Consider the following 67644-nt stretch of genomic DNA (forward strand, 5'->3'; position numbering starts at 1 on the left):
TTGATCTACCCCGAAATTGGTATTGCGCGTCATGACTGTGTGACGAACATAAAAACACGAGTTAACATGAATATCATGACACGCATGTCATGTACAGCATTACTTACGTGCCACGCTCATGGGGCGCTGGTGGTCGTTTCGCTAGCTTGATCTACCCCGAAATTGGTATTGCGCGACGTGACTGTGTGACGAACATAAATAACACGAGTTAACACGAAAATCATGACACGCATGTCATGTACAGCATGACTTACGTGCCACGCTCATGGGGCGCTGGCGCCCGTTTCGCTAGCTTGATATACACCAAAATTGGTATCTTGCGACATGACTGTGTGACGAACATAAATAACACGAGTTAACACGAAAGTCATGACACACATGTCATGTACAGCATGACTTACGTGCCAGGCTCATGGTGCGCTAGCGGCTGTTTCGCTAGCTTGATCTACCCCGAAGTTGGTATTGTGTGACGTTACTGTGTGACGAACATAAATAATAGGAGTTAACATGAAAACCATGACACGCATTTTGCTAAACGACATACAAGACGATGTATGCAGCTCTTTGCTGGCTGCTTCGCATTACATCGATTCCCACAATGCGTGGGATCTGCCGGCTTTTTTGTTCTAATGGCCCACCGATGGGTGTAAAAGGGGAGTCAACGCGTAAAGATGTCATTTTAAATTGATATATGTGGCTGTACGTCGTGCAAGAACCACGTTATGATTATGAGACACACCATAGTCTGTGGGAGGGGGGGGGGAGGCGGCTCCGGAAATTAAGAACATTTGGTGTTCCTCAACGGGCTCACACATCGCACAGGCCACGGGCCTTCAGCGTTTCGCCACCAGAGAAATGAGACCCGGATCAAACCCGTGACCTTCGGGTCAGCAGCCTAGAGGAATTCTCAAGGCCTGCCAAATGTGATATTTGTGAGAAGAAAATAAGCCCTTTGTGAACCATAGATCTATTATTACACGTGGTTCAATCCGGCAGCGAGTACTTAATGATGCGAGCCTTAATATAACATCAGACGCCTAAAAGTTTCCTGCCTTCACTCCTTTGCAGAGTGCGCTTGGAAAATGACGTTTCTGTCGCATTCTCGACCCTCGAGATTAATAATGGGCCCAGCCTCCCCATAATGCATTGGGCGGGGTGCCATTAACCACAGGCCGCAAGCGTTGTACATTTACGTCCGTCCCCTTCGATTAAGACATCCCAGTTTTAATTAGTGTCGTCGTGTCAACCGCGATAAAATACAGCCGGGGTGGTCATTCGAGGACTTAATTACTCTCTGCAAGCCCAGAGGACGTGTGATCTTTGAGCTCGGCAGGCGCCAGAGTGTTATTACGGTGTGTCGTCCGGCGACGCCACAAGCAGGGTTGCAATATGTAGCGACAACTTTGCTTCACATAGGGGTGGGAGGTAAAATGGTGAAAACACTAATTTTAGTCCCGGTGGTGGTCTACAGCTTGTCCAAGGTTCCCCCGATCACCACATTCCGTGCCGCAGAAGCTTATGTCCCTGTCTTAAGTTCCCCTGGTCATTAATTAAAAGGAGACTCTCAATTAGAGGTTTCGCATAGACCACGCCCATTGACGCCCCCCTTCCAATAAAATATGGGAGATTTTCTCAAGGTCGTGAGGAAGGGATATCGGCAGATTTTTAAGAGCCTTTGGATGCAACTTCTGACCGTCATACTCGGTCCATTGTCAGATGCTCGAATTCTCTAAGTTGTTCGGTACTCAAGGCGTAGATTATGCCTACCTCTAATATGATAATATATTCTCAAATGCTGCTCACAGGTTATGTTTTGTAGACTGCGTATGCGGGTTAGGGAATGGATTAATCTAAACGTAAGCGTTGCCACGCAGTTCCTTGCGAAACGCAACACGCTAAGAAGGAAAACGACATTGTTTACATGGGCACCGCGGCATAGGTGTAGACATAGATGAATGACTGCAGCCAGTTAGACGTCAATCAATCAATCAATCAATCAATCAATCAATCAATCAATCAATCAATCAATCAATCAATCAATCAATCAATCAATCAATCATGGAACAGTGGAAGTGCTACCAACTATACAGATACAATTGATGTTTATTGAAAAAACCCATATACCCCGCAACACAATAATATATTGATCCTATTGGTTCATTTTACAACACGCAGGTTTTCAAGTATAGGATCTATATAGCAACGATATGAAACTACATGAATACGGGAGATACGAGAAACATGGGATTTATAAATAGCAATAGGATAGTCTAAATCTAAGGCTCTGCGAAGGGTCCCTCGGAGCACCGGAAACTCATCTAGACGGTAAAGGTTTTGGTGGATGTATGCGCCGTAAGAAATTGAAAATTCAGAACCACGTCACGGACGTCATTTTTTTAAATCAAAACCTACAGAAAGAACAAAAAAAGAACTCCTAACAGCGCAGCGGATGTGCGACACTTAACTGGAGAGAAGAAGCAAAAGAAGCAATGATAAGAAAATTCAGAGCTGAAACCTCATCTCACATTTAACAAGATGGAAATAGATAGGCGCAACAGTACTGATAAAACTTCAGCTAGGATTTGTCTATGTTAAACTGCTGCATAGTCTCATTAACTCGGGGATATGGCGTAGCTGTTTGCAAAAATGCCGATTACTTCCCTGGAGCCTTATACAAATAATGATCTTCGGTGCTGTTCTTGCAATTAAAGCGTCGTGATTTGGTCCTGGATAAGAAAAAGTGAATGTAAATGAGACCCACGAAACGGATGCGATGTTGTCAAAATGTGCGTGTAACTCACATCATGGCGCGTCCGTTTATTTATTTTTTTTTTTCAGCCGCACTGCTTATTTACGGTAATCTTCAGCCTCAGGGCAGAAGCAGTGCAAGGACCGGTGTTCCTGTACAACACGAAAACATGCTCTGCTCAGCTGTACCACGCAGACTGCTGTGGTTGGGGCTACAGAGGCGGAAGACGCTTATAGGATACTGCAACATTTCACTCTGACTTGTAGCAATACACTAAAGCAACAAAACTACAAAGCGCTTACAAAATTTCAAACGTCAGCTGCGAATATAAAGCGAAAAGCATCGCACAAGTCTTACTGAGCTCGGTGCAGAAGACGCAATTAGCGCGAACACTCCGTAGCGGTGTAATCACTGGCACCGTGCGATAGTGCAAGCGCCCAAGGTGCTTGCGCTGAGTTCCCCGTGCGTCGGCAAACCGGGCCTTTAATGGATGCTTTGATTTCCTGAGGCGTGTGCTTAATTTACAACGCTGTATTACAGTGCGCACGCACACACATGCGCGCACGCTCAGACATATAATGGATATAAAGTGCCCCTCAGAATTTCAGGACGCGAAATGTTTTCCTGGGTTGGGATATTGCCTTTCGAAGTTGATATGCTGTTATGAATGCTACACGATTGAGGATCACTTGAAGAAGCCGGACTAATAAAAAAAGATAGCAAGGCTGATTGCTTTTCAACGCACTCAGCGCTTGTTCACATTCTTTTGTGTTGCTTTATAGATTTCCCGCTGGTGAAGCACAGTTCAACACTGTTGCGCACTTGACCAACCAGCCTCGTTTCCATGTTTACCTGAGAGCATAAGCCTTCCTATAAAGCCTACACGGTATAGGTTTATTAGGCAGAGGTACATGAGTCGAGCTTGAATAGTGAGAAGGAGTCGTAAAACATTATCGCAGTTTACATGAACACATCCTATCACGAAAAAAAAAGAAACGATGGAAAATGCGTAGGAAAGTCTTATCCCAAAGGCTCCGCGAGCTTCGTACACGTTACGCTGCTTGGGGGCGTGGCTTACGCTTACCGCGCACTCGCAGCTTTCACCTGTTTCCGGTCGCACGCCTTAGAGTAATTCGTCCAGCCAAGCGCAATTCTACGGGAGAAGCAAAATTAACGAACGCGGGCCTGGCTATATATACTCTCATCACGTATGTATACTCCGTACGCCGTGTAGCACAACGAAGGACATTCGCTGGATATTTGATGAAGGCAGGTGTTAGCCCGAGCTCGAAGAGCAGCGAAATGGCTCCCGATAGCCCTCAGACCGCGATCTCGACCTCAGAGGCAGCCCTCCACTAAAGCCAAAGGCAATATTGAATATTGAACGACCGCCAAACCTGGCTTGTAATCAGCCGGTAAGGCAACCCCCGGTGTAGCTTATCTTTATTATTCTCGTTATCACTGTCCTATCGCTACAGTTTGTAGCTATTCTAATATTCCACCACTACTGCTGCAAGCTTTGGGCCGCTATGAAAATTGTGTGGCCCAAAGCCGCTCACACCAGTGTATGCAAGGCATATTAGACCTCTTCTATGAGCCAATTCGATCGTTGAATTCGGAGTCAATATTCTGACTGTATATATAAAGTTATTCGCATTTTTATTGATTTGGCGCGCTCTCTCGGCATGAAAGAGGCCGTATTTAGTTTGTCGGCATCTATCTATCTATCTATCTATCTATCTATCTATCTATCTATCTATCTATCTATCTATCTATCTATCTATCTATCTATCTATCTATCTATCTATCTATCTATCTATCTATCTATCTGTCTGTCTGTCTGTCTAGTCTGTCTCTATCTATCTATCTGTCTATCTATCTATCTATCTATCTATCTATCTATCTATCTATCTATCTATCTATCTATCTATCTATCTATCTATCTATCTATCTATCTATCTATCTATCTATCTATCTATCTATCTATCTATCTATCTATCTATCTATCTATCTATCTATCTGTCTGTCTGTCTGTCTGTCTGTCTGTCTGTCTGTCTGTCTGTCTGTCTGGCTGGCTGGCTGGCTGGCTGGCTGGCTGGCTGTCTCACTTCGTTTCTCAACTGGCATCATGACAATCTTATTCGTATCCCATTCACTGCCATCACTTGTCCCATCCCATGGTTCGATTTTTTCAAGAGTCACCCTCCTGTAACGCAACTAAATTGGAAAGTCGCGGGATCGGATCCCGGCCGTGGCGGCTGCATTTTCGATGGCGGCGGAAATGTTTGAGGCCCGTGTACTTAGATTTAGGTGCACGTTAAAGAACCCCAGGTGATCGAAATTTCCGGAGTCCTTCACTACGGCGTCTCTCATAACCATAGCGTGGTTTGGGGACGTTAAACCCCAGATATTGTTATTATTATTACAACTAAATTGGAGCACCGCACGGTTGGCCACAGACAGCCAGAAAGACGGGAAAGAACAGAGCCGATCCAACATCAAGCCAGCTAAATGTACGCGTGCCTGTCGAGAAAGGAGTCAAGTGCACCTGTACGCGACAATACGTTCCAGTGACTGACTTTCGCATGTTGACCTTTAAACCGCGGCAGCCGCTAAGTGAGGCCCGCTTCCTGTAGCTGCTACTTCCTGAGGGTGCACGCACCAGTGACGTTGGCTGGGTCACACCTTCTCGCAGACTCGGTTGGTTGGTTGCTAACGCGTGCTGCACGTAACATTTGTTTTTCCCTTTGCTGCTTTTGTTATTAAAGTACATAATTTCATTTCCTTTCTCTATCGTAGTTGCGAGCAGTAGTGGCTTCCACGACACACGTCGACATGAATGAGTTGGCGTGGAAGCGACGAAGCCCACACTTGGGGCGTGATTACTGCCCACGTAAGCGCACCGAACCGTGACGTCAGGCGCCGTAGTTGAGTGTATGAATGGACGCAGGTGGGCGTGCGGAGGCTGCTATCACCGTAATCGGAGTTGGGATTAGAATGTGATTTAAGTGGACTTGCTCACGAATGCGTTTAGTCAAGCAGCAGCCTCACTTTCAAAGTTGTTATATTCTTGTCACTGCACAATTTTTAAAGATGATCCGGATGCGGGTTGATAGCGGAACGTCTGAAGTACCGAAGCATGGAGGCGAAAGGCTTAGATTCCTCATCAAACGCAAAAATTGACCGTCGGCCTCCCGCGTAGGCGGCGTCAACACGAGTGATGGAAAAAAAAAAACATCATCGCGTGACGATTGCACCATATGACGTCATCATTACGTCACAGATAGACAAAATTCATGACGGTACGTGGTGACGTCAATACAGGCCACCGTCGCTTGGTCAAAGGTGGGCCGATCACGGATGCAGTGGAAAACTAGGTGAGCTGCAGAAAGCTTGTAATGCCTCCGATCCTGGAGGCAGTGCAAACACCACGTTAAGTGCAGAAAGCTTCCGGAGGGTGGCGGGGGAGGATCCGTATATACATCGACTGAGAAGCCAAGTTCGAAGTTCAGAGCGAAATACGAAGAGGAGATTCACTTTGCGGTGCGTGTGGAGAGGAGGACGAAACGGCTGAACACCTGATACTTCTCCGTAATGGGCTTCACCCTACATCCAAGGAAATAGGGCTGAATTTTTCAGAGCATTGTGGTTTAAGGTCTGTGAAATTTAGTCTTCCAATACATAGAGTTGAAAAAATCCGTAAACAGGCGTTGCGTGCTCGAGCCGACGTTTCGACCCAAGTGGACTTGTTTTCTTCAAGGCTGAAACTGATTTCGTTATGGCTCGTGTGTATATGCTTCGTGCCCTCTCCTCCACAAGGAAGAAGGGGAGGGCAACTGCGAAAGTGGGGGAGGGGGGGAGAGGCCATAGTGACTAAGTGGGTGAATCGGAAGGAAAGGAAAGAAACTTTACTAAAACGGCTGCTTGGGCGAGTTGGTTCATCATTAAGATGGATTTACCAGTTACGTCTATTTTTGCGCTGGTAAATCTATCTTAAAGGAAAGAAAACAAGAAAAAAAAACGGGGGTGGGGGGTATACGTTTATCTGAGTAATGATTCTCAGAGGAAGCACAGGCCACTTAACAATGGTAAGTTAGAAATTCCTAGAAGGGCTTAACTCTCATTGGTTTTCGTTGTGTATGTACCATCCAGCCCCAACCATCCTTCTTTATAACTTGCGTTAGTATAACATATGTTTAGAAAAATGTATTATATCACAGGCATCATGTTATGTGTGTGAATTATATTAAGAAATATACATCAACATAACATTTCTTCACAAGCGTGCGTTTAGGAGAATGGCAAGACAAACATACTGAACAGCAGGCTATTTGGTAGATCGTCCACAGGGTTTACCAAGTCTAACGACAAATATACTTAAGTGGCAACCTGTTACCTTATCCGCTTTCTTGGTCTGATGTACAGGGCTTTGTGTTCATGCCGAAGGCTTGTGTTCCGCGATGAATTTGTGACATGCTGTGTGGCACATTTCGCAACAAAGTTTTTATTACTCAAGCGAAGAAAACGAGCGCGCAAAAGTATATAGCTATAAATTTGTTAGTGAAATTTAACAACCGGCACAATTAAGGGTGTTAACATCTCCTAGACGTCATTTGTTAAAGAACTGGTGAAGAGAAAACCCGCTTCTACTGGGAGCGATGTTTCATTCTATTTTACATATTTGATACCCGGAAATCAGGTCTACACCTCGTGAACTAAGCAGAGTCACCATTTATTTCAACGTGACTATCGGTCACTTGTTATAATTTCCAGCACATTCCAGAGCGTCAAAACACTTCTACCAGGCTTGCCTGAGAAATCATGCGACTCGCACATTATTCAGATACACATCTACATTCACCTGCCTCGGCAGCCATGCCGCCGACTGCACGTGGCTGCCACCTACCTCCACATCAGCACGAGCTACCCCAACTAGCAGCATTCCACTTATATAAACGAAACAAGAGACGACCATTAAAGAGGCACGTAATATCGACTCATAAATATACTTCGACCGGCTTACGACGACAAACCGTCGGCTGTGCAGGAGCTGGGGACGAATTATACAGTCTAACTAGGTGCCCGTCTTAGTGATAACATCGGCGTAAGATAACAAGCTGGGTGCAGTAGCGGCCCCTTTGCGACCTCCATCTAATCGATGGGGTTCGTCTCCTGGTCAGAAGAGATGCTCTCGCGTAACCCGAATGCCCACGCAGTCCGCCGGCTGGCGATGGCGAGAGGTATGCAATGCAGCATATTATGCATGCCGACCATAGTTCCATGTACCCTGAAGACTATGTTCCTCAACATTGTTTTTTTTTTCTTTGCTTCCTCGATGTAATATTTTACGCCTACGGAGGCGTCTGAAGAGGCGCGTGTTCATCTTGTAACGTCGGGGACACGTCTGGTCACCGCTGCACACAGGTCTCTAACCATACGACTGGACGGGGTATTTACACAATTAGGAGACGGGTGCGATTAAGCAGGCACGCTTGCCGAGGGCTGACCCTGAAAGCAGTTCGTCTCTGCAGATGCGCTAGTGGTTTGTTCCGGGAACAAGTGAACCGGAATCCTGGCGTTGTAGGCGCCGAGCTGTGTTGGCCTTCGACTATTTTACACGTAACAGCGTCTTGCTGTTGTTTCTAACTGGAATACGTTAGTGCAAACTACTAAACGGGCAGAGATACGAAGCAGACAAGGGTAATTGATCGTCCTTGTCCGTCTTGCACATTTTCCTATTACACCATTTCTGCTCACATAATGTATAGTAAAATAGAAGATGCGTTGATACAACAGTAAGCCCTGTTGTATCAAGCTACCGCTTCACTGCATCGAGAAGCAGTAGCAGGTTATTCGGAGAGGACGCATTTACACACTTGTATGTCGAACTGGAACGGCGACAAGGACAAGCTCTCTGCGGCTCATTTCTTGCGTCTGAAATGTCATTCAAATTCCAATATTATTCAAATGTCAGTCCTGAAGAAACTGTGTCGAGAGTAACGTTGCTGATAAAGTATATGAGCTTCTGTTGGTGGCATTTTTATGAGCCGGAGATGAATGTCCGGTGTACCATAACAGTCTCGGGTATTACTGAGTTCATATTCTAAAAAAGAAAGATCGAAGCATCTCTAATGCAGATGTTAGAACCTGCGTGAATCAAAGCTTTCGTAAAGTGGTGACATATAGGAAATAAAACTATACCTATTGCGTTCAACTGCCTTTATTGTCATCTTTCGAAGGCATAATCACTTTCAATGTTTGTGTTTACGGACTGCACCGGTCACAATTTTAATATAATGTAGTGATGCGTGCCATCACTCGCAATGCAAATGCAAGAGCACTTGACGCGAACGCAGATAGTGCGATGTCGACGCAGTGATATCAGGACGAAGGATATTTTCTTTAATGCGAAGCATTTATTTGCGAACCAAAGAAAATGTGAGCCTACATATCTATTCAGGCGCCCACGTGTGGGTGCTATCGCGGTCTTTCCTTAATTAACTTGGCTTACTGTACCAATACCGGTAAAGGAGGGCATGGTTGTATGAGCACGAACATGAATGACAGGCCATAACTGACAGATCCCACTGCATTCTGGGATTCCGATTTTATAAGAAGCATTACTCAAGTAGCTGTCCGCCCCCCCCCCCCCCCTTCTTGATATAAATGGTGGCCCTGATATCTGTGCTAGATTAAACTTTGTGTAATGCAAATCTAAATTAATTTTTGTCCGCGAGAAAATGTGCGTATGGTTAGCTGTAACAAACAATAAAAATAGCTTAATCAAATATGTGCACTTAATTGGAGCATCGCATGCGCCATCCTATATGAGACTGGCTCCCAGACTCGCGTTAGCTGTGTCGATCCTATACCCACTGGCTCCGATGGTGCTCCCCGCCTATCCGATAATGGAATTCAGGTAATACAAGATTAGTACTTCCAACGCTAATGGGAAAACCTAGTCGCAGACGAGGATGACAATTTCTCGAGCAAGTTCTTCGACTCGGCTGCTCAATCAGCTGTCAAGAGTTCTCGACAGATTACGGGCTGAACTGCCACAAAAAAAGGACCAAGTCGCGTCGACATCTGTACAGCGGGTGTTATCAGTTTTCCTGCAGCCCTTGGAAGTGTGAGAAGTTTTATCGAGTACCTTCAATGCCTACATGAAGGAAGCATGTACGGCCCTAAATGCAATTGCTGTTCACGTTCATCGTGTACACGTCGTTATCTGTGGCAGCCGCCATATGTTCATGCACTAAAGAAACACAGGAGGACCACGGCGCATGTTACGTTTCTTCCAACCTCTGGTCGTTGTAGCATATCTGGCGTAAACAGGAAAATGTTTTGGCAAGAAGTGCTCGTGTGACGCTTGCAGCGAAGTTGGAAGAAGTTCACGCACAACGGCGTGAAATGGCAACTGTCGAGAATTAGTAGGAAGCGTTCGCGAGGCGGCTGCCAAAGCCGTGGTCGAGCGCACACTCTTAGACAATAAGTTGGTAGACAGTTTGTAAACGCATGTATTTACCAGTTTCAAGCGAGTTTTACTACCTTCGTGGCATCCATTTACTGGCCAGCAGCTAGTAAAGCGTGTAAATCTTGCCGTTACGAAACAGGGAGGCTTTCGGAGTGTGTTTAACTAGGTAGTTACTAGGCCACCAATGTTGCCACATGTTTCGTAGATGCCGCCGTAATCGTGAGAGTGGTATGCAAAATTGAGACAAACTTCAATTTTGTTGATTACGTTGGAATAACAGTTTCGTGCTACGTGATGGCGCACATATACGCAAATAGAAGGGCACAAGATAGTGACTAGAAACCATTATTTAATCTTCTAAATTCTGCCTGCTAACCGCTACACGGTGTGCTATCCCAAAGTAGGAACATAAATAGCACTCAAGCTGCTGTTAGAGTAGATGTCGGGACGTAGAAGACTTGATATTCTGTGTGTGCCTTTGTGTGTGTGTTCTCGTTTGTGTCCGTTCAAGCCTATATATGTTCGTTCGTTGTGATGTGTACTTGCCACGGTAATTACTCAAAGTAATTAGCGGTCATTAATTGGTGCACAAGGACAATGCCGTAAAATTTTTATTTTATTTCATCTTATATATGCTTTTCTAACAGAAGCAACTTGATATGGCAATGCGCTCGCACATATAAACAAAATAGGCATAGCCCTCTAGTTTTGCTAATTGCAGGACGCTAGAATTAGCACGACTACTAAGTTGCTAGTGCGGTTACTAACAATTCAGTAAACGGACTAACCATTCGCGCTAGTACTATTCGCTTACTAACCAAGTAGCGAATTTAACTCACTCGCATTTTACTCGCTCCATTTACTGGGAGGTTAGTGCTTTTTGTGACAAGTAAAACGGTTAGTGTTTAGTTAGTGAATAAGCCTACTTTTTTTTCCTAAGAGTGCACAGTTGACGTCATAGCGCTACCAAGACTGCTGTACAAGAGTTCCACACTCTCCGTCATGGCTACGTGCGGCGCTGACTAACACTCCTACGTTGACATGCACATACATACCCGATAAAATGGACGGGAGGACGTCAGCCGCCTTAGCTCAATTGGCAGAACATCGGACCCGTTATCCGAAGATTGCAGGTTCGGTCCCGGCCTACGGCAAGTTATCTTTTCGTCCACTTTAATTTCTTCGCGTTTATATCGCAATCACCACAAATCACATCCCCTACACTTTCCTACGCTTGAGTGTCTGTTAGTTCTCATAATGTTGTGTCTAACAAAGAAAAAGGAGACCTTGAAATGCCCCTTCCTTCGTTAAAAGCGGGACATGAAACACACGAGCAGTTGCGCTATCAACTGAATTAACAGCTGAACTGAAAAAATTACAGATAATCGACTGAGAAAGAAAGAAAATTGTAGCAAAAGCTCTCTACTGGAGAACTGCACAGCGCACATGCACTATTTGGAATCCCATAATTTAACCAAAGCATAGTGGCAACGCTTGCAAGCACTAGCCATGTCTAGCCGACCTTATCTGATTGTCGCCACTACTTGTTGCAGCAACTGTGCTGGTCCAGTTTGTATATATAATATATCGGATAGGCTGCGGGCGGCTGCATTTCGATGGAGGGGAAAATGTTTGAGGCCCAGTGTACTTAGCTTTAGGTGCCCGTTAAGAACCCCAGGTGGTCGAACTTTCCGGAAACCTCCACTACGCCGTCTCTCATAATCGTATCGTGGTTTTGGGACGTTAACCGCCATATATAGTTGGTATTATTATTATTATTATTATAGACTAGATAGATATAGATAGATAGATAGATAGATAGATAGCTAGATAGATAGATAGAAGATAGATAGATAGATATAGATAGATAGATAGATAGATAGATAGATAGATAGATAGATAGATAGATAGATAGATAGATAGATAGATAGATAGATAGATAGATAGATAGATAGATAGATAGATAGATAGATAGATAGATAGATAGATAGATAGATAGATAGATAGATAGATAGATAGATAGATAGATAGATACTTGCGTACTATCAGCAAACGTCAGCACTCGCTAATGTTCGAATGTTGGATGGCGTACGCCACATGCCTAGTGCAGGTTAATGTTCGCCGAAGATGGCTAAACGGTCGCTGGTGTTGCCTATCGGCTGTTTTAACGCCAACATTTCTTCCTGCAACCTCGAGCCTCCGCGGTGGCCCATGGTTACGGTGCTCGGCCGGCCGCTAGCCCGAAGGTCGCTTGTTCGATCCCGTGCGCGGCAGCCGCATTTCGACGGAGGCCGTGCGATTCGACCGTGCGATTTCAGAGAACATGAAAAAAACACTCCAGGGGGTTGAAATCAGCCGGTGCACTCCACCACGCGCCTCTCATAACCTGTGACGCTTTGGGACGTTAAACCCCGTAAAACCAAACCACAATTCAACCTCAATCTAATGAATGAGTTCTCAGCAATTTTAAATGCGTAAGCATTTCTACGCTGATTTAACGAGAAAACTGCCCGCCCATCACGTAGGGCAAGTCGCTAACAAAAATACATGTATATGTATATAAAAAGAACTTGGAGGATGCTTGAGCTTCATCCTCAAGAGTAGAACGCAATAGCGTTATTGGCCCCATGCGCATCGCCTTCTCAATTCTATAGACCATCTTAGGTTCTAGGTGCATGCCTCAACCGCGCCGCAAACAAAAAAGAAAAGAAAAAGGGAACAAGGGAAAACGTCTGTGCGCGTAACACTGGCCGTTTCAAATTATGCTAGAATGCCTACCTCAAGTGAAGTTGTTAAATGCCCACTACGCTATAATTCTTACTTTTGCGGATCAGCGAAGGAACCACTATGCGTCCGTAAGGCAACACGCGAACCTACGCAGCTACTCACGTTGCAATACAGAAAAAAAAAATTACACAAGCTTCACTAACACAAATATGAAGACTCACAATAAAGACAACAAAAAAATTACAGCATATTCACGGGTGAATGATGAAGAGCTTGTGCGAAGCTCCTGAAGCAATCATGGTTACACCGTGAATTGTTCAGTGGTTTCACCCAGAAGTAATCAAAGCGATACGCCGCTTTGATTATTTTTCCTTTTTTTTCTTCTTTTTCATTATTTTATTATTTTATTTTTTGTCACTTTTACTTATTATTATTTTTTCGTTTTTGTTTTTATTATTTTTATTCTTTATTTTTGTTTTTTATTTTAATTTTTTTATTTCTAATGTTTATTTTCGTTTTTTATTTTTTTATTTTTATTTTTTATTTTTTATTTTCTTTATCTCTATGGGACAGCGCCATCTGTTGAATGATACGGGAGACGCGACGGCGGGGGCACGCCGGATGGAGCGACGACCGACAAGGTGATGCTATAAGGAGCTCCGCTCCTAAAAAGAATGAAACAATCTTTTTTAACAGAACTCAAAGCATAGTATTATTGCAACAATATACAGTTTACGATAACGCACCAATGATGGATCGGCGTTTAAATTTCCGTCATTGTGTTCATCAGTATCGACATGTTTTTCGAAACCTGACGTTATTCGCTTCGCAAATGACCCATATGCGGTATATGGGAAACAGGTTCTTCTAAATGGCAACTTAGGTGACACTTTGCCCAAGCTGATTGCGGGCTATAATGTGGGTGTGTCTGTGTTTTTCGTGATACTAGTGCTACTAGATTCCCTCTATCTTCAGAAGGTAGAGGGGCTTCAAGTGCAACCGCTCCGTAGCGCTCTCCTATTTAGGTATTTATTGGCAGCGACCATTTTCATCAGCTCATTCTGAGGTGTACGTGCATGGATTCTGGATATCTTGGAATAAAACGCGAGATTAAACTTAGATGAGATAATCCTTAAACCTTTGCTTCTAGCTTGACTAAACAAAGCTGATGAGATCTGCAGATGAGACCCTGAGCCTACCCCTGAGCAACAAGGGGGGGTCTGAAGGATAGATTTCGTAAAGCCTGCCTGCTTACACTTGGCGCCATTGGCAATGCGAGAGTGGCGTGGTCGCGAACCAGACTTTCAATAAAGTTTCGTGACTGCTAAATTATACACTCGCATTATTTTCTAGCCTAATGTAATTAGTAGCTCTTCGTTCGGGTAAGCTACAGAGACGGAACTGGGCTCAAACCTTTTTTTTTTCGTGAGGCGCCCCATGCGGTAACTACGAGTTGAAGCATGACCGGGGAACGAAAACTCTGCATATCATAATCCCAGAATCTGCGTCCAGATTACAGTCATTGTGAAAATCAGTATCGATGTGTTTTTCTAAACCTGACGTCAAATCCTCTTCACAAATGATCCATATATGGCATATGGGAAAGGCGTTCTTTCAAATGGCAACGTTAGGCGACATTTCGTTCAAGCCCTTCCCCCCCCCCCCCTCTCCCCGGCTCCCACCATGTTCACAGTCCCGGCCCTTGTGGGACTAAATTTCGCGACTGCGTCCCGTTAGCTAAGGTTAGTTTGAGACTCCTGTATTAGGCCAACACCTCCTCTATAGAGGAGGCGCTGGTTAGGTAATACCCAGCAATCCGGCACCCGTGAAGATACGCATGATCGAGAGGTAACTTTTCTGTTGCTGTGCACCCTTTCAGTTGTTATTCGGCGTTTGTGGTGTCTTGACTTCTCTCTTGTGTCCGTGTTTGCACGCGCAGTCTTTTAACATGTATAGCGGGATCTTCGGTTACTTGTACATCATCGATTGTAGGTAAGACAACAACTGAACGCTATATCATCAGTATAATCCAACGTATTAGGCACATTTTTAGGCATTTCATTTCAGATAAAGTAAACATGAAAGAACACGATGTAATTTTTTTCTATACACAGTTACCAACTTTGCGAAGGAACCACTGCATACAGCTCCCTCGTGTAGTTCAGTAGACAGTACTCATAATCCTTTACATTATTGTTCTCAACAGGCTACACTCAGTTTATCGTAAGGTACAACTTACCGCTTACTTCATGTTATTAAAATTTGCGTGCAAATTTAGGATGAACAAAGGATAAAATTATAGAAATGAACAACCGCACCGTGGGGCACGCTCGTCAGAGCATCGCTTCGACGCAGTCTTGAGGAAACGCGAATGTATAAATACGTCGGCAATAATATGCAAATGTGTAAACATTTGCACATTCTTACCTACGATTTGCAAAACGCGCAATACGGCGACTGCGGACTCCGACAAACTCGCACTAAGAGCGACTGACTGAAAATTAGATGCAACTTCGCGGCTATGTTATATACGCGCCATTGAGCTATTGGAGCCCCGAGCTGCTACAATTTCACAGTGCGTGGCACGAGTCTAAGAGCAACCCACTGACTGCAGACCTCAGTACACCGCCTAATGGCGATAATCGTTTCCGAATGGCAGTGTTTTTTTTTTTCAGTAGTTGCTGGACACGCTCATAGGGCGGGCTCGAAATCGTACCTCCCGGCGACTTCGTGGGGGACCGCGAGCAAATAGTCTCCATGATTTCTCCGTAAGTGTTTACACCTGCCACATTCGAAGCACTGCGAATGGCCCTGCACGCTGAACGAGTAGTCAAGTAGGGAGACTCAATGCGAGCGCTGTTTTATAGGACTCGGACGTAGGCCCTGTGCTGTCGAACGCCTCGGCGCCAGGAACCAGTTGCTTTCTGCCAAAAAAAAAAAACAGAAAGAAAAAACTGCCTTTATGTTGTGCTAACGGATTGAAACGTGACATCAAAACTTTTTGTATATAACGACTGGCATGCGCAATTGCTCGAGATAACCCGCCATGGTGGTCTAGTGGTTAAGGTGCTCGACTGCTGACCCGCAGGTCGCGGGATCGAATCTCGGCCGCGGCGCCGCATTTTCGATGGAGGCTAATATGCTAGAGGCCCGCGTACTTAAATTTACGTGCACGTCAAAGAACCCCAGCTGGTCGAAATGTCTGCAGTCCTCCACTGCGGCGTCTCTCATAATCATATCGTGGAGTTGGGACGTTAAACCCCTACAATTATTATTATAACTGCTAGAAATAACCACGTCACGTTGCTGTGAATCTGGCTGGTAAAAGGTAATGTTAGCTATTATGTAAGTGTTCGAGCCAAAATTAAAGCGATGTCACAATCATCATTATCGACCTGTTTTAGTCCACCGCAGAACAAAGGCATCTCCCAAAGACCTCCAGTTGATCTGCATCGATGTAAGACTAACGGAAGACGGTGAAAACCAAAGCAAGTGTACAACTTAGCCCTGAATTGTCGCATTTCAATCCGCGAGCTAGCACTGCACATTTACCCAATCCTAAGAATAGTGCAGGCGAAAGCGAATTCTGTCACTACACACTGATTAAATTACTTGTAAGTTCTTAGTCCATTGCATTATTTGGCGTCCTTACTCACGTCATAGCACGCGTCATTGGTGACGTCCCTATACGACAGGGGTCTCAAACTCACCTCAGCTAGCGGGCCCCAGTAACGTAATTTAGTTCCCCAAGGGCCACGACATTGAAGGTGGACGTATACAAGGGGGGAGTATAGTTCGAACAAATTAAAATGTCTTCTAACGTCGCCATTTGAAAGAACGCCTTTCCATGTTTCCCATACAGGTCATACAGGTTCACATACAGGTTTGTAGATATGCCCACCCCTCATGTAAAACCCCTTCCTTTAGGGGCCTTTGAGGTATCATAAATAAATAAATAAATAAATTTGTGAAGGAGATTTAACGTCGGGTTTACAAAAACATACCAATACTGACCTCCACAATTGCTGAAATCTGGACACCGATTCTGATATATAGAGTTTTCGTTCCACGGTGATGCATCAACTCACAGTGACCGCGTAGGGTACCTCAAGAAAAAAAAAAAAATCTTGAGACCGCTCCCGTCTCTGTAGCTTATACAAAAAAAGCGTTTAATAGCAATAGGCGAGAAAATAATGCGAGTACCACGCAGCAAGGTCACAAATCTTTATTCCGTGTGAAGCTGCGGGCCACGTGTTTGGGACCACTGCCATACGCAGTCATCACTTGATCACGGGGCTTTTGGTGTCGTTCATGCACAGGACGCCGCCTGGAAGCAGACTTTCCGCACTCATGACTCATGAGACGTATATGTAAGGGTTTCGCCTTGAAAAAAAGAACGCACCTTTCATGACAGAAAAATGAATTTTCAAAAAATGTCATACATATCGTATATGCGGGAGGTTTTAAGTACGACCTTAAAGACTGTCCCTAATGAAGACGCTTTACTCTACAAACTGGTAGATCAATGCTGCTCGGTTCTTATATAGGTGAAGCTTATGTGGACATCTACATGTAGAATGTGCAAAGCACTCTGGAAACAAAGAAAAAAAAAAACATGGACAGTTGGAGAAGGCGACACATCAGTTTATACTCTTTGCTTTCATTTTCTTCAATTTTTTTCCGCTTTACCTGTAGTACATCCGACAAGCAAGGCCAAATATATATCCTTTTATGCAATGCACATGAATTGTCCAGGGTTCATCCCTTTTATATTCTCGAGCTACCTGAAAGCTGAACTATCCATACACAAAGTAGAAGCGTACTAGCATTTGAGCACGAAGGCACTGTCGGAGTGATCAATTAACCACGCAGAAGCAACGCCTCATCGCGATGTTACACGGTGAGCGTATGCGTACTCCTTTAGCGCCACCTATGATAAGTGGCATCTCCTCTAAGAAAGATCGGCCGCGGCGCTACTGAACGGTAAGCGGGGAGGTGTGTAATTTGCGCATAACGGATTACGCGTCCAGAAATGGAGTGACGGGACCAGTAAACGGTGAGTCAAAAAAACCCGGAAAATGGAAATGGTATGCGGCGCTGTGCGGTGGTGGTAGGAGAAAGGGTTGAGTGATATTAGCGCGGGAAGTCAGTTGACCCCTAACACCCACTCTCCGCACTCACCTACCACCCCCCCCCCCCCCGCGCTCCGCCTACTTCCATCTACCATCGTCAGCTGATTGCCCTGCTTGGTTAATTCCTCCCGTAGACGCCTTATTAAAAGAACTTAGGGAGTCGTGATAAGCTGAGTGGTTGGACGATGGAAACAAGCAGTGTGAACAAAAGATGGATAGGCATCGAAGCATGGGAATGGACAAACATCGTGTTCGTTCTCGCGAAGGTGTCACGAAACCGATGTCAGAGTGAGGGCAAGAAGCAGGTGATATTGTCTAGCTGGCAGTGTTGGCAGTAAGGCGTTACAAGTAACGGCGTTACCGGTAACGCGTTACTTTTTTCAGTAACTTAGTAACGTACTCGTCACTATTTCGGAACTGTAACGGGTAACGTACTTTCGTTACAGTTTTTCGGTAACGTGAGATGTCACGTTAATTACTCGTTACTTTTCATTCCACTTAGCCTCGCAGTCTCACACAAAAGTCATTCGTTTTGTGGGAGCACCTTTCTCAGAGCTCGCCCCGACGTTATTTTGTCGTGGCGGCAGACTGCTGTCGGCCCGCCAAGCGTTGACAACGCGACCCCGCAAGGGCTCCTTTCTTGCGCGGGCGAAATTGCAATGGGGAGCAAATTGACGAAATTTTAAATGGATTTGCTACAGTTCCGGCTACCTTGCTATCGGGGTTAAAGTTGCCGTTGATTGTTGATGAATCGAAGTGTAATGCTTTGCTTGTAACCGTCAAGAGCGAGCTGTCGAGATCTGCTCGGGTTGTGGACATCAAGACTCGCTGTGAGCTCCAGCGCAAAGGAGGATGACTTCTTCGGAGATGCCTTTTGAACGTAAGCGCCAAGTGAAGATGAGCGACTGTCTCGGTATCTTTGATGCTGCATGGCATTGCCATGAGTGGGCTCAAGGAAAACTTACCGCGCGTTCACCAGCTCTTCCTTGAAGTGAATACAGGAGCACCATATAGTGCGTCCGTCGAGCTCCTATTTAACGTAGGTGCGGACGTATTCGCAAATAAGCGAGTCAAGCTGTCCGACTAAAGCTTTGAAACGCAGCTGTTGCTTATACGGTTTGTAGTTAGATTAGGAAACTGTTCCTGCACTACTCTAGCACTGCTTATAAACTTCGTATTCAAAATTAGTTTGCTTCTTGCGATTTTAACTGCGCCTAATTTTCTGGTTATTGAATTTCTGAGCAAGCAAGGCTGACCTTGAACACTTTCACGTACGCAGTCACAATATTTGCGACAATTACACAGGTCAAATTGAAAAAAAAAGAACTTGTTTATGTGCGCAAATAATTTTCCCCACACTTTTGCCATTTAAGCATTCCTTTATTGCTACAAAATTTGCCCATTTATTTTGATAGTAGAAGCACGCCGTAATAATTACTGCAAGTTTGTTCAGTAATGTTTTCTTTGCGGAGAGCGTTGATGATGAAATCGATCACTTTGTGTTTAATGACCCATTCCGAAAAATAGCTTCCCCGTGTGCCATAGAGTTAGAAGCCATATCATGTAACTATACAGGCAACTGTAGGCCATTATAGTACTGCGAAGATAAGGCAGAGTTGTGCAAATTGTTCTCGTTTAATCAGTATTTCGGGGAAATTTTTGTTTGGGTGACAACTTTAATATGACCTATAAGGATAATTTTTATAACGTTGCTATTGTAGGTTCTTGAGGCGAGGACGCACTGATAAGATTTCTGACTATGGTGTAACGGCAGAAGTAACGTCCGTTACTTTTTTTTTCTGTAACGGTAACGGTAACGAGTTAAGTTTTTTTATGGGTAATGCAGCGCGGTAACAGCGTTCCTTTTTCTTTAGCGTAACGAGTAACGTATTTAGTTACTTTTTTTCGGTAACGCATACAACACTGGTAGCTGGTATGGTATGATGAACTTTATTCGAGTCCTGAAGATCAACCCTTAGGTTGATGCAGGCGGCTGCCACGTCGGGACAGTAAGGTGTAACCTTACCGCCACATTGTGGGCCTTCTGGACGGCCTGTACTTGATCTGAAATAGCTCCACTGTGAAGGACTCTTTGCCACCAGTCTCTTTCCTTCTCACAGTAGCTGGTGTTTGCAAACTAAATATGATGATCGAAAGGACGAAAAGTCACATGGTTCCTTATAAATTTCCCCAAGTCGACTGTAAGGCAATATCCACGTTGTTCTCAGTCGACTGTATTCATGCATGCAAAGCAGTCGATGCTTAGCGCGAACAGCCAATTGTGCATGCATATTATCTTGGAACTGTGCAGTGTAATTAAAGAAACTTGGTCAACGGTGCGAACAAGACAGGCGATCAGGGGAAGATGGAGGCACGAAGTGGAGAGAGCGTTAAACAGGGAATTTCGCTGGAGCCAATGTTTGCACTAGTGTACTTGTCTTCGTCACGACAGAAGTCAAGGCAGTCGAGGCATTAAAGTCAACAACGTCAAGGCAACTGCTCCATGGACGACGACAAGTGCACTTCTCGAAACGTTAGCTCCAGCGACAATACCGGTTGAAAGATTTCTCACCAGATCGTTAATGGGGGCTATCGTACTCTTTACGACGAGCTAACTACGTGAGTTTGTCTAATTTTGTATTTGCTTCGCAATGTAAACTAATTAAAAAAAATTCTGCGGATGATTAGTACTTTCTAAGAATGAAGGCGAAAGCGTACTTGGACCTTCTGTTGATCTGCTGTTGAACTTTCCGCTGACGTACTGAGCCTTACGATGAACGCTCTGCTGACGTTCTGTCGAACTTTGTGGCGGTATTTCAGTCAGACTTTATATTGAAATTTGGTTAAACTCAGGTCGTAAATTGCGATTTTACTCCCCAATGTCCTTGGCGTCTAACATAATCCACGGTGCCTCATCTGGCTTCATCATTCAGCCGTTCTCTCTCCACTGTGCTCACGTAGCAACGGCGAGCAAAAGAGGACAGGTCGCCATTTCTGTCGTCTGACGGTACACACTCTTCCAGGCTGCATGCACTACCGGGCAATCATCGTTGGCGCTGCTAATGTTCATACCTCCTTGAGTACCCCGCCGGACCCGCTTGTTTCACACGCAAATAACAGGCCACCGGCTTCGTTTATAGAACCGCCCTGGGCACGTGTCCACCCCTTCATACGGCAACTGTGTACATAGGGATTTGATGCATGTGTCGTGTAGCAGTGGACGATGAAGGAGTGGGTCCCTCTCTCTACGCGAGTAGGGGGGTCCCACCACCTTTTTGCGAAGCGTTGCCTGAAGCACTACAGTGTGGGCCCTGGAATTATTCGTGCTTGAGCAGCGGCGTTCCTCACGCGCATGTCTTGAGGCACTGCAGTCTTCTATGAGGGCACGCAACCAGCCGCCTCGTGCGTGTCTAGACAACGCGTGAAGCTCAGGGGGAAATCCCGAGTCATATAAATTAAATACGGACATGGACTCGCTCTGTTATAGTCAGACGCCTACAGTGATTCGTGATCACGACTTTGACTCGTGGAGGTCAGGAAGCCTGGTTTTGTTTTTATGCGCGACATGTACGGAGTAATTGCGCCAGTAAATGAAGAATAGGTGAGCTGAAATTAGGCAGGTGAGATCATGTGATTGCACTAGTTGGGTCCTGTTTGTTAGCTGGTTGCCCCGAACGCGCGTAGGTAGCGTAGCGAACGGGTAAAATGCAGAGCGCAAATTAGGTACGGGGTGCAGAAGAACACGTAGCTCAGGTGAAGAGCGACTGCTGTGCTGCGCGTGTTCCTCTACGTCCCGGGCCTAATTTGCGCTCGGCAGTTCACTATTATGAATCAAATAGCCCAGCAACAAATTCTCCTTAAAAAAAATGAAAACGAACAGGTGTTGCGGTCCTCGGGAACTATCCAACATTCCGGTAAAAAAAAATTACAAGTGAGTGACTTGCATGACAAATGAACAACCAGAATATGAGCCGTGCCGCAGTCAGAAACCTTGCATCGTACTTGATATCTAATTCGCGTGAAACTTCGAACGGGTCTCCAGTTTTTTGTTGCTTTTTTGGTCTCATTAAGTGCAGATGTGAAATAACAGCTGTCAGAATTTTATTACAAGACTCTTGTACCAGCGTCATGCCAACTTTCGTCGAATACTCCACCGGCTTAGCACTCTTTATCTAGGACTAACGGCTTCACCGTTAGGCTTAGATAGATAATGTTAACGAGTATGCGATCTACCACCACTTTATGGCGCTGTAGCCTGCATGGTGTGAGATAGGAAATCTTCGCGCGAGAATTCTCAACTGCCCTATGGCGTTACCCTCGAACGTTGCGAAAACACATTAAAAAGTCTCTGAGGCCATTCACAAGTTCCACTTGAAGATCGCGCTCCGAGATAGCCGACGGCGCAGCGTGGACAGGAAAACATCGGCGTTGCGTAAAAAAAACAAAGATAAAAGAGAACTTCCATCCTGTTTCGACCTCTTAGATGGCCATCAACTCTACGCCTCGGCTTCTAAATCAGACCAGTTTTACGGCCTTCTTTTTTTAATGCTTGTTTTTGCGATTCTAAATCTGGCACTGGAATTCACATCGTAAGTGGTGACTCGAAATCACCACCGAGACACTCACGAACCCACGGAGATGCATTTGTCAGTTCCTGCTGCCGTTTCAGGCTAGCAGCGAAAAACAACAGCGGACGTGTAGATACACTCCGCGTCAATATATCACTGTTTAATTAGATCTAATTCGGCTTTTCACATTCGGCCCATGCCACCGGAGGGAGTGGTTTCGCAGCGCTGTAGAAACCATATAACTTCTTCGCTTGCGTTGCGCGCATTATCGAAGCGCAGAGAATGTATGTGAGACGATACCGTCTCAAGTGCCTCTAGCGTGGAGCTCTCGGTCACGTCCCGAGCGTCACGTAGAGTATATAGCCGCTTGTTGCCAAACTTGTAGATTGATATCCGCTGTCAGCGGGACCAGTTTTATAGTGTCGCGTTGAACGAATGAATGTGCGCTACGCTGCCGTAAGCGCCATTCGTGAAGGCTCTCGCGCGGAAAGGAAGCGGCTACACTTGCCGTACAGGATGAACTCGCCAACAACTTCGTTAATAACCTCACTTAATTCGCTGTGTCGAAGTGTGCAGCCTCTAGCGCAGAGATTCAAAGCAAAAAGAAGTTGACAGACCTACTAGCTAACGCTGAGGATAGCGCAGCTGACTATACACGAAAAGGTTCAATGCCATTTGTACGTAATGGCATTCGGCACGTCAAATAACACTAGGGGCCTGTGCGCCGCGACGCGGCAGGAAAAAAATGTCATGTTCATATGATAGCAATCGCGATGCTAGCGAAAACTGGATTGACCTAACAATTTCACAACTTGTGTGAGACATGTGTTAACATGTATATCAAGTATTAATAAAAATTGTTTACGGCATATGTCTGTCACATTGCGTTGACACCATCGGAGGCACGCAAGCAGAACTTCAACAGCGTCGAGGACACCCAAACTTTTAATAGCGAATCGGTTGAATTCTCTGGCAAAAAATAAAAAATTAATCTTGAAAATAAGAATATATTAATTGCTATAATGAATTATTCATGTATTAATATATATTTGCGGCACCTCTTCGGTGACAGTGCACATTCGCGACAGAAACACATTCGAATGCGTTCATAAAGCTCATTCGTTTGCACAAATCATTTTCGTTTAATGAGTGTCCCCGTCTGTCACTCAGTTAACCACATGAAACGGAAATTAGGTACAAATGGCATTAAAGTCTCTAGTGCGACAGAGGTTTATATAGAAGCGTATGCTCTCAAGAGCCCCTCATGAACTACTTCGAAATTCTTAGTCGATCGCATTGCCCTGCTATCATCATCATTATCAGCCTATCTTATATCCAATGCTGGTCGAAGGCATCTCCCAATGATGACCAATTCACCTTAAAGAACAGTGCTAACTGTAGTCTTACGCGTGTATAGGCTTTTCCAATTGCTTCTGCCGGGAGCTCGGAAGAAATAACGCCCCAAATGGGCAGCCTATGTGACCGTGTATCTTCCTAATGGCAGGGCAACGAAAGGGCCGCATAGAAATGCCATACGCCGCTTACTATCGCATAGGTATATGGTCTACGTGCATTCACATCTTGGCCTCACCTTCCGGAGGTGCATCACACTGAACAGCATGCGTCCCGCTTATAACGAGGTATCGCACCTGCTTCCGCTCTCGCCTCGCAGCCGCACCTTGCCTACCCTTAATGGTGAAAACCTGCGACAGCCTTGCGAGAACATTGGCAAGCACGAAGGAAACAATGAGAGGAGGGACGCGATTAACGCTCGGTTCCCTTTGTGAACCCCATACGTAGAGTGCCTAATCTTAAGCCAGGTGGGCTCGGGACGAAAATGAGGCGCAGTGAGGGATTAAGCCAGGTGCAGTCGCGATTTACCTGAACGCTACAGCTTTGAAGGTAGCGATTCAGCGATACGCTTCAGGCTTCGCGTAAGCACATATGAAACTTTTGAAATAGCTCCATGTTCAGTTTGTGATGCGGCTCGTCGTTGCTCCTTATACGTGGTAAAATAAATTAGGGCGTGTAGCAGCGGACACGAGAGATAGTGACAATACAAATTCCGCCGTCAGTTTTTTGTCTATTTTCTCTTGTGTCCATACATGTATGCACACTTTATACTTTCTTCTAAGGGTCAGTCCCAACCAACTTTAGTTCAACGTTTTGTCGTTATAGGTTGCTATAAAATTTTTTTGTAGTTTTGTTATAATATAAGCCGTCGTCACCGAATGCAATGTGTAGGGAAATTTTACTTTAATATGCACCGCCAGAGGCGTAGGTTTCCAATTAGCTCAGTGACGGGGGGGAAGGGGGGTTCACGTAGGACTACCTGTGTACTGTCTAGCAAGGGGAGGCGAGGAGGGGTGTGGTGTACGCGCGCACTCTTGCTTCCCCCCGCCGCCCCGTAGCTGTTCACTTACGTTTCTGTGCGCCAGTGACAAAGAATAAAAACACGTAAAATCAGAACAGGTTACTTTGGTCTCACGTCGTGGCTGTAGAACGTCATAATAAACTACACTGACGCGCAGTCACCTACATTCAACACAGCACGAACGAGCCACCCAAACGTGTACTTAGCACGGGGTTTATCCTGGTTACTAAATACCTAGGTTAAGAAATGAGAGCTTAGTGAACAAGGCCCCCGTGTGGAAGCCGGAACGTTATTGTATTTTTTAACAAAACCTTTTTGGTTGGCGTTCAGTGTTTTTATTTCTACCATTTTAAGAAACGTTTCCTCAAATTCCGGCGTGTTAGCTCGAAATGTGTACCGTGCACACGTTTAGCAATATCCGAGCATTTCATGATAAGGCTTTATTTCTTATTCTTGACATCCTATATGCCATAGATAGCTGCGCAACCCTTGAAATGGCCACAATCAACTATATCTGCTAACCACAAATGAGCTTAACGAAAAGTATAGTACAAAGAATATAACGATATACGTTGACGGAGCACAGCTGTACCTTTGCGGGTCAACGCTACTGCAGCCGGCTGGTTCCTTGGCGTTGACAATTCGTCACGACCCAGCTATGCATCTGGCTTTAGAGATCTGCTGCGCCCGAGTGCGCATGCGCTCGCGTGTCCAGATTATCTCGTTTATCCGCGCTGTTTCTCTCTACCGCCCATACCAGTTTGCACGTGCCGCCTTGCAAGTGCTGTTCCCGTATTTGTTTATTTCGCCAAGTCACTCGCGTGCGTGGAGTACATGAATGAGGGAAACCCTGAATGGGATGCCGAGGTGCTACGCGCGCGCGAAATTCAGGCCAACGTATATAAGCGCGGCGAACCGTGGCGTCATGCTCGCGTGCTCACGTTGATTGGGCAGCGTTTAGAGTCCCCGCATGAGAGTACACTAGAGCGAGTAAATTACGATGGTGATGTAGCTCAGGGGGGCCTGCGGATTCACGGTGCCCATTTTCCAGTTGTTTTGTTCCAGATCTGCTTTTCATTGCCGTAGTATTTTGGTTCTCCAAACGATATCAAGTTCAACAGCTGTTCATGATCGTGGTAAATGTCTTCTCTTCCGGTCAAGTATCCCTTCTCTTCCGGTCGGGTTGACGCCAAGAAGGCGACAATCTCTCCTATAAACATATCAACAAAAACATAACATGAAACCTAACCCCGGTAACCGGCTTGCTAACCTCCTGCAAATGGGTGGGGAATTAGGGGTCGGAAAGAGGACAGAGAAAGAGAGATAAAAACGAAAAAAAAGACGCACACGTGCACACGGAGGCAGGGCATTCTAATGAGAGCCGTCCTGATAGGCCAGTGGAACGCAGAGAGCGCAGTAGCGCATGCACGGCCTTCTTCTGTGACGTCAGGTCCTGTCGATGACACAGGGACTCTTGCTCCTAACAAAGGACGGTCGTCCAACTTGTCAAGCGCGTCGCCAGGAGGCTGTCCCTACGAACAGTACTGCGGGCGCTCGCACAGGATATGCAGCATAATCGTTTCTTCACTGACGCAGTGGTCGCAGGCATCGGTATCGGCAGCGTGTACTAGCCGGTACTATACGTTCTCGAACCAAATTCAGTGTTGTTTATGTCGACTACATGGTTAGACACATACGTACTTGCACAAAAATTTAAGCGCGACAAGTTTGAGGGAAGGATGAAAACAAAGCAATCCTTTAAGAAAAAACCTATTTACATCATGTTAGTCCAAGTCCACGCTCCCGTCAAAATAGAAGGGCGGTGTTTCACAAGTCGGCACGTGGCCGCCACACCACGTACCGCACGTTCACCTTTCGGAACCATACTATACTATAAGCAACGTTGTACCCCGCTAGGGAGCAGTACAGTTTCCTTCCGCTGGCGGGCGTTCAATCATACACCGGGGAAAGAAAAGGCTTCCCGTCGGTTTACAAACGTCGTCCTCCTCCTTCTCTTTCCTTTCGCACATGAGGTGAGCACAAACAAGTTTGAGGCTTCCGCTGTCCCGCAAAACTCGAAGGGTTTGCCGCTAGTCCTGCAGCGTCTCAGCGGGACACACTGCCAAGAGATCCACCGCTCCAGAGGAACACTTCCTTTCAACTGTACGCCACAACACCCTGGACAATGTGACGTCCTCTTCGACAAGACGGCTGCACTGCTTCTTTTGTTTTTAATGGCCTCCTAGAGGGGATGCGGGCCGACCACGAGCCAACAAACAAGCGTTTCTTCAACCATACTCATTCGTGTACGAATGGAGTGTCATCATTCTGCCAAAAAAAGCACCGACATGTTTTCTGGAAGCATCGGAACTGTGTGAACTACTGATCGTTGTCAGACACCCCATCTTGTTTGTGAGGACAGATCCTTGTCGCACCTTCGGTTGTTGTTTTTTGCTACACTTCTCCCTCCAACTCAGACCAGCCACCAGACAGTTATCCTCTGCTTCATCTGCTCTTGTCTTTGTCTCTGTTGTCTATGACATACTGACTTCACTCAGGCTGACTTTTCTTAAGCCTACAAACTGGCTGGGGTCCTTCTCATACCTTTCGTCTTCATTTTGTCTCGCTTCTTTGTGCATAATTTCACCCCCTCCTCAATCAATGTAGAGTAGCCAACCCTAGAGTTATCCTGGCTAGCTTACCTGCGTTTCAACTCCTATTGTCTCCGTCGTCTATGACAGACCGTCTTCACTCTAGCTTTCATAAGCCGCTTGCTGGTTGCGGGGGTGTTGGAACGGGCCCCCGGAACATATAGACTGACACGGTCAGCGATCCGTCATATGAGGGCTACCTGACATGCCACTTTATTAAGGCGGTCAAGGTACGAGCTTGGCGTGTGGGTATTGTGGAGTCTAGACAGGAAGCTGTTATTTTTTCCGCCCCTTGTTTACTCCAGAGCTGTCCGCGCAAACCGCCGGTCCAGGAGAGACGAAGTGGGTGTCTTTTCACTCGTGGAAAAGGGAGGCGACGCCAGGAGAAATGACCCACACGCTGGATGCTGACACCACACGTGGTGGCCTTGAAGTCCCATAAGTTCGAGTATTTTGACATTCCGTTGCAGCACCTAGCGCACAATAAAAGGACAGGACCGAGTGACAAACGATGAACACAAGCGCTACTTCCAACAGATTTATTTTCAAAGCGCCACACTCATGTACATTGGTTTGATGAAAAACCTCAGCAACCACATTTGTCACATTTGACATCAGATGATATGAACAGTGCGAAATAAAAACCGGCTAAAAACTTTAAGTTTAATAAGTGATTTGCATTGCCGTTGATTTGTACTAGCGCCTGTCTTCGTCGGTTGTCACTCGGTCCGTGTCTCGTTGTGCGCTAGATGCTGAAGTGGTGGCTTTGTATCGATCCGCCCATAGAGAACCCATGGAGGCCGCAGCTTGTGGAAATAATGCATAAAATTTGCGGAATTAAATAGGTAATTACAAGAGGTAATAAGCTCAGGCGTGTACGTGTATTCGCATGCACACTTTATAATAGTATTCAAAATGCATAATACCTACTTCAACCTGGAATGCGATAATGACACAAATTTCATATTGAGAAGAGCTTTAAGGTGGGCTAGTTGGTGTTGATTCATCTTCAAAGGTGCGCTTAGTGAACACAAACGACACAAACGAAAAATTACAAACGACACAAACGAAAAATTTTGAAACACTGTCCAGCACTTCTGATTACATCACTTAAAAATCACTTAAAAAAGAACGTGTATCATCATCATCATCATCATCATTAAATCTAAGTTGGAATAAGGATGATTTTGAGCACAACAGATAGCTTTGAAGAGTTCACTGCATACAGTACTTCTTGGCGACTGCAACAACCTTTGACCCCTGCAGAGGGAGTTCAGAGGTCCCTGAACCCCTTCCGGCAGCGGATGTTTTCAAGTTGCCCCGAGTTATTTACGAGGGTGGCACGGAGGGGAAAGGGGGAAAGCACGTATGGCGTCCCTGGTAACGATGAATCAGGTGCACTAAGCGAGCGGTGCCCGGCGGTGGTGCTTTATTAGGCGCCGGGCCCGGCGGTATGCGCCCTGCCCTTCCGGCCTAACGTAACCTTACCTCGCCTCACCTTGCCTTGCCGGGCGGTTTGTGCCGCAGTTATCTCGCTACAGGCCGCACGCAGTCTCGTTTTGTTGAAATGTACGAAGCAACATCAGACAAAAGTCCTGTTAGGACCACCACCTCGTCATCAGCGCGATCATTCTGAAAGCACTGAACAAGTTTTTGCGCGAGACACAACTCGACAAGCAACTGTGAATAGTTTTTGGACATTCAAGAATTTGTTTCATCACCACCTTCCTCCTTATCATCAACACCTTCTCTCTCCCCTCCCCTTTCCTAACGCTGAGTAGCAGGCCAGAAGATTGATTCAAGCCGACCTTTCAGCTTTTCTACCACAATAAACCTCTCGCTCTCCCCCGAATTGTGCGCCGAGAATTTTGCCTAATAAACGAGGTTAACGAGGAGGTAAATTTCGGGCACTGAGCTGGTTGCGTTTCGTCATCTCTACGCTGCATTAGGCAAAACGACGCAGTTTCGGCAGAACGCACAGTCTGCGTAAAAAAAGAAAAATAAAAAGTAAAGCTCACATGGTTTTTTTATCCATTCGACTAAGACTACTCAAAAGCGAAAGCCATCTTCTTTTTTTTCTCAGTCGATGTATGGATCCTCCCCGACCCCTGTGAGAAGTTTCCTGCACCTAATGTGGTTTTGCACTACTGTCGTGATCGGTCCACCCTTGAGCAAGCGACGACAATTTGTGATGACGTCACAAACTTTGGCGATCTGTGACGTCGCGATAGCGTCATATGGTGACGTCACCACGTGATGTTGACTTTTTGCATCCCTCGTGTTGACGCCGCCAACGCCGCCGACAGTCAATTTTCGCGTTTGACGAGGCATCTAAGGATTTCGTCTTAAGTGTTTAGAGACCATTAGGTTAGACAAAAGTGAATTTCCCAGCAATCTGTGACTGTATTCGGTCGAACTTCACAGCACATGTCGTTGCCGCGTTTTAGAACAGGCTGTAAATGTGAATTCAAGGCTACCTCCTGAAGCAGCGGGAATATTCAGCTTTTATTGTGTGGTGTATGGTGCATCAATTTTTGACGTTGACTGCACACGACACTTTGGTATTTTATAGATATTCCTATTTGTGAAATCCTACCGTTTACGGCTACTAATGTTGCCAACAGTAATTGTTATACGTCTTTAACGTCGAAAACATGTTTCCTTGGGCGTTCCGCATACCGAAGCCATGATGTCACCACGAGGCACGTCGTAATCGGCACGCCGGGTTAATTCTGAGCAAGTTGGCGTTCGAATATGCGCCCATTGTACGGTATACAATGAGTGTTTTTGTATTCCGTTAATATCAGGATAAGACCTCCATGGTTGGCCTCGAACCCGCGACCTTCGTCCTCAGCAGTGCAATCAGAGCTACACTGATTTTCCTGCCGGTAAGTCAGTATATATAAGCACATATATAACCGGTACTGCCCAGCCATTATTGAGTGAATGACCTCTGTCCGATGTTTTATTCTGCTGCGGCACCTCTTGCGCAATGTCGTGGTCGTGTACTTCATAATGAACTCGCTATATACCCAACCCGCCTGATATGTATAGCCATTGCGAGTCTGAGAGTCTACTGTAGTTGTCATTTAATTTACCGAATCTCCGGGACGCGTTGTTCAAAGAGCAAAAGAAAAAAAAAGAGAGAAGGAAGGGATCTCAAATAAATGCAATCATAGTCGAAACGTCGCCGCAACCTAGTAAATTTTACATGAACAGCTGGAAAATTCAGTGCACCACTGGCAGGAGCTATCTGAAATTGACTGAGAACTCGCAGGTGTTTCGAATTCTACGAACAGGGCACACACAAAGGTAGCATCCGCTTTCAATATTTTTTTCTGCTACAGTGCTGCAACTAAGAAAATGAACGAAGACACATGTCATGATATGGCAACTATATGTGTGTGTGTGTTATTTTTATTTTTGCCCACTCTGCCTTGTGGAAACGTGCGCTGTCTTTGGCTCCGTACAGCGGCCTCTGCTTCCGATGTGGAGGTCTAAAGGTGAACAAGTCTATAATGTATACCAGTCTGCCGAAGCTTCGTAGACATACAAGTGCTTCGCTGGCCTTATATGCGCTCTTAATTTCATTCCCTTCAAGTTTCAGCTGTATTGGTGAGACGTAACTGAAGATATCTCTTGCTTACGTTAATTCAACAGCATTACAAATAAATAAAAGAAAAGTCAAGTATAACAGAAGCTTGTACTATAGTCGGATACAACTTAGGAAGTCTATAGGGAGGCCCCGCATAGACGACAGAAGCGGGGCAGCCGATCGCCTACGCTATTAAAGAAATAGTCCCGCTCATGCACTCGGCAATGTTCTCCGAAGGCGGAGTCATCGCCATCAGGCTCACGACGTAAGCCCGGAGTGCTCGCCCATTGGTGCAGGTGCCGCGCACTTCTAACGTTGTATCCGTATCCGACTATAGGCCCGTGTAGACGGTATCAAAGCTCACTGACGTCACGGCAAGGTGTTCTCCTTTAAAGCAAGTAATACACCGAGAAATGAAAGCACACAAAGACCCGGAGGTTAGTCGGATACAACATTAGAAGTCCGCGGCATTTCCTGCTCAAAGCCGGATGCACACAAGCCTGCACCAAAGGGTGCGCACTCCAGACTGACGTCATGAGCCGGATGGTCGGTGGCCCCGCCTTCGGAGGACATTGCTGAGTGCATGAGCGAGACTATTTCTTTAGACGCGGAGGCGATCGGCTGTCGTGCTTCGGTCATCTGGGCGGGGCCCCTCTAGACTTCTTAAGTTGTATCCGACTTGGTTGTCTAGTTTTTTACTCGGCACTTGGTGCTGGGCTTAAAGAGGCTAGACGTTTCAGCTTCCACACAGAAGTCTTAATGACGTAAGAGGGCTGCTTGAAATGACGTTATGCACAGTGGGCAAATATTACATACACACTTAAGGCCGTTCAGCGAGAAAGAAATTCTCGCTTTCCTTCCGCGATTTCCCAGTTGAACGACGTGATATGTTTCTATGTGTTCTGCCGATAGCGTAACTGTAATCGTAGTATTCTACCACTCTAAATGGCTCTTTTTACTGCTCTACAGACACGGCCAGCAACGTAGCACTTTTTTCTAGAATTATAATTCTCCAAAAGTGTGCGGAACACGGTCACTCTTCATTCAATTCTCACGGTGGTCTGCCTTGTTTCTGCGAAGCAACCGTTATAACACCTCTCCTTCTCTCTCTTTCTTTCTTCTTTCTCTCCATTCTGTGCGCGTGTCGCTGGGAAGTGGTGGCACGGGTCAATTACACAGCGTTGACCGAACTGTCCAAAAGCGTTTCCACCGGCAGTCATTCTATTCCCACAACTGGTCCACACAGAACGTGTGTGTGCTCCCCGCTCCGCCCCATTCCCCAGCCTTAAAAAGCACTCACTGCAAAGGCCGGCAGAAAAAAAAAAAAAGCACGGCCGTTGAAAAAGGCCCCAGAATCCAGTGGCTTCACCTGCTCCCGGTTACAACGTTAAAAAAAGCACATAAAACTGAACAACCGAAGGCGTGTTACTCGCAGACTCGCCAAATTCGATTCTGTTCCGAGGCGAACTAAAGAAAGAAAGCGAGGCTAGGCAAAACAAGCCAAGCAAGGCAATGCATGCAGGTAAGCAAGTGTAAGCAAACAAAAACAAAGCAAAGTATACGCTTGTCGCTTCGTCAGCCCGCGGATGCCTGCAGACCACGAAATATAAGGCAGCGAGAGTGGATATAAAGCGAAATCCACCTTGTCGAGCTGAGGTGGTTCATTCGCCTCGTACGAGAACAAAAGGACAGCTGATGTCCGCAGGCGCTGCCGTGGTTCTTCGCGCATGCGCGCACGCGCGTGCCGTGTAAGACGGAAGGGGCCCTACGGCACGCGTCCGTTACACCACCGGCACACGCGCAGGTCACCGTTACCACCGGGCCGCCGTGGCAGAAGGAAATTGCCCCGTCCCGCTGTAAACGGCAAGGTCCCTCTCTCGGGGCAGATGGTTTCTTTCTGCAGGTAGGTAGGGTTAAGAACCTTCTCTGCTCCTGGAGTACAGGCGTCACGGAACCGTCACCGACCGTTGGAACACCATTTATAAGGTGGGGCTGTGTTCTTGAAATTAGTCCGGACCCGCCATCATGGCTGTAGCCCAAGACAGTGCAAGTAAAGATGCAGTAGTGGGATTAGGAGCCGGATTTCTAGAAAGAGAGGGAGCAAGAAAAAAAAGGGGAGAAGGCAGGGAGTTTAACCAGAAACATGTCCGTTTGGGTATACCCTACGCTGGGGGAAAGGGGAGTGGAGAGATGAAAGAGCGAAGGAAAGAAGGAAATTATCAATAAATGCACTGAAACGTATGTGTCGACTGAACTTTACAATGGTTAAAGGCCTCCACTCCGGCCCGCAGTACTCAGAAAAGTACAAAAGCTCTTTAACTGCCTTGTGGGATGACGAGCGACGGGGACGGTGCTCCCGCAGTATCTGCATGGAGAGCGGAAGATCGTCCAATCGTCGCAACGTGTCAGAAAGTGTTCGTCTCTCGGAGGCAAATCGAATGCAGTGGCATAGCAGATAGTAAAAATTACGAAAAGCAGCTCGCATAAGGAGGGCTGCCAACACTCAAAGGATGTGCCAATAAACAACACACCAACACCGGAGCAGTGGGAGGCTGCGCTGTCCTGCTCGAAGCCTGAAGAACAGCTCAAGCTGATCGACAGAGCGCGCAAGATGGCAAAGGCCACAGGGGCCCTGGACTGAGGGCTCCACCTTCGCCGGGAGAATTTCTTTGCACCAATAAAGTTTTTCATTCATTCATTCATTCATTCATTCATTCATTCATTCGCATAAGGAAAGATGAAAAGAAGGTTCACAGCGGGTATAAGCAAAACAGCGCAAAAAGAACGAGGACTATGGGAAAGAGTGAACACCACACTGTGAATCGTTAACAACTTGCCCAGTTTTCAATCCTATTCAGTGAAAAGAAGGTGGTGGCTGTGGAGTTCCACTGCGAACGGAAGGCGGTTATAGAGCAATAGTACAGGAAAGGAAATGTATCAGAGCAGTGAAGTTTAGGAATAAGCTCTGCCACCCGTTTCTACAAGGCAAACTATAAACTAAACAAAAATGCGCAAAAAATATTAGACACAAACAGGGAATGCAAACTGTGGCGTCTCGGTCATACCTATGTACGGGATCGTCGGTACATGTGAAGTCAAAACGGTTCTGTAGAGTAGTGAAAGCCTTCGTTTAAAAAGAGGTACGCAAAAAGAGCCAATGGGGGCTCCAACAAAAGAACGAGTTCGCTCTGAAATGATAGCCTAGCTCGTCCCGACGGGGTGTCAGGAGCTGTGGACGCAAAATATCGGTTTGACGGAGAACACAAAGCCTCCTTCACAAAAAGGAAAACGGAAGAAGGTCGGAGAAGTAACGGACAAAGGAAAGAAGGAGAGGCAGGCGGCTGGTTCTCACTTCAGTTTTTTCGCCCCCGTTCTTTCTCTTTTTTCACATGGCCCACGACTCGCTCAAGCGTGTGGAGCCTCCTGAGACGTGCCACGTGTCGGTCGCGTGCGGCGGCACCTGCCGGCGGCAGTGGGCATAATTGGCGCGTGCCTGTCGGCATCTTCAAGCCGAAAACCGTTAGCGAGCCGGCTGCGTTGTGAGAGCTCCAGAAAGCGAACACAATAATGAAATCGCGGACGCAGGTGACGGTAGTCCGGTGCTCCAAAACGACAACGTTTGAAGAGAAGCAAGACTGTGGTAGGAAGTAACCGTTGGACATGTGGATTCAGTGGCTACTGAACTGTCCTGAGCTAAGTATATAGCAATCGGCCAACCGTCTCTGCAGAGAACCGGCGCTTAGCAAATGTCACGTTTGTATGCACAGCGCCAGAAATGTTTAGGAATGACGTTGGAAGTATGCAGTAAAGTTACCTAGAGAGTTCGGCGATGTTAGGTATGCATAGTTGAAACACGCAACTACTTCGGAACGTACTTTGGGCCCTAACCCACACTGACTCATATAATTTCTTAGTGCCCTTCTCATCACGAACATCAACTGCATAGATGTGCATAACAGTGAGCTCTGGTAATTCCGATGGTATTGTCGACTTTACCCGTACCACAAATGACCGAATAAGTGTGCAGAACTGGTTTCAGCAGCAGTTGGAAATTAGCACTTGTGCCATTTGTGTGTCTGCGGGGTTTTCGTTAATTTTGCATTGAAGAACATTATTAATCGCAACTACCCCGAGTCAGCGCTTTCGTGCAACAAAAAGCCAACATGAAGATAATAGATCGTAATATACAGCGCAATTAGTAAATGGCCTTTCAGTAGAAAATTAAAGATAGTACCAGGCACAGATATGACATCAGCATTCGAGTAAGTCAGCTTGGCATTTCAGAAAACATTAAAGCAGGCACACGCATTTTAAATTGCGCTTGAGTGTTTTCCCTGCTTTTTGCAGACCTAGGAACATAGCCTTCAAGAAAAGTAATGTCTTCGGCAACAATAGAAAAAGAAGTCCTTGTAAACACCGAGGCTGAAATTTCAGGTCTATGCGCTGCCTGAATCAATCACGACCATACTCTTGCGAAAGCGTACTCAAAGTCATTACTAATGTCGCGCAGCCAAATAAAAAAATTTACACGAAAGCGCGCGAACAGGACGACGGCCGGGCTAGCCACGCGCACCGTACGCGAGGGTCGTGCGATCCGCACGCGAACGGCGGCCTCGTCCAAAAAGCGCGGGAAAATAAACGACTCCGAAAGAAGCAGGAGCGCAGAAATCTCAGACCGAAAGAAGCCGAAAGCTCTGGGAGGCAGCGGAGTTAATGTAGAGGAGGAAGGTGCCCTGCCCGCACAACGAGAGGCGAGGTAAGATAAAGCGTTCCGTTCGCAAAACGAACAAAAAGCGAACGAAGTCAGAGACAGAGAGCACCAAGAAAAAACGAAAGAGAAAAAGCCGGTGGCATCGCTCAAGTGCCTCCCATAGACCATCCTCCCGCGCTATCGTTTACGTGTTTACTTCATTTGGAGTCTGGCAGGCCATCGACGATACCTACCTCTTCCCCCCTCTCAAGCTCTGCAATAGTACACACACATCTCTCCTTCTTGGAGCAATACGCCGTTCCCATGAGCTGCTTGTTCGTTTTTTACAGGTTTTACCCGTACGGCGATCCGGTCGGGCTTGGGGGAAGAGGAAAGACGCCGGTTGGCGAGGAGAGCCGGCGCCGCGAGCGCGCTCTCCCGTCATTGGTTGTGACGTCACAACCACTCGCTCTCTCTCTTCTCTCATCCTCCTCTCCCAGTGCGGAGCTCAGGGTTGCCCTCCCTAAAAGGGGAAAAAGCGAGAGTGGCCCTCCGGGCGAAGTCACACCGTCACACCTCCGTTCGGATTCGATTGCGCAGTCTCGGAACATGGAAGCCCTGCTGCCCAGCCCTGCCTCGAGCGATGAGATGGTTTCTTCGGCTTACTACAGTCACCAACTGGCGGCTGTCTGGTCAGCGACGCCTCTCTCTGCGATGCCTGGATTTTGTGCGAGGTATTTGTTACTCATGCTTTTAGCACACTTCTTCCTGTACACGTATGGTTGAATTCAGAAGACGTATGTTTAAGCCTTGCAGTTCTGGCGTGCCTTTTCAACGAACGTGGTTCACTTGAGAGATTATCAAACGTTGGTCTAGCAACGAGTTGAGAACTACTGAGTATCAGTAATCGCCATAGCTGGAGAAACCAGATACAGATGACGAAGCGGAACTACGACAGAGCGACGCTACCTAGGCCAATCTTGCGATCTTTAGTACGAAACGAACTTAGTCGAAAACCAAGCTTAAACGACCTGCAGAACGGTGTAGCTTAAGTCTGTTGAAAACGCTCGTATTGGGGAACATGCGATTCACAACGAAAGGAAGCTGTAGAAATTAAATGAGTGAACTGTGAATTTAGTTAAAGAAATCTTCAATCATAGATAAGTATTTAGTGACTGTTTTAGTGAACAGTGCATATCTAAAACAATAATATCTAGGGTTTTACACGTCAAAACCACGATATGATAATGAGCCACACCGTACTGGAGAGCTTCGGAAATTTGGACCATCTGGTGCTCATTAACGTCCACTGACATCGCACAGCACACGGGCCTCTACGATTTAACTTCCATCGAAATGTGGCTGAGATCGAACTTGCGATCTTCGCGTCAACAGCCGAACTCTGTAACCGTGCACTGTACCAACTAGGCGGACCCGAGCATAACTAGAATTCCGCTGCATTGTGTCAAAAACGCAAATTTATGTTACGAATAACTTTTCTTCGATTTAATGACAATATAGAGTATGGAACTCAGCAAAAATGACAAGTTCGATATTACATGACTAAGTACAGGTCCTACCTCGCGAAAAGTTCGTAGAAATCGACCTAACTAGCAGGAAAACGTTGCTGCCCTTAGAGCAGCCTCGCGACCTTGGCGAAGATCGATTTCTAGAGGGTTAATTGCCCCCGCATGTTGGCCTTGCGGTATTCCTTGTACAGTCAGCCCAAACTGCCGCTGCAGGCGATGGCGATAAGTACTCGTCAAGGCGCTCGTCTTACACATGCACTTTAAGTGGGGGCGATCCAGTGAATCTTCTCAGAATGAGCTCAGCAAAATTGCATCTGGCTAGCACTCTGCAGCTCCAGTTACTTCATCCTGCGAATTCGTAATTGCCAATTATTAATGTAACTGTAACTTTTCCTTAACGAGCTCAAGGAGTATTCATGTCACTGCTATCTCAGCAAACAATCAGTCAGCACAGGCGAATTCGAAAGTTGGGGGTTCGGATCCCACCGACTTAAAGGGTGCTTTTTCGTGCACTTTTAATTTATCTAAATTTACGTTACAATGACTACACTGCAGTTAAAGAAACCACTTAACGTCCGATATGCTTTCCTTGGCCTAACTGTCGGTTGGATTCCCTTGGTTGTGACTGAAAAATAAACGAGCACCCCGAAAAAATTCCCTTTTTGTTCATAGGCTGATGCAGATGTATTATATGTAAATAAAAGCAGATTACAAAAACAGATGTATTATATGTATGTGTTGTATATATGTATATTGGCAGCGTCACCACCTGTATTGAATGAGGATAGAAAATTGTGTGAGTTGGATTAAGTTCATGGTTAATCCCTGTTTTCGAGAAAATCGTTTTTCTTCAGTTTGTCTTTAGAAGCGAACTTAAAAGCACTGCAGCTTCGAGGCATTATGCTTCAATCAATCAATCAATCAATCAATCAATCAATCAATCAATCAATCAATCAATCAATCAATCAATCAATCAATCAATCAATCAATCAATCAGTAACTTACTGCAGCTGTCACCCTCGTCAGCAGCATTCAACAGCATTGAAAACTTAACATCCTTGAGGTGTAAGCTTTAACATGTGGTGTTTAGAAGATGCAAGTGCCTTTAGATGGCACCGGCTAGTCCTTTTCACGTAGAAGGAAAGAATGTAAAGGCAAGAGTAAAAAAAATACGTTCGATATCATTCCGTATAATCAGTTCGACACTCCATTTTTAAACACACCTCATAAGAAGCACACAGAAACAAGAAGGCACTGAACAGTAACGTTACTACATGCGGCATGAACGTATAACGTAGTACATGCGGTAACGTGCATGTGGCATGAATATTGCTCTGGAGTTTTTATATCGTTTAGTGCATATCAGTGAATCGCCCAGTTTACAGCAATTGATTGGATTTTACGTGCCGAAACCACGAGACGATTAGGAGGCAAGCCGTAATGGAGGGCTCTGAAATTTCGACCTTCTGGTGTTCTCTAACGTGCACTCACATCGCACACTACACGGGCCTCTAGCACTTCGTCCCCATCGAGATACGACCGCCGCGGCCAGGATCGAACCCGCGACCTTCGGGTCAGCGGCCGATCACCGTTACCACTGTAACACCGCGGCGTTCTAAACGCTCAGTTTTAAACACATGATACGCGAGAAAAGAACATAAACACGAATATATATAATCCTGTCAACCTGTGCGACATGCGGCATGCACATTGATGGGTAGTGGTTATAATGTATCAAGGCCAAGTCAGTTATACCGTGGGAGAAACGGAAGTCGGGAACGTTCTTAAAGAACATCGAAGACTCTCCTCGCACTCTTCGCACATGAGCCGTGAGAAAGGGACTCGATGCACTTTCACAACTTGTCCGTGGTTTCCCTCTAGCGATAGGTGGCGATCGCTCGGAGATTTAAGTCCACGATTAGGCAAGACGACACGAGGGGTGAGGGTGCGCACCGGTTATCGGAAGAGCTTCATCGGCCCGCGAGGGAAATAAGCGAAAGTGATTAGATGCAAGCTGGACGTGGCGTGTACGTTGTTTGTTTTATGGAACCGAAAGGAACTGATGCCGCCGGCGGGCAAGTCAGGGCACCCTGCAGTTCGAAGGAGACGACACTTGACCATTAGCTTAGGCCACAGCCGTGGGAAACGCGGTGAGAAGAAGGCATGTCCAGCGTGGGAACGGACGGTGCCCGGTGTGGGCTTCGGTTATGCACTCTGTGACGTAGCAACGGATGATGTCCTGCAGGGAAGCATGGTGTCTGAGTACAGGTCGAACATTTTTTTTTCCTTCTTCCCCGTGGGTTTTAGTGATTGTATGTAGCAGCAAACTTTCCTAATAGGGCGAGTTCAGAGAGCAGTGTTTCATGGGTATTAACGAAAAATAGTTTAATTGCGAAGCAACCAAAGGCAGCAACTTCACATTCCATCAGAAGTCGTTCTTCACAGAGAGCATATTCAAATGAGAGCTACGGCTGGGCTTAAAAAAGTTGGGCGTAAAAATGCTGAGCTGTTTCTATGCGAATTTGTCAGTAAAATTGGTAATTTTGAATTAATTTATAAAACCTGCTTGTGTAGCGTTTACTAAGAAAGATTCTAACATGATATATCAATAAAAGGATAGCCGAGAATAATGAACCCACCAGAACATAAGAAGAACAACACTAGAAGAAAGTACCACATAAAAGAAAAGCTATATACACACTTAAGTGCCAGGACATCAGTGGAGCAAAAATACTTGAAAAGGCAGTTTAATAAATGAATCAGTTAAATTAATTTGCTTGCTGCTTTCATTATTGTGGATTTAGTCCATTGATCGAGATTATTACAAAAGTTCGTTTATTGCCTGTTTCGCAATATGCGATTGCAGCCGATTCAGCAATGAAAGAAACATACTTTGAATATGAATTTGGGTCGAGTAGTTGCTTGCTGCAGTTATGGCAGCATAAAATTTATCTCGCAGTTTTCCGCAGGATAAACTCCGCCTAATGGAGCGCAGTGAGCACTTTGCGAACATTCTGCGTCCATACAAAACCGTATTTAAACATCCCCGTCCAGTGGAGTTTTATCGTAAATGTACTGTCGGCTCCATTGACTCTGAGGTCTGTGCCACTCTCAGCTTCTCATAGCATAGAGCACAGAGAAGCACGCCAGGACAATGTTGTTGTTGTTGTGTTGTTGTTGTTGTTGTTGTTGTTGTTGTTGTTGTTGTTGTTGAATATGTAGCAGCTCCTCCGGCACGCTCAAGACGATGTCTTCTTTCGCTTCTTGCACCCGCATTTGTTAACGGGGTTACGATGTACAATTTCTGATCGCAGATATGGACAAATCCCGAAGACAGTGGAGTTAAACGCAGCGTTTCGCTCAGTCACGTGACTACCACACTTACCTGCTTAATAACCAGCACTCGTTAGAACTGTTTAATGTTGGCAATAGTGTGGCTAATGTCGGCTAGTAATCGCTACGTCCTGGCTATCCACTGTTATAACAGAAACAGTGTCTTCAATCTCTACACAATGACTATAAGCTGCATGTCAATATCTATTCACGCACTCAAGTGTCACTTGCCTTTTCCCATGAAAATCCTTGAACACCGATGTTCGCTGAAGCGGACGTTTCGAGAATGGGGCTTGGCTTCTTCAAGGCAGCAAGAGTCGCTGCCTGGAAGACCACTTCGTAGGCTCCATGGACACCCCTAGTACAAAGATTTTTCGTCGCTTCAAGCATCTGTATTGCTCTGAACCTTCTGCCTTATCTTTTCCCAGCCATGGAAGCCGCGGTTTCAACCCGGAAACCCCATCGCCCGACAACTCTTCCAGTTGGGAGTCACAGCTCGAGTCGGACTCTCCGACCAAGGGAGGCAGTGAGGACGGTGGCTGACCTCGTTCCCATCAAGAATCACTTCTCCGCCACAACGGGCGTCACTGGCAGCGACGCAGATCCCACCGCTGTCGTGGTCTCTTCCACGTCGACGGCAGCAGCCGGGTCCGGCTCTTGCGGTGGTGGAGTCAAGCGGGTGTCTTCTTCGCACCGAGAGAAACCACCCCACCTGGTGGCCCGCAGGAACGCCCGCGAGCGTCGGAGGGTGCAAGCGGTGAACAGCGCCTTCTGCAGGCTACGCAAGTGTGTGCCAATCGAAAACAGGGCCAAGAGACTGTCTAAGGTGGGTGAACATTTCCTCGCACCGTAGGAAGAAAGCAATTTCTGAGAACACCTCTTTGAAAGTGTGTTTGCTTTCTGCATATTTAGACCTATTTTCGAGAGTCATCATGCGTCGCTACGGAGAGACGCGTGTTACGGAGAGACCGGTGGGAAGTGCCGCCACCGAATATCATGTCACTTGTAAAAGAGGCGTCGGCGTGGACGAGGGGAGCCGAAAATTGTTTTTCTACGCGTTTTTTGTCCGTGTACGCGACCCAAAATGGAGTGTCATTAGTGAAGAACTCGAACAGAAATGAGAGCAACACAAGCTTGTAAGAACTTTCAGAGCTATCCTTGCCGAAGCTGCGTGAAAAACATGATAAAGGATATCTTTAGATAATGAAGAGATGTCATTAAAAGAGTTAGCACAGGTCACTGAGAGTTACCATAATGCATTACATGAAATCGTTGGAGCATGTAATTGGTACGATAGGCTGGAACCATCTTTCCTTTTTCGTCAGTTTTCTCTTGACGCCGTGTGAAAAGAACAGGCTGTGTGGCGTTCGTCTAATCTATGCCTGCCCTTTTGTTGTTATTTCTCTACAGGTCAAGACATTGCACAAGGCAATCGAGTACATATATGCTCTTCAAGATCTCCTCGACAAGGCCGATGAAGATGCTGGAGTTACAGTGGTTCCAGTGCCAAACACAGTGGAGGTTGCGGAACCACTTAAAAGTGAGCCGCCAATGACGAAACACAAGGGAAGTGAACCTTCTTGTGACCAGCAACGGTGGATAAATCTAGAAAACGTGAGAACTTTTCTTCTCTGTTAGCTGTGAGAGCTTAAACGATGGCTAAGAAAAAAATCCAGCATTGTGGAAATGTTACAGCGAAACTCTGTGTGGCTAGGATGTGGAAAAATGTGGCGGTCCGTGAGTGCGCAGAAACTATAACTGAGAAGCAATGACAGCATAGGCAACCTCGAAGAGTCTCCGCGCTTGCAGTAGTTCCTCTTGAGGTTTTGTCGGCATATATAGCTAGGGATGATACCCACCACAGCGTGAATCGCTACCCATAAAGACCTTTACGTGCTTTAATATCCTTTAATCTAACGTAACCAAATGCACAGTTTCAAGCACGCATATCTTAAATGTGGTGATGGAGATATATGATCTTAAATGTGATGATAGTACACTTCTGTAGATCCCAGCTCGTGACAAACGCATAGGCAGCACGTATCAGCTTCGCTGGTTGACCGTCCTGTACACAATGCTTGGGAGGTGACTCTTTTTTATGGTCCACATTGAATGGTTATGCGTTTTCTTAGTATAGTTTAGTTAGTCAAATGTGGCTGGAAAACTGCTGCCTCAAGCCGGTTAAAATGTTTTGACCTGGGGACTTCTTCTTATGTCTTCACCCTAGGGTACATTAGCTTTAACCCACGCAGCATATGTTCGAACACTATAAGTTAACCCACGTGTCTACCTCGTCATAAACTCCAGTATTGCTAAGGTGAGACTATGTTGACCCAAAGTGTACGTGTTCTGCTAAGATTCCTTGAATCATGATCAATCATGCTGAGTGATTAGTACCAGGGAAAAGACCGAAATTCAGTGCAAGATAGATCCGTGCATTACCAGTTCCAATACTGAGGGAAAAACTTTTCTAATGAAGAAAGCCGCCGTGAAAGTAACCGGAAACGAAGCTGTACTATTTTCGAGGATGAAAAAATGACAATTTCATCCACAGTTCTAAAATCATAATATTATTCCGTCCTTTTGGAATACGACTTTCATAGCATAGAACATTCCCTTATCAGGACTCGGCAGCATGCAAATGAATTGCAAGACATTTAAATATTATTAACAAAAACGCAAATAAAAATTGCCAAGTACAAATTTAAATAAAATTATTCACGTTTTATCCTGGGCACGGTATCGGCCATGTACGGTAAAAAGTTGGGCGAGTTGGTATTTGTTCATGATGACTGAGGGGCGCGAGAAAACGGCACACAACGTCCCGTGTACTTCTTTTCGTTGTGTGCCGTTTTCTCGCGCCCCTCAGTCATCATCGGCTATGTGTTACAACCACCTCCGTATCGAAGCGATAGTAAGGATATTTGCTCAAATACGAGGCAATACCCCGTGCCCACGTGCAATCGCCACGAAAATGCATTCAGATGCCATCTGAATGTAATTAAGATGTAATTCGGATACAAGCGCTCGTGTTGTGCACTTTCTTGTCATTGTCCTCCTTGCGCTTCTGTTATACAAAAATGAATCATTACCGACTAGCTCGCCTTTCCGTTCTGCTTAATATTTCCAAAGCAGAAAGTGGGATTCAGTTATACTTATTATTAGTGTCAATGTCTTGCCTTTTCTGCAGGTTGACCGAGTCGCTGAGAGTTACCAAGGTTTCGTCAACTTCTACGAACAGTTTCCAACAGCGTATGCGACGTGAGTGCGTTGCATGCGAGAGCTGGAAGAGCAGTCAGCATGACGCTGATGGCCAGAAGAAGCGGTTAACGTGCAATATTGACCTGAAGCCAGCTACGAAGGAAGGAAAGCAGCAGCAAAGAAGCAACATGAATTCTGCAACATGGTATGATATTACCATATTATTATTTGAGACACTAATATTTGTGATAAATATTGAGCGAACTACATTAAAAGTGTGCACTTTGTTTGTTTTTGTGCTGTGCTAAAACTTTTGAGCTTACGAAATGCAGGACTGTATAAGGTACGATTGTTATTACCTACAGTACCTTAATTACTCATGTAGTTTCTCGTTAACGCTTGTAAAAATATTCGTCAGCTGAGAAAGGCGCTACAGAAAATAGTAAACCGTTATTTCCATTACATCCTAAAGAACAGGCTCACGTTGTGCCCTTCTCAACGGCAGTTTTCAGCCTGCTCTTTCTATAATCCACTGCTTATTCATCGTGTACGTGTGCTTCACGTAAAAAATAATAATACGATTATTATTGTACTTCAAGTCGGTGAACTGTGTTTGGGAAGTACTTTAAATTTGTTGCTTATTTTGACGGCAACACTGAGATTGTTTGATCAGGGGTCACCAATGCTATGGTGTTTGGATATGACTCCTGGGCTTTGTGAAAAACAATTTTGGTAAATTATTAGGAAATTAAGTAAATATATTTTCTTATTCTCTTTTGCTCAGAACCACGAAGTTCAAGATTCCTGCTTTTTTTTTTTTTCAGCTGCGAGCATCATTGAAGTGCGGGATGCGTTCTTTACATCTGAGGATGAACACGTTATGTGTCCGGTTTGCTGATCAAGACAAAACGGGGCATCGCATTTCAATGCGACATGAATGCAGTAGAAGTTACCGTTTCTGTAAGTGGTTCCTGGTGACTGTATTTCTTAAAAACGAAATACAAAAAAACTACACCGAGACAGCTCACATAGACAGAGTCATTTCGCTTTGAATTGACAGAATAATATAGACGTAACAATGATGCGAAGTATTCGAACAATGAGCGTTGCTGGAAAGAACATTTCGGCAACGGAACTTTTATTCTTCAAGTCACGCTGTCGAAGCAATGGCTCAGAAACGTTCCCTGTTCGACAATTTCTAATCACTTTAAACTTCGATCTTCCCCTCATCTTCTGCCTTGATTGGACAGCAAAACTCTGATTCAATAAACGGACAGCCTCATTCACGCTAAGGAGGGAAGAGGTGACAGCCTATGCTCTCACTCTTGTTTCATTGTTAAAATCACCTTTATATCCCCTTATACTCACCTTAATTCGCTTTAACATTCGATTCCTGTTTGATTCGTCTGAAGCTCACCTTAATTAACTTAAACATTTGATTAATTGTTAATTCAGCTTAACTTGAAGCTTTAACTCACCTGAATTCGCCGTTAACGTTTGATTCACCTTAATTCACTCCAACATTACAGGCATTGTTAGTTCACCTCAGTTCACATTTGACTCCCTTCAGTTCACCTTCATTGCCCTTTGATTCACCTTTAACATTAATTGCCGCACGGGATATATGCGGTTTTCCACGACACGTGACTTTTTGGTGCTATGAGTGTTCACGCCGGCGGGGCCGCATTTTAAAACACATGAAGCTGTAAGACTTTTGCCTTAAAATTCGTGCAGCTCACATGTATACTACCGCGAAGTGTGTATCCACCTTTATTGTCAAAGGCCGAAGGCCAAACCTGAAAGTCGCTAACGTGTTATCGTATCGCCTTCAGGAACCCGAATGTCCGATTCATCAATAGACATCGCTAAATATTAACATGAGCGTCCACCTCTGTCGCACAGTGGTAACGGTGGCAGTCTGCTGAACCTATGGCTGCTGGTTCGATTCTGGCCGCAGGCTGTCGACCGCACTTTCGATGTGAGCGAATTGCTAGAAGCCCGTGTACTGTGCTATGTCAGCGCGCGTTAAAGAACACCAGATGGCCGAAATTTCCAGAGCTCTCGACTACGGCATGCCTAGTAATCCAGGGTTCTACGGTTTTCACACGTAGAACCCTGCGGATATTATTGTGTTAACATAAGCTGTATCAGTAACACATTTTGCTGTATTGAGTTCGGATCACAAAGCTATCTTTATCCTTGACTGTTTCTGACTTCTTCTGTTACTCTCATTTGCAGGGTCTCGATGCTGTTGATATCAATGTTTGCAAACAAGCAGTCATACCAGCACCAGCGCCTTCTACCATCACTGCAGCTGCACAGACGGTAGAAACATGCTTCTCGTGCAAAACTTCAAGATGAACGTAGACACTGATGCAAGAAGGATAGAGGACGGTGGGAAGAGGCATTGAATAATTATCATGCTTTCTAGATGGCTATATTTGTTGCTAATAAAAAGATACTGTTGTCCTGTAATCCGGTATTCTTTTTTTTTTTTCGTAAATCCCATTACTTTGCTCTGGAGAACGCAGTCAGCTCTAGCGTTCCACTGCAGCGGTAATGGGAAAAACCAATCACCATTTATTCAGCCGTGAAGTTGTTAAAATATTGAGGCTGTTCACTCGTTTTTTTTTTTTTTGTTTTTTCGTAAAATACCTACACCCCAATGATGCTGAGTTTTAAAGGGACACTAAAGAGAAGCAATGAATTGGTTTAGATTGATAAAGTGTGCTCGGAGAACTCTTGTGTAGTTTATTTCACCACCATAGGTTTATTATTAGAGGAGAAAACCAAGTTCAAAGATTCATTTTTAAATTCTGCGCCGAACTATGTAATTCGTGACGTAAAAGACTTCAAAGAGCATTTAACGTATTTTGGCGCCACTGGCTCGACGAAATTTCCACAAACTCGTTATGTCAAGGCTCTGACCCCCTCAGAGGACAATGTACTTCGATTTAACCGATTAGGAACTACGTAGGCCCAAGCAGGCGCCGTCAAAAATATGTGACGTCACGGCAAATGGTGCGGGAATTCCAAGGTGGCGTCGCCACCTGTATCTTCTTTTTGCGCGTTTTCTCGCTTATTAAGCGTCTTCTCGCAGCAAGCGTGGTGTTTTTGGTATCGTGGAAGACTACTTTGCTAATGCGAGAAAAATCGTTTTGCTCTTTAGTGTCCCTTTAAAGGGATACTAAAAAACGTTTTTCTCGTGTTAGTAAGTTACCCACTTAAAATACTAAAGGCACTTTCAATTGCCGTCGCGGCGGCCGCATTTAAGTGGAGGCGAAATACTAGAGGCCAGTGTACTTCTATTTAGGTTCACATTAAAGAACCCCAGGAAGGTCGAAATTTCCGGAACCGGCGTCCGCGATAATCATATCGTGGTTTTGGTACGTAAAACCCCAACAATGATACTATTCCCTTGCCACGAAAACACGCTTTGTAAGCGAGAAAACGTGCATATAAAAAGAAAAAAGCACGTGACAATGCGTCTTGAGCTTCCCGCACCAACTGACGTCACGACGCGCACGTGACGTGAGCAGTGCGGAGCGTTCGCAGGTGCAGCTGGTGCCAGCGAGCGCCGCCACAAGAGCGGAGGGAACCACGCAGGACTACGCGCGCGCGTAGCGAGTGACGTCACCCTGTTTCCTTATGCTCAGCTGGGACGTAGGATACAGTAAACTACTGCAGTCTGCTTTTGTAGTATATGTACCTACACCCAGAACCCCGTCTTCCTAGCTCTATTTGCAGCGAGGCTATAGTCATTCTACGATCTAACGAGACAATTAGTTCATCCTAATTAAGTATTACACGTCGTAAGTATGCTCTTTCCTGCTCGAACAGTTGAGTACTGCGTACCCACCAAACGTCGCATTCCTATGTTCACTCCAGGCGGACCTACACGCACTATTTCAGCGCTTTCAGAGAGAAAGTGGCACTTTCAATTACGTTTTAATCAACTACCCATGGGCCCAACTAAATTTTTCCTTCACTCAGCTTAATCCTCAATAACCAATCTAATCTATACAACCATGAACTAGAACCATTACAACCAATGTGTAAAGTATTTCTTTTTTTTTTATCTATGACCTTCATTACACTTTTACGGCGCTATTTCGAGGCCATGAGAGATCAAGCTCTCTGCTATAGCCTTATGTCAATAGGAGCTAGGTCCATGATATGACACCAGGGAACCTGTGTGCAGAGCTCATCGAACTGTGAGTATCGAAAATTGTGTAAACGATTTACAGAGCTTCGGGCCGCTGTCCCTCTAAAATATTATCCTGCAAATTGCACTAGTCACACGGACTCATATTTCCTATGGAGCCGCTAACAAGCCCCCTTGCTGCTCTCTACTATTTTCACAACCGCCTATGTTGCTACAGGACATTTCTCTCTGTTGCTACAGGACATTTCTCAAGTGCACGTAGGAAGCTAAAGTACTTGAGGTTATGACAAGTAATATGTTACTTTAGGCTAGAGTTTTAGTGCTACATAACTTCTACACTGGAATGTACGCAAAAAACACGCCAGGCCTGCGCTGAAACCGCAGCAGTCACAGCGAAAGCTGGAAGAGCGGCGTTTCTAGAGCCCGTTGTAAGCTCTCTTGGGGCTACTGATACAAGTACACTTGCAAGGTACCATGGAGTGGAAGCTTCCGCAACGCCTTGCCAGCAAAAGTGAAGCCAGCTTTTGCCCACCAAAGATCTCGGAAACATGCTCTTTTTCTGTAGCACCCACTTAGAGATCAATGGCTTTGATCTGTTAGTGTAAATAGTACGTTAATTATAAAATAAAAGATCATTGTTGCCAACAAAAGTAACCCGTCGAGTGGAGTATTGGCGATTGATCTCCAATAAAATGTGCCATGACTTTGAGGCTTACTAATGAAAACTAGTAACACAAGGACACACTTGGAGCAATGCCTGACCTGTAAAAGTTGCCATATTAAACTCGTCTGGCGTGCGAACAAAACACTCGCTTTCCTTCGCCAAACGCCGATGATTCATCGTGCCCCTACTAAGATGGCGGGCGCAGCCGCCATCTTTTGTTGGGCACGGCTTCACACTTGCGCAATAATCGCCACTCCAGCAATTTTTTTAACCTCCTTGCAAGGTACCCACTACGCCATAAATCACAATTTTTGTGAAGTTGGGAAGCACTTACTGAGCCATTATTCAATCTGCGGAGAAGCGAGGCACCAGCTACACGTCCGTAAGGCATTATGCGTACTTTGTTGACGCGACGACTGATTACGATGAAGAATTATGGCTCAGCCCTTTGTAATTGGTTGGAAGCTTTAAACGGCCCACCAGTTATGTAATTTGCATTGGGTGACGCCCGGTCGCTATTTCCCTCTCCCGTCATGTTGTAAAGCATACGTTGACGTGGGAGAGAGAGGGGGGTGAAGAACTTTACTGAGACCCCGAGGAAACGGATCGTACGCTTATGGGCTTCCTTGGCAACCAATACAAGTGCACTTGCGAGGAACCCACTACGCTATAAATCATTGTAATTTTTAAGAAGTACGGAAGCAGGCACTGTGCCATTTTTCGTCGTTCTACGGAGAGCCGTGGTACCTGCTAAACGCTTGTAAGGCATTATGCGCACTTTGTTGATGCTGTGCCTGATGACGATGAAGAATTATGGCGGAGCCCTTTGTAATGGGTTGGAAGCATTCAACAACCTCCTCGTTGTGCAATTCGCATTGTGTGACGCCTGGTTACAGAATTCGCGTTGTGCGACGCTTGGTGCTTATTGTACTCTTCTGCCACGCTATATTGCATATGTTAGTGTGGTTCTTTCCTGACATGAAGCCTGTATAGGACCTTTTTGTTAAGCAGTTTCAAGCACCGGCATGGCTCAGACGTTGAATACTGGGCTCCCACGCAGAGAGTCCGGGTTCGAATCTCGTTCCATCCTGGATTTTTTTTCTTATTTCGAGCAATAGTGGTTGCGGACACCGGCGGCGGCGGCGGCGGCGGACAACTAAGGCGCCAAAAACGGCCACTGAAATGATCTCAAAACAGCTTTCGCTGTAAAAATTGGGGGACGCTTAAGCGTCGCCTTTAAGAGTTGAACGCGATAGCGATATCCTGCCCCTAGTGCGCACTTCGAACACTACGAGTGTTCAACAGAATGTGCGCAATAAGGTGTGTGCCTTATGTAATGGGTAGCATGCTTTAAACTAGGAGCAATTATGCGCGAGAAACTTCTTCGAAGTTGCGATGCACCCACTACGTGGTCTTAAGGGAATACGCGCAGTAATGTGTGTGCCTTTTGTAATGGAGGGCTGTCTTTCAACCACCAAGTCGTTATGATATTGACATGGTGTGACGCCCGATGGCAATGTACGCTTGTACCACGCAATATTACTGCGATATTACATCTCGTATTGTGACACCTGTATACAGGACGCGTATTTTTAGGAAGCATGAAAGTTACTTTCAATGCAGCTCCAAGCAGAGGTGTGGCTTTGGGGTAGAACAGCAGCTTGCCACGCAGACGGCCTGGGTTCGATTCTCACTCGGACCCAACATTTTTATTATTTATTTTATTTGCAGCTTTTTCGATTTTTCCGTCACGGACAAGATGATGATTTTTCGCTCACAACCAACGGTGCCGAAGCCGACGGCCGAATTTCTGCGATACGAGCTCTTTAACGCTATCGCGTTAAAATAATCCGATATCATGTTTCTTGTGGACCAGCTAGGCGCCGCCACTCACGTCTGAACGCCGCCATTCTTAAAGGGACACTAAAGAAACTCGATTTAATTAGAATGTTACAATAGCGAAAGCGAGAACACGATTGGTAAGCAAGGAAACGCGCAAAAATAAAATACAGGTGGCGACGTCTCCTTGAAGTTCTGCACCAGCTCACCGTGACGTCATAAATTTTTGAAGGTGTCTGCTAGTGCATACTAATTGTTTATTGGTAAAAGTTGTTTACATTGTGTTCTAAGGGGCCCAAAGTCTTGACATTCCAAGTTTTAGAACATTTCATTGAACCAAAATGGCTTAACTAAGGCAAAATACACTGAAATTCGTGACGTCCCCCCACGCTGATGTTCACGCGCCAAAGTTTCGGCGCGAAATTAAAAAACCAAGCTTTCACATTCATTTCTTCTATTCCTAATTAAGCTATGATGGCGGAATTAATGACAATAGAGTTCTGAAATAATAACTTATCTGTCTAAACTAACTTAATGCTTCACGTTAGTGTCCCTTAAAGCCGTCAACTGACAGTTTCAGCGTAGGGATCGTAACGTTAGCGTTGCTTCGATACGTACGCTATTATCCAAATACAACCTGCACACCCAAAAGGTTAGCATATGACGCATTCGCAATGTCGAGAAGCCCTAACGCAAAGCTTTGCGTACGGTAAATTAAACTGCCTGTTAACTTCATCGGAAAAGCGTTCGCTCACCTATGGCGTGATTACGGGGCGCGCTAGTGTCGCTACTGCGCACTTTTTTTTTCACACTATAAAACGCGACGCCTGCCCGTGGTGACACCCCGCGGAAAGAAGCGGATCTGATACAAACGCCGTTGTCGATCTATGACAGCTATTGGACAATAGCAGCAATCAGCTCTATGGCGACATAGAGCGGGCGCCGGCAGCTTTGAAGTGAGTCAGAACGGGCCTTTGCATGAAAAGAGGGAGCTTGAGGAAGTGGCAACTTTGTGATCTGCTTGGAAACTCTGCTTGCCACGCGCGACTGTAAGACTTCACTAAGCGCTTCACAGCAGCGTCTGCTTTACACAGAATGATTTTCTTTACCAAGCACAAAGGGGTGGTTGAGAGCCCCTTTTAGAGGTCAGTATAGATGACTCTTCAACTACATGAATGATGTATTGTAAAGGTTAGGAAGTACCTAGATTATAATCACAAGTTCGTTGATATTGTACACGACGCACATATGCGTCTTCTTTTAATTCTACGCCTAGTGTACTTGAGCCATAAAACGTTTCAATATGAAATGAATCTTCGTTTCACCGGAAACATCGGGAAGAAAGAAAGAAGAAGAAAATTGACTCTTTAGCTCGAAGCCCGGTGTGCTGATGGCGGAAGCAAAGTACAACTTTGCGTCTGATCTCCTCGAAAGGCATTCCAACTGCTTATTTTGGAACATCGTCAATATCTTGAACATTGCTAAAAGCCAAGTGTGGTCGCTTAGCAGTTGTGGTATTGCTGTGCTAACGTGTTACGAAAAGGGTAGCGCTTGTGAACACGGATAGCACGAAGGGACACGGACGCACGCCCCGCCACGGTGGTTTAGTAGTTATGGCGCTCGACAGCTGGCCCGAAGGTCGTGGGATCGAATCCCGGCCGCGGCGGCTGCAATTTCGATGGAGGCGAAAATGTTATGAGGCCCGTGTACTTAGCTTTAGGTGCACGTTAAAGAATCCCAGGTGGTGAAAATTTCCGGAGACCTCCACTACGGCGTCGCTCATAATCATATCGAGGTTTTGGGACGTTAAACCCCAGATGTTATTACACGGACACATAGACGGTAGCTCTTCTAGCAACTGCGTTTTATTGAAAATCCGCTCAAAATACATACATCGCTTTGCGGCCACGTGACATATTCAACGCACTGACGAATTTAAGAAGACCAATTCTCTTTTGCTGATATCCCTGCGTGGAGGGAGCCTAATCGATTCTGCAGGCATTTTCAAAAATGTTGTTCTTTCTCTCTCTCACAATCGATGGAGTGCTGACACATTTCGCCCCTTCGTTGGCTATGGTCCTTGCTTCTGTGATTTCCCGAGTGTATTTATCTTTGTGGCGGCTGATTATGCTACATTTTGAATATAAAAGAGAACAACCTCAGTCATTGCAATGTGTGGACAGGTGCCCATCTCTGCACCTAGCAACGTTTTGCTTGTGTAAGCGATCACTGATACGCCGGCCCGCCCGGCCGATGTACATTCCGCCACATTTCAGTGCTAAACTGTAGACCACTCCTGCGCGTGGCACGAAAGGGTTCTGGTGCTTTTTCTGGCACCCTTTCTGCTTCTCATTGGCAGGGTTGGTCAGCTTACAAATGTCTTAGCTTATCTGGTGCTGAAAAACCCACTTTCACGCCAGCCTAATGCATGTCGAACTCGCCCAGGAAATAGCACTCTTGCTCTTCTCAGTCCGAGGACGCGGGTACGACTCCCGGCCACTTTGTGGAAATGTAAGAACGACTGTGCACTCGGGCTTTATCACACGTTAAACAACGCCAGAAGGTTAATAATACTCCGGATTTCACGACTAAATGCGCCTCACAAACACTTCGAGGTTCCGGCTCGTAAATCGTCCGATTTCACTTAACGTGGCTGAAGTGCGCACGGTTGCGGCTCGTCGGACAGCGCAATAACCAATTCAAAACGTCCCTCGGTCCTTTGTGCAGTTGCCGGTAAATTTTTTGTAGTGCTTCCGGTATCGGCCCATCATCGATCAAGGAAAGATACGTGATGACGGCATCACGGGACGCTTAAGTGATGTCATGATGACGTCATAAATTTTAGCAGCCTGTGACGTTAGAAGGACGTCATATCGTGACGTGTAACACGATGATTTTTCATATAACTCGTGCAGACGCCAACGGTCACTTTTCGCGCTTCATGAGGCATCTAAGGCTTTCGTCTTAATAATAATTAGTGCGTCTTCAGAGTGAAGATTCCTTCCTCTGACGTCTCCGTTTCCGGCAGGCGTAACGGAGGTGGTATTCTGCGTTCTTAATTATGCACGTGGCCCCGTCTTTCTTTTCTTAATCCAAGCGACAGCATCCTGGCAGTCAGCCCATGCACTTCCTAGTGCTTTCACTCGCCCTTCGCCAACAGCTGGCAACAATGAACGACCGAGTCACTCGCACCTTACGAACGAGCTCACGGTCAAAGGTCAAAACACGGAGGAGACCTCGCCAGGAAGTGAAGATGAAAGGAAGGAGAGAGACACATGCATAGGAACGCGGCCATACCTCTTGGAGAAGCACCGACCGAACGCATAACCGTATACGCCGTTTCCGTCTGTTACGCGGCCACTACTCTATAGCAGACGACGCGGTCGTAAATATGGCTGCCGCGGAAAGGCAGAGGGAACAATGGAGGCCGCATCGATGCGCTGCGCAGGGTTAGCGACCCTGCCAATGAGGGGGGGGGGGGGGGGGGCGGTGGACATCATACGCAGCACATATGTACAACCAGAGTCCAAACAAAAACTCACAGGGTCCTTTATGCATTCACCTAAGACGACACAAGGGCAAATACCATTTTCTTTTTCTTCTCATTCGAAGTATTGAACCTCCCCGCCCACCTCCGAAATATTTCTGGACCCAACGCGCTTCTGCGGTGCCTACACGATGGGACAGCATTGCAAGCTTTCCGCACATTTCCTGGCTTTGCCCTGCTTCGGTGATAGGCCCACCTTTGACTAAGCGACGATGGCATGTGATGACGTCGTCAAGTTGCGTTACGTCATATGACGTCATTATGACGTCACAAAATCTTGCGATCTGTGGCGTCGCGATGATGCCATGAGGTGAGGTCATCAACTGACGACGACATTTTACATCACTTGTGTTGGCGCCGACGCCGACGGTCAATTTTCGCGTTTGATGGGGAATCGAAGGCTTTCGCCTTAATAAGTACAACACCTTCGAGAGATTGAGACCTCTCTAGGCACTAAGTCGGGAGCCGCGTAATTGGACAAGACTTTTGAATAGCGAGATTAAAGCCGGATTATCCGATTGTCAACCACCAGCTTAGCGAGTCTCACGCCGCCGGCTGCGGGCTGGGGAACTCGCTAAGCGGCCGCACGTGCAGTTCGTGTGCGGCAAGCGTGGCAACGGGCATCTACGCGGGGTGAGTGGCCGCGAGGCCCTCGTGGACGAGACCGAATGCCTTATGCCGTAAATCACACGTTCGGCGGGAGGAACCCCTTTGCGGAAGACGCCCGCACTTCTCTCAGTCAAAGAGGTAAACGAACGGTCCCCATTGTTACTTGGCTGGACGATAAATTAAGCCAGAGGCGGAGGTGGCCCTGAATGGTGGTGTCAACGTTGACGGACACCCCGGAAATATACGGAGCGGGAACGAGTGTGGGTAGCTAGTAAAGGTCACTCACCGCGTTTAAGTGTAGCATGATGAGAATGTTCAAGAAAAACAAAAATCACGAAGAGAGCTCAAATTAATTTTGTTTTACACATCAGTTTAATGAGCTTTTCATAATTGTCATTAGTGCTTCTTTTCATAGTTATATCAAAAGCCGAAGAAAACTTTATCGTCGCGTTTCAATATCGAACATTTCTGCACAAACTATTCGCACGCAATGCAGTTGTTAGTGATGCCACTATAGCTTCAGTGCCTCCGTCAGTCAAGATTGAAGTTTTCAAGTTGTCCAGTATATCACGTCACTTAAGGCTCCTATGCTACAGCTACTTCAAACCTAGTCAAACAATCAAACACAGCTTGCGAACTCTCCCCACTTCGTTCATCAAATTACAGTCATTATATTGTTTTTCGTTCGATAAATTTATAATCTTCTACCAACCGCGCCAGCGTTTTGGGGACCCCAACGTAGGGTCGCCTCACCAGAAAACTATGCGTCAGTCGCAGCTAATGACTTTAATTCACCGCATGCGGGCAATTAAAACAATCTATGAGCAGGTCCTCCACCACTAATTGACCACCGGTTTTATTTTTTTTTTCTCTTTTGCTCAGAAATGCTGGACACTGAGCATTATGCGAAATTGTGCGAGTGGCACGCAAGAGGTGATGGAAACACGCCCTCTCCGATCGATAGTCACATAATTGCATCCTCGAGCAGCCAATCAGCGAGTCAAGTTGGACATTGTGAAATCGATATTCGCTTAGGTGGGCGTGTCCCTCGCTCGCTTCGATTTCTCTGAAGCGGCAAAAACCACGAACGCGCCAGCGGCGCACACTGGAACTGTTTCGGGCGAAGCGAAAGCACGGAGAATGACGTTGTGCTTGAATGAGAGCATTGGCATAGTCACTGGGTAGGGGGGGGGGAGGGGGATGGGGGGGGGGGGAGTGTTAAACTCCCCGAAATTCTTCAGTTTTGCTTGTGTATATGTACGCGCACACAAACGCACGCAAAAACATCCATAAAGGCTGGTTGAACCACCGCCGAAAATAATTTCTGGTTTCGGCCCTGGATGAAAGGAATGCTCCTGGGGTCATCGTCGACGTCATCACCATCGTCGTTGTCATCACTGTTTAAGCCAGTGGCCAATAGACATATGCGAAATATCTAAGCTCGGAGGTCTACCGGCGTCGGCGTCGCAAGTGACTATTCTGGCTTTCACGGTGCGATAAACCTTTAGATTCCTCCAATAAATAATAGTCCAAGGCAAATATACCAAGGCATAAGTGGGAATACGACGCTTACGCTAGCGCTGTTTCGTGCGCCTGCGCGTACTGCTGCCAGTCTCGCAGATTATCGCCGTTGTAAGGTGCTGATACTCGTGCGGTCGACGCTCGCGCGATATTATTAAAAATGCTGGAGGCTGTACATCCCTGAAATTATTTACCAGTATCGCGGCAGCGCTGAGCTCGGGATGTGGTAGCGTCTAATATATTCTCGAAAGGTAACGACATCTGCCGACGATACGCAAGCGCACGAAGCACGCTGAACTGCGAGGGCCGTCTGCTGCGCTGATGCCCAAAAAGAGCGACATCAATGGGCGTGTCTCGGCCTCCTCGACACCCACGCCTCCCAGGCGGATGTGTATGACATTCATAAAAAAAATAAAAGAAAACAAAGGCACTGATAACGCAGCAGGAAACACCACTATCGAATGCGCCTAGCAGAATAGCACAGCCGAGGGCACTTGCACTTGGCTGCGTAGAACGCGCATGCGCATTCTCATGACCATTTCACCGATGTGCTCCGTGGTGCTCAGGCACGTAACCAGGATTTATTTTCGGGCGGGGTGGGGGGGGGGGGCAAGGCTTAATTGTTCGAAAGAAAGTCTTTCCATGTCACAAAGAAAAAAAAAGTTGCCCGGAAATATAAAAGACCGGACGAATTTGGGGGGGGGGGGGGGGGGGCACCCCCTCGCCCATTGCCTACGTGCCTGGTGGTACTGTATACTTAAAGATTACTTAAAGATATGATGAAATGAACAGCGTAGCAGATGGCGCTCGCAGTTCAGTGTGCTTTGTCCGCTTGCGCATCGTTGGCAGATCTCGTTACCTTTCGAGAATATTAGACACCACCATATACCGCGCTAAGCGCTCCAGTGATACTGTTAAACAATTGCAAAGGCGTACAGATGTCTTCATTCAAGAAATGGAAGATGCGCACTAAACAAGTCTGCTAAGACGTGCATTTCACGTGTTATGCTCTAGTCGCAGTAGCAGGCATCGGAATTGTTGCCTACACTCACAGCGCACCGTGAAACGGTATCGGGGTGTGTCGGTGCACATCGGTAAACAGTAGCTCCATTCAAAGTGCCCTCAATTAGGCACGCAGTCTTTTCGGGCGCCTATTAAAGGTACCCTTATACGCAAAGAGAGACAGAGGGGAGCAACGAAGAAGAACCGGCAGGGAGGTTAACCATGCAAGGGAGAGAGCGTACGCTTATATGTCCAAGACCCCCTGGTTCCGTAATCGTTCGGCTTCTCTCGGTGTGGCCCGCCGTCCACAGAATGTGCAGTGGCTGAGTGCGGAGTTTTCCACGGAGGTAAATTATCCCTTTCGGCGATGTCGTCGTGGGAGATCGCTCGGACCGTTTTTGCGGTGCGCGGGTTGTCTTAAATTAATGAATGGGTCAGCGAGGGTTCACGGAATCCCTTCACGTGCGGTAGGCGGAACGCGCAGCGTTCAATTTCGGGGAAATAATGCCCAAAAACTGTCCCGAAAGCCCGACATTCTTTATTGTCACAGAAATTTTCAGTTTTTTGTAGGAATGTATTTTTTTTTCAGGTTTCATTTACTAAGCAGCCTACCGAGTGTTTTTTTTTTTTAAAGAAAATGCATTTAAGGAGAGGTCGGTGCCCGTGTGTGGCGCATGTCCGCAGCGATGGTACAGTGGTTAGGGTACTCGACTGCTGACCCGAAAGCCACGGGTTCTATCCTGGCCGTGACGGTCGCATTTCGATGGAGGCGAAATGCTAGAGGCCCGTGTACTGTGCCCGTGTACCTAACCTAACCTAACCTAACCTAAGTCAGCGCACGTTACAAAGCACCAGATGGTCGAAATTTTCGGAGCCCTCCACAACGGCGTGCCTCATAAGCATATAGCGTGGTCTTGGCATGCAAAACTTCAGCTATTATTATTATCCTGTGTGCCGCCGGCTACTGCCCTTCTTCCACATGGAAGTCGTCGTCGTAAAATCTTTAACAATTCCGAAACTAGACAAATAAGCGCATGACTAGCCATTCACGTACTCAACCTCAGTACTGCAATATAAATGTCCATGCAACCGGAGAGTTCACACAACATCAATGTTCCCACACAAATTTTCATAACTAGCGGGTTATGAGGGGTTGCAAGGGAAACATTTGAATTTATTTATATCACAGTGTCAGGCCGCAGGTTCATACAGGTCATGTGACTGCAATGAACCGACTGTTTCTGAGGTAAGTGGTGCTGCGTCCACCGTAGTGAATGACACGGCTCTCTTGGAACGACATTTCATAGCTGAGGCGGCGCGGTGTGAGAACGGTAGAGCACTTCGCCGAATTACGTGAACAAGCAAATACATATTCGCAAAAACAGCGCAAATACAGCGCCGCGCTCATCTAGTCCTCTCCCCACCGATCTTCGTTGCTCGCCCTTTTCTCTCAAATATGGAGAATCAACGCGCACAACGTCTGGTTCTTGTACACAAGGAAAATAAGTTCACATAGGGTGCTGGTGGAAACCGCTGACGGCGTGCGGGCAGGCAGACAAGCCTTTCACGATTCTGTCGGGCATTATATACTGCGCATGATTACGCAGTACCAACCACGATAGCGGCAGTGTGTTCGGCCCACGCAGCATTTAACGCATCACGCAATTCAGGCGCGGAAAGGTGCGGGGTGTAACATTCCCTTCTTACTGGAAGGCACCAGTGTATAGACGAACGCGTTGCCACAGTAACCGTCAGCCCATCTTGCATTCACGCACACTCACGCACTGCCTGTTCGCCTGATTAAGTGCGATCCTTATCTTTCGTGATAAAGCGGGGAGTGTGTATAGGTCGGTGCTTCTGACTTATATAAACGATCGTCGGTACATTTGTTATCTCGAGATAATTGCCGATCGTTCTTACGTAACGACCACTTCTCGTGTTCTCGATGGTCCGCGCGAGATCACGACTTTCGCTACTGGCAGACACGCGTAATATGAGGGGTTGAACTTCGCGTGCATCGATTTGATAAACGTGACCGGCGAACAAGTCGAGACGAACAGCGTTTGAGCGAAAGCGTGAAGATGGACACAAAAATAAAAACAAAAACAAGACAAAAGAAACGTTATCTTTTATGTGAAACGTATACTTGCGCGAAATGGTTGTGTACTCTCTCTATTCAAAATATGTTTTATGGATGAAATCGGCCACCCACCGCGGTATCAGATAATTGAGTCTGCATAGGGCAACCAAAGTAACATTTTTTTTTTACCTTTAGCTTTTGTTAAACTAATAGGAAAGGTTATGCAGCCAGGCTATACGATAGACACATGACAAACCCTTCGCTGCCTTCGTAGCAAATGATGTTTTCTTTCGCGAAAAAGGCTAATATTTGTATCACGCGAACTCGGTTGCCATTTCTTTAATCAAGGAATATGCTATTTGTGGTTCTAAGCAAATCTCTGACAGAACGGACAGCAATAGTGCACAACTGTGTCATAGATCAGTGCTGTCGCACGGCAAAACGGAAGTGGCTAAAATCAGTCTCAAGCAATGCACGTCACCAAAACAGCACTTGCGTATTTCCTCGTCGCAGGGCTGTGCAAAATCATTTTTTTTGCAATATATTAGCCGCCCGGAAGCCTTTCTATACGATTGTGGCGCGCCCGTGATTGAGCACACAGGTACCGTGTTCATCACTTCATTTTTGCACCACCCAGGTTCAGGCCCGTAGCCAGGATTTTTTTTTTTTTCGGGAGGGGGGGGGGGCACTTGCTGAAAGCCTCGACTCTTTGAGAAAAACGCCTATTTTCATGATTTCTTTTCGATAAAACACCATGTATCATCGAAATTTCGGGAGGCGAAATCCCCCCCCCCCCCTGGCTACGGGCCTGCCCAGGTTAGCACTAATCAACAATGAGAGCTCCTGTAAGTCAACTACTCTCAGACTCTTCGTTGCCACTTTTGCTCACTTCGGAAACCGCCGCATCACTTCTGCGTTGTGGAAGGACTTAGTGGCTCCAAAGCCAGTGGAGCCACTCTTCCCTACAGAGTAATAACACGATCGGCCCGCACTCCTGCTTGGACGTCCATAGTCAGGGGTGGTGCTTCGCCATCTTGCATTGAGTGAAGTGAGGGGGGTTATATGAGTCACAGAATGGCTCCCTGCCAGAATAGTGTAATCAAGACAGAATTTTTTTCGCGACCAGAGCTTCGAAGAAAGCAGGCTGATAATGCTAATAAGGCTGCTAAGGGAACTAGTGCACGGGAATATATGTTACAACGTGCTGCCAGATACTGACGAAGACCACAGGAATGGAAGACATACGCCGGGTGCTGCGCATCTCCCTGTGTATGTATTCCGCTTCTGTGGCCCTCGTCAATACTTGCCAGTGCCTTATAAGATCAAGGGTGATATGGCTACGCAGTTTTCTTGCACTCGGGCCAGGCTGAAGGCAAATTACATTCCGAAGGACGGTAATCATCACTGGGGCGTGTCGACGCCACCCCTTAGTTCCAGTCCTGGCAATGCACGCTCTGCAAGCAACGGGCGTTTCCTGCCTTGGGCGAAAGGCTTAGAAGCGGATCTTCAATGCAAGGGTTGGGCACCCACGCATCTACACTCACCCGATACGTGTTGCGCTGGAAAATTTTAGATGTATAGAGATACATTTGCAAAGGAGCGCCGTTATGACCCAGGCTTATTTCTTATGCCGTCCCACGCGCTACACAATCATGGGATACCATGAAGGTCTAGCAGTTCGGTGCTATGTTCACGCAATTGAAGGGGGTAAGGCTGCTTAATCGGGAGGACAATTTGTCTTGTAAAGAAAGGTCTGCCTCGACATTCAATGCACATGCCGCTAACTGGTAGCTCGCACGTGACGTCATGGACGAAGGTTCTTAACTTACTGCTACTCCAACATGGCAGCTTCGAGGACGTCAAGGCAGATAATCACGTGGCATGTTACAATGTGTTACCATGTTACCATGTTACAATGTGATAACGACGCCGCTGGAACGTTTTTGGCCTATGCGCGTCTATGACGAACCTGTACAGAACTTACTGATAGCATTACACGTTACATCACAAACTGCGCGTCCCGTCACGTTGGTACTTCAACATGGCGGCTTCAGTGACGTCGTAGCAAGCAACCTATAGTCGATACCTGCATGCATTTAGCAAAAAAAAAAAGAAACATGGTGTTCCAAAGGTAAGGTTCAGCATACAGAGCTAGAAGTTCAAATGTCCCCAATTGTTCGACAGCCTCCCCATGTGGATTACGGTAGTGGATCTGCTACTGAGGCTCATGTCTAACAGGGACCAAAGTATAACTCAATCCAATTCTCTTTATTTGCCAGAATAGAAAAATAAGTTCTGGATGGGCTTCCAGGCTAGAAGCCGCCAGAAAGTAGCTTGAAGGAGCCCAGGAGGCTATTTACATGGCAGCATGCGACATATCGCAAATTCCCTCAGCAACTGAAGTACCCGTCTTCTCAGACACACTTGGAACAACGCACGGCGACAGGTATAGGTGTCTGCACGGCATGCGTGCTTGGGTCTTTTGTCGGATAATGAACAAAACGCCTCTGAACCACGGACGCTGCTCCTACAACTCCTGAAACAGTTTTAAATGTTTGTAGGAGGTGCTGCTTGTGTCGTGGTCGAACGTGACCAGACATGCGCATGCACGTGTTCTGTTGGACCATGCAAACATATACGTGGAATTGAAATGTAAAAAAAAGGCTGTTCTGTCTATTTGTTTTTGCTGTTTGCATTTTCTTGCGCAGTTTGAATTTCGATCATGTATCTCAGAGGAAAGCCGATATTGTGAACTGCGCTCACATAAACATAGCAAATATACTGGATCTCTGGACAGCATATTCAAGATTTGTACTTGTATTTCATTTGAATACTGGTTAGTTTTTTTTTTCACAACAAGGATCATATAGTTATATAATGTAAAACAAAGAGGTGGTGTGTTAACGGCACTTACACAGGCACTAAGACAAATAAATATACGTGCACATTTACCTAAAGGAAACGTCAGGTGCGTCGCTTCTTATTACGCGATCGAAACCACGTAATTTCTCTTCTCTGGAAGCATGCCCACGCGACAGACATAGTTGGAATTCGTGTTCCGATTTATTCAGGCGACACCCTTCCTCGCAGTGTTGTTACCTCGTTTTGGATGCTCATCGTCGTGTGTGGTCTAGTAGCGATAACCATCTCACAGTGAAGGCGACCCTTTCCTCGGCATCACCGACCGCAGGATCCACAAAAACTCACGACATTCACGCACGAAAGGGTTTTTTTCTCCTGTCAGTGTGACGGGTGCCGAGGTTCCTGGAGTTCGCGCTCAGCAATTACCCACTGGCACGGCGCGCTCGGCGCCTGCGCACACGCCCAAGATGTATTAACGGCCACAGCGTCAACCGCAACCCTGCATCGCAGGAATAAAAAGCGCCAGTGCGACCATTATGCCAAACAGAACGGCTTCGGGGCAAGAAGGCTGCACGGCCTACCTTGCCGCTGTGTCCACAGGCGACCTATCGTAGAGTGAATTAAGCCGCCGCCGCACGCAACGTGTCTTAAGTGCGTAGCACGTTAGGGGCCCAGCTTTTCCACCGTCACATGGTCCCGCAGTGGTCAATACAGGCCTAAAAACAAGGCTACCAATGCTCCAAACCACTGCAATTAGGCTAACAAGGTCTAAAATAGTATAAACTACGGAAGTAAGCAAGAATTAATGGCAATATTTTGCCATAAATCGCGAAAGCCGCTTTCGAAACATGTCGCTGATACCCGCGCCACGCAAGAGATGGTGCCACCACCTCGGCAAGCGCGCGATCGCGGAGGTGGTGGGAAGAGCCAAGGGAATCGCTGGGTTGCCCAGATTTTACAGTAGTGGAGCCGCATTAAGCGCAGGATTGAGAACTACATTAAGAACTGCACAATAACGATATTTTTTTCTTGGCCTCAAGCTGCAGCCCGGTCGTTCGGCGCCAAGTTGTCCAGCATCGATATGGCGCTACCCGCAGTGCAAGTCGCCGAGGTGCTATCCTGGACATTGTCAAACTCCACCATGTTGGCTAATGCCGCCATTGGTCAAGTCTGATTGGCACAGAGGGTTGCTACGGAACCTCTGCTTGGCCCTAAAATACCGCCATTACGAAATTTGGCAAGATGGCGGAATATGGAACTGTCTAGAATAGCACCATCGGCCAAATCATAGTTTCCTACAATATTTACCAGAGGGAACTGTGGCGCTGCGGTTCTGCAGCTACTAGAGTGACCTAGCAGCTACCATGCGAATGATGGGTAGTACATGATTTTGCCTAGTCTTCATGCTTGCCGCCTGGAACGCACTCGTGGCTTTGTTTAGTGTTGTGTTTCGGCTTTTGTTTCGAATAAAAGAAGGCTTTTTCATGAACCTCGCGAGCTAATTCGAATTGCTGAGCCTGCAGAATTGCTCAAGCTGGTGGAAGGTTTACGAAAGGCATACTTGACAACCACCCGTTTGTAGCACGAAGTCACTAGCAAATCCATACGAAGTTCACGGAAAGGGAAGCGTCTTAGCTGAAAGAAAATTCGTCCGGGTCCGGGGATCGAACCCGGATAATCAAAAAAAGATATATTTTATGTTGCAGTTAAGGTTGGTCTCAGCACTCTGGATCATTGCTAATGCGCAACAAGCTTACTTTCAAAATATATCCCTTTCTATTCCGATGTCCGGAGGCACATGTTCCAGCCTCGACGCTCAGCTCACGGCCGTCCGGCGGGCCCGCGGGGTGGCGGATAGGCTGAACCTGTCTGCCCCAACGTGGGACTAAGCCGGGTGCGCGATTTCGTCGCGCCCTGCTGGACCTAATAAAAGTTGTTTTCATTCATTCATTCATTCATTCATTCATTCTATTCCGAGTTTTTTTGTAGTACAGAACAACATTTTTTGATGTTCTTTTCTATAGGAAGGGGCTATTGAATAGCATGTAAAAAAAGTAAGGCAGACGGTAAGAAATTGTGCTTACCGTCTCCCAGTGTCCAGTATACTGGACAATGGGATTTATTTGTTTCACTTAAGGGTGCACACATTCTGCGTTCCTTCTTGAAAGAATGTTGCTTTTTGTCTTGTCAGAAGGTAACTGTTCTAGAAAGCACCGCAACGGTTTGTTATCACCCCCCCTCCCCCCACCCCCAAATAAAGATTTATTTCTTGCTTGGCTCATGAAATAAAAGAAAATTGACGAGCGCGTGCGCCGAGTGTCCACATGCCAATCTCCTCCGAAGCCGCTTCCTCCTCATGGTCCATGCCCTTGATAGGCTTCCCAGCGTACTCCTGCTTCATTTTTTTTTTATAGCTGGGCTTCAAGATTGTGACGTCACGCTCCCTCCTGGCTTTTTTTCCCCCTCCATGCTTAGCCCGATGCGCGCCAATTGCATCCCAGTGTCCAGTGTATTGGACATAAATACATTCTCGCATTGCCAGCAAACTTCTAAAAACAAAGGCTACCTTTTCACAACATTGTTTCAAGAGAACATAAGTTAGCTCGCATGATTTAAATTATTTGAATTGCGCGAAGACAGCTCCTAGAACAGCGTCCCTCACTTGAGCATCTCAAGCGCGCGAGTTTTCTCGTGAACGATGCCATTACTCTAGCTGAGGCACCCTTATAAGAAAATGCGGCTTAGGGAGAGTCTACAATACAAAAAGTACTGCTCGCCTCTGAGAGAAGCTGCAACAGTGGTTTCCGTTCCGATTTTGGCCTTGCTTTGTTTTCTGCACCACTTTTTCACTTATATCGCGGGGTTGGAAAGAGATATAGGTGGAACAAAGTAAGAAATAAACATCTTAATCACGTTTCAAGTGTTTCCATTTAGAGGATGCAGGCTACATTCCTTCAAAACTTTCGGCTCCCCCTTTGAAGAACCGGCCCTCGGGCATACTGCACTCTGTCGAGCAAAAAATTGCAATGCGGAAATCGCGTCAAGGGATGCAACGAGGGCGACGGCGCTTATCGGAGTATAGTCGGGCAGCTCGTTTCTCGACGAGATAAGAGCGAAAACGAAGGGGGCACTTTGACGCTTCGCGGGCGACGGGGGCAGTTGTCGTGGAACCATAAATCGCGGCCGTCGCGTGCGCTTCATATATCTCGCGTATCCAAGACTTTATCGACTGCCCCGTCGGAGTACCTAGACTCATATTGGTCAGGCGCAGAGATGGCAACACGCGAGCCGAAAAATCTTCCAACCGTATTCCGGGGCGATGCGTAGACTTTTCGAACCTTCGAATAAACAGGAGGTTGGGTTGGTATGCACCTTGTCAGCGAAGGCTCCCTGGACGCCGCCATAATCCGCTTTGGGCTGTTGTTAATACACGTGACTCCTCGAAAATGCACTGTCAAGGCTGTGACGTCAGCTTTTGCACTCGCGTGCAAGCAGTCCAGAAAGGAGGTGATCCTCGACTAGGGTCTGGGTCCGAGCTAGTTGGTAAAGTGAAATACTGAGACCGGTAAGTGCAACAAGACAAGCACAACGAACACGCAGAACGCAAGCGCTCTGTGTGTTCGTTTTCGTTGTCCTTGTCTTGGTGCGCTTACGGGTTTCAAGGTGACCATTCCCTCTGTTGAAAAGGTCTATAGGAATTCATCGTACAGATGAAACTAAGGCGAGCAGACACGTATTCAAGGGAAGAGAAGCAGACGACAAAAAAACTCAACCAAACCTTCGAAACAAAATTGGAGCATACAGCTCCGTATTGGAGCACTCCGAAGGCGTTCGTTAAGCAGGTTCGGCGTCGGTTTCTCTTATCGACGGCGCCTTTCTTGCTTGGCTTGTTTGTTTGAGTGTCTATGGCTATCGCTTGATGCTACTTGCAGATGGCACGCGTATGCTGTATCACCACTCACCTCTCACCATTCGGCGGCGTGGAAAGCAAACGTATAGCAACGCGACCGTCAGTCGACTGCACCCAGTCGTCTCCATCTTGGTCACGGGCGAAGTGGCGGGCTGGTAATGGTCGAACACGGATTCACAGCTACCGCGCGTCATACCTTCTTTATCACGATCGCATTTTTCAACTGCTGCCGATTCGACGCGGCTTGAAAGCTCGAAAAGGAAGAAGAGCGAGCGATATTTGGCGTGTAGCATAGAGAGCTTCTAGCCCGAGTGTTGCACGCGATTCGGTGGTGTACCTTCCATCCTGTTCGTCGGGATGTCGGACACTTATCTCCCTCTGCCGCACTAAGTTATTGGCTTTCACTTTGGCTGCGAAAGCGATAAGGCTGTAGACTACATATGGATGCTTCTGTAGAAAAACGAGTGATTCGACATAGTGCGTTCTTTTCCGTGGCAAACCAGTACGCCTCCACTCCCCTTTTAGAAAACGAAGAAATGTGATATCGTCACGTGGCCGTGACAGTGAAGTATAAAAACTCAAGCCGAAAGGGATTGAACTGGTTATTGGGTGAACTTGTGCCCAGCAAAAGATGTAACTCTCGAAGCGCAAGAATAACGGCGATCGCAATCGTTGGTCGTCGAGAAAACTGATCGCTGGGTACGGAGCGTTGGCATTTACACATGTGGCATCGAAGATTTCAGCGTTATTGTTGGCATAGGCGTGCGCACAGGGGGGCAGGGGGGGGGGGAGCGGCCGCCCCCTCTAATCACCTAAGAGGGGGGCGCAATATCTGCCCCGTACATTGACCATTCTAGTCACCTAAAAGGGGGAGGGGGGCTCAAAATCTGCCCCATACATTCACTTAGTAGGGTCGGGGGAGGTGGGGGGCGCTGCGATGAACCTCTTGCGCCCCTGATGGGGAACCCTGCGCACACCTATGATTGTTGGGGGTCGCGGTATTTCCAAATAAAGTCGACTGTTCGCGTTTCGCGCGTGGTCTTATTAAAAGAGCCTAAAATAATAGCGAAGGTTCACACACCCCTTACAAAAATATGTTTAGATAGTCCATATAAAGTTTGTAGACATCTGTCTATAAAATCAATTGACGTTCTATAGCTGAGTTCTTTAGACTGGTCTATAGACAATCTATGGAATAGTGGCCACACTCGTTTTTATAGACCAGTCTACAAGAAAGTCTAAGTCTATAGATTGGCTATAGAAGGTCTGTAGATTAATAAAAATTCGTGCGTTTAAACCGATGTCTGCAGAATGTCTATAAACAAAAGTCTATAGGCTGATATAAATCTACTTTAGTTACTTTTGTCTATAAATATCCACAGACAAATGTCTGTAGACTATCCATAGGCTATTCCTATGACC

The 67644-nt window shown here is 46.4% G+C and overlaps 1 protein-coding gene across 1 annotated transcript; it reads left to right on the plus strand.

Moving 5' to 3' along the window:
• The first annotated feature begins 36508 nt into the window (after nucleotides 1–36508).
• On the plus strand, nucleotides 36509–46487 carry LOC119401583 (achaete-scute complex protein T4). The gene is made up of 6 exons (XM_037668488.2): nucleotides 36509–36694; nucleotides 41251–41648; nucleotides 42233–42436; nucleotides 44013–44228; nucleotides 44848–44983; nucleotides 46262–46487. Exons 1-4 carry the CDS (start codon nucleotides 36604–36606, stop codon nucleotides 44085–44087), a joined length of 768 nt encoding a protein of 255 aa, XP_037524416.1. The 5' UTR covers nucleotides 36509–36603; the 3' UTR covers nucleotides 44088–44228; nucleotides 44848–44983; nucleotides 46262–46487.
• The last annotated feature ends 21157 nt before the right edge of the window (nucleotides 46488–67644 follow it).

The sequence above is a fragment of the Rhipicephalus sanguineus genome, chromosome 8, assembly GCF_013339695.2.
Source record: "Rhipicephalus sanguineus isolate Rsan-2018 chromosome 8, BIME_Rsan_1.4, whole genome shotgun sequence".
NCBI classification, from domain to species: Eukaryota; Metazoa; Arthropoda; class Arachnida; order Ixodida; family Ixodidae; genus Rhipicephalus; species Rhipicephalus sanguineus.

Bases quoted from the DNA above. Each gene is read 5' to 3' on its own strand.
- LOC119401583 (XM_037668488.2), top strand. From the start codon at position 36,604: ATGAGATGGTTTCTTCGGCTTACTACAGTCACCAACTGGCGGCTGTCT. The intron at 36,695-41,250 runs GTATTTGTTACT...ATCTTTTCCCAG, and splicing joins ATGCCTGGATTTTGTGCGAG to CCATGGAAGCCGCGGTTTCA. The intron at 42,437-44,012 runs GTGAGAACTTTT...CCTTTTCTGCAG, and splicing joins GGTGGATAAATCTAGAAAAC to GTTGACCGAGTCGCTGAGAG.